Source organism: Callorhinchus milii, unplaced genomic scaffold, assembly GCF_018977255.1.
Source record: "Callorhinchus milii isolate IMCB2004 unplaced genomic scaffold, IMCB_Cmil_1.0 Scaffold4, whole genome shotgun sequence".
Taxonomy (NCBI): domain Eukaryota; kingdom Metazoa; phylum Chordata; class Chondrichthyes; order Chimaeriformes; family Callorhinchidae; genus Callorhinchus; species Callorhinchus milii.
In genome coordinates this window covers 78215803-78276750 of record NW_024704745.1, presented here as the reverse complement: position 1 = coordinate 78276750, position 60948 = coordinate 78215803, and the positions used below count along the sequence as shown (strand labels likewise).

General features: G+C 44.6%; 2 protein-coding genes and 1 long non-coding RNA gene across 4 annotated transcripts; all 3 read right to left on the bottom strand.

Moving 5' to 3' along the window:
• Nucleotides 1-221: 221 nt before the first annotated feature.
• On the bottom strand, nucleotides 222-12232 carry nipa2 (NIPA magnesium transporter 2). Its single transcript, XM_007891103.2, has 6 exons — nucleotides 12186-12232; nucleotides 11218-11451; nucleotides 9398-9454; nucleotides 6401-6491; nucleotides 3613-3773; nucleotides 222-1273 (listed from the first exon to the last, which is right to left on the bottom strand). The coding sequence occupies exons 2-6, from the start codon at nucleotides 11354-11356 to the stop codon at nucleotides 633-635; spliced, it is 1089 nt and encodes a 362-aa protein (XP_007889294.1). The 5' UTR covers nucleotides 11357-11451; nucleotides 12186-12232; the 3' UTR covers nucleotides 222-632.
• A 1121-nt stretch (nucleotides 12233-13353) lies between these two features.
• On the bottom strand, nucleotides 13354-29604 carry LOC121848885. The gene is made up of 3 exons (XR_006085012.1): nucleotides 29449-29604; nucleotides 14439-14534; nucleotides 13354-13388 (listed from the first exon to the last, which is right to left on the bottom strand). It is a non-coding gene; the product is annotated as an uncharacterized LOC121848885 (long non-coding RNA).
• A 7193-nt stretch (nucleotides 29605-36797) lies between these two features.
• Nucleotides 36798-46166, bottom strand: nipa1 (NIPA magnesium transporter 1). 2 transcript variants are annotated; one of them, XM_007891107.2, is made up of 6 exons: nucleotides 46128-46146; nucleotides 45846-46017; nucleotides 44530-44577; nucleotides 42163-42253; nucleotides 40573-40733; nucleotides 36798-37666 (listed from the first exon to the last, which is right to left on the bottom strand). In XM_007891107.2, exons 2-6 carry the CDS (start codon nucleotides 45961-45963, stop codon nucleotides 37167-37169), a joined length of 918 nt encoding a protein of 305 aa, XP_007889298.1. In that variant the 5' UTR covers nucleotides 45964-46017; nucleotides 46128-46146; the 3' UTR covers nucleotides 36798-37166. The 2 variants fall into 2 exon arrangements, with proteins under 2 accessions (XP_007889298.1, XP_007889297.1); XM_007891106.2 differs by having other exon boundaries at nucleotides 45846-46166.
• Between the last annotated feature and the right edge of the window lie 14782 nt (nucleotides 46167-60948).

The window sequence follows — 60948 nt, the reverse complement described above, 5'->3', positions numbered from 1 at the left end:
TTATCTATCTTTAAAAGCCTCCTACATATTTAACCATGACTACAGACACCTTCTTGTCCAGTGTGGAACTGATCGAAAGCTGCTTCACTTGAGAAAAGTTCTCAAACCCATCTCAGCGCAAATACTCTATATATAAACACAATTATTCTTGTGGTTCTAAAGTAAAGACAATATTCCTTGTTCCTTTCCTCCTGAATATTAACATCAGATCCATTATGATATGAAAGTGAATCAAAGAATTTATTTCAAACATTCAAAATGAAACCCCTCAGTGCATAAAGTACAATATTGTTTCAAAAAATATTTAAACAATATGAAAATCAGCATATATACATAGTTACAGTCAATTTTTGAACAGTTATTTAAACCACAGAAAAACAGAAACACATCATTTAAAAGATGTTAAAAAAAGAGCCACGAGAAACCAGGCAAATAAAATGAATTATAATCCTTGGTCCATTGCAATCCCACTTGAAAAAAAATGATTGTCTCTAGAGACTCCAATAAGTAAAGCCACCAGCGCACATAACTGTTACACAAGCAGCTCAAATTCAGGTGGCTAAGACAGCAAAGAGTTACTATAGACAGGGCAGTGCATTTATTCCATCCCTTCACACATTTCTGTCAAAATCTCATATGGTGATCATATTTCCATTTCTTCTGGAGGAGATGGTCTCAGAGGAGTGTATATCTGAACTGTCTGCACAGGTTTCGTTCACATCATGATCCAATTGCTCATAATGTGCAGTCCCATTGGCGGCGAATCCTCTTTCTTCTTTTCTCATGAAGACGGGCAGCGTTGCCAGGGTTAGATTGATATCTTTGAAGGCATGCAGGAGGAAGATGCCCACTATGATAGTGAGGAAGCCACTGAATGTACCAATGATGTCGTCAGTGTTCATATGATACCATTCCTTAAAAAGAATGGCCGAACAGGTCAAAACGGACGTCGTGAAGAACACGTAATAAATTGGAGTCACTAAGGAGGTGTTGAAAATGTCCAGTGCCTTGTTCAGGTAGTTGATCTGTGTGCTAACACAGGCTATAAGGCTCAGTAGGAGGATCCACGACAGAGGGTGACGAAGCACAGGTGTTCCTGCAAATAGTTGCTTAATAGCAATGCCGAGGCCTTTCACACAGGACACAGACAGTGCCCCAATCACAGAGCAAATGGCTATGTAAACCAGTATGTTTGTCTGCCCGTGGCGAGGTCCCACCACACAAATGAGAATCAGGGAAACAATGATGATCAGAGTTGCAAACACCACAAAACCTGGAACAAAGAATAAAAAGAAAGTCATTTTTATCTGGGGAAGTCCTGGGGGAAGTCCTGGGGGAAGTCCTGGGGGAAGCGGCCTATCTCCAACCACCGTCGGGAACAGCTTTTGCTGATTCACTCGTCCACTCTCTATGCAGAAGATCTACTGCAGCTCAAGAGTCGCTCAGACTTAGAAGAGCATTTGTATTAGATCTAGAACAGCGTGTGTTACCAGACAGCCCTTTATCATCACTAAAATGTCACTATTGTCCTCTAAATATTCCACACTTTGGTATTTACTGAACCTGTAGCAGCAGAAAAATATCAATATCAAACCCCTTATAAGCACAAGTGTGCTTTCACCAGGAGCCGGCTGATTCTTGTTAGCAATGCTCAGAATATTAAACTATTTATTAAAATCAAAATGTAATAAAATAACAATTCAGTCGCTCATTCCACGACTGTTTGTGTGACGCTGTTGTGCGCAATTGGCTGCCGCATTTTGCACATACGGTTAATTCACTTTTCAGTATATTCTGTGAAGCGCTACCTCAAAATGCAAGGATTATTATTATTATAAGTACTTGCTGCTTAATCTAATAATTTGGGATGTCCTCCTAACGTGAAAGGCGCTATACAAATGTAATTTTGTTGTTGTTCATGGCAGCAAAATAGAAGCATTATACAACAACAAGAACAACAACAACAAGATTCCATTTATAAAGCGCCTTTCACGTCAGGAGGACGTCCCAAGGCGCTGCACAGTTGGGTCATGACCCGAGCAGGGGGGAAACAGCTTGAAACTGCTGATCATCTACTCCTGGGTTTAGTTTAGTTGAACCTCATTGTGTGGGCACTTGGTTAATGAGGGCACTCACTGATCAGACCACTGCCTCATCATCCATTTTTAATCATTTGTAACTTACGGTGATCAAATCTCAAACTCACTGATGAGTTATACCACTATAACAAAGGAAACATAACCCAGTCTGTTGACTGCCTTTTATAGCGAGTTTCCTCAGTTACATATTTTTAATTATTCATTCATGAACTAATACGGTAATTCTAAAAATAAGCAGCAGAGAACCTGATACCAAACATATGTGGAACTCAGTCATTTCTCCCACAAAATAGTCAATTCACTTCCCAGTATATTCTGTGAAGCGCTTTGATACATCTCAAAAACGTGACGAGGCGCTATATCAAATGCAAGAATTATTATTATTTCTTGCAAACTCTAAAGCACAGTGATGGGTTTCTGTGTGTGTCAGACACCCAGATGTCAACCAAAAGGCACAGAGATGTTTTCCTGCTGCTGTGCCAACACACAAACTGTCCCGACACGTCTAAGATAAGCTCTATCAGCCTTGGTCAAGCCTGGTTATTGGTACAATTCACAAATGTGATTCCACCACAAGAAACAGGAGTAGAAAAAGACACAGGAGAAAAAAACGTTAAATACAATGACAACATTATAAATGGTAACAATAATAATAATCCTTGTATTTGATAAAGCAACTTATCACATTGCCAAGACATAAAGATTGAACAAAAAAGCAAAATTAAAATACAAAAGAGAAAGGGAAAATAGTTCAAGCAGTTTCTTCACATCCTAACTCAGAGAAACCTTTTATTTGTGACTTTTCAAAATCAGACATTTTCAGTGGGAGGCCATTCAGCCCATCGTGTCTGCGACACTGTTATTTCGCTGTACTACCACATTCTATTAATTTTACTTTCCAGCTCTTTCCCGATCCAACAACAACTTGCACTTATACAACGCTCTCCACCCAGGGTAGTGTCTCAGAGCACTTAACAATGGCGGAGCCTTACTCCGAGCCAGGGGAGGGGGTCGTAAGCACGGTTGAAGAGGTAGATTTTCAGGTGGCACTTGAAAAAGGGGAGGGGGCAAGGCGGAGGGACTGAGGGAGACGGTCCAGAGTTTTGGGGCGTGGTGGCTGGAAGTGCGACTTCTGATGGTGGGGCGGGGGGTGTGAGGGATGAGCAGGAGCCGGTGCCAGTCGAGCGGAGGTGCCGGGTGGTGGATTGGGGAGTGGGAGGGAGGTGCCAGGGAGTGAAGGGATTTGAACACGAGAATGAGGATCTTGAAGTCGATCCATTTGGCGATGGGGAGCCAGTGGAGCCTGGGCCAGAGCTGGGGAGATGTGGGGTCGGAGTTTGGTCCGGGTCAGGATGTGGGTGGCAGAGTTCTGAATGAGCTGATCTTTTGACGAGCGGAGCTGGGGACTGTACCTGTGGTCCCACTCTTAGTGATTCATGTTGGTAATGCATTTTAAAAGTCGGAGAGTTGCAGCTACAGTAAAGTACAACATGAGTTTGAACGAGTGCCTTACCGGGATCTTTAAGCTTCGTGGCCATCTCATGTATGGTTTCCACCTCTTCTTCCTGTGGCGCGTGTATAACCATCACTGTGGAACCCACCACACTCAGAAAACACCCGAGCTTGCCATGGAGATTGAGTCTCTCGTTCAGGAAATATGACGACAGAACAGCGCTGGGAGGAAAAACAGATACGTCAGAACAGCAGCAAAACAACAACTTGCATTTATATAGCGCCCCTCATGCAGGGTAGCGTCCCAGAGATTGGGTTCAAGTGCATGAAAAACTATTTGATTATAAATTAAGTAAATGAATTCGGAATTCATAAACAAGCTTGACAGTGCTACACTAGTAATAGAAATAATAATAATCCTTGCATTTGGAATAGCTCATTTTCACGTCTTCTGGACGTCTCAAAGAGCTTCACAGAATATACTTCATTGTAACCTACCCTTCAGTGTATATTTTGTGGGCAAAACACGGCAGCCAATTGCGCACAACAGCCTCCCACAAACAGTCATGGATTGAAGCCACCAATTTATTATGTTTTTCTTCTTGAGTGAATATTATCAGACGTGTGGAATCAGGAAACTTGCCAAGGTTTTGCCCTGCGGGAATCGAACCCAGGTCTCTCGCTCGCCTCCTTCACAAACTGTCATCCTGATCCCATGAAACCGGAGACATACACATTGAAAAACAAAACACTATCCATGGCCGCAGACTCGCTGGCTTACACAGCTCGCTGAACATCAAGTCAGCAACAACCTGTCTCGGTGGTAATAATAACATGAGATGGGAGTTGGAGGCAAAACAACAATGGAGATTTGAAAGGTGTTGACTGAGAGATGAGCTTCGGTAATTACAACACAAAAGGCATTTGGGTTTCAGGATAAATTCAGACACTTTACTATTCTAAATGTAAAAATTGCAAAAGCAAAACAAGAAAACTCCATCTCCTCACAGGCTGTGTAAACCTTACCCTAACTTACCCGACCAGCCCCATCCACGCCAACTCCACTGGCTTCCCATCACACTGGGAATGCAGTTCAAGATTCTGCTCCTCACCTTCAAAGCCCTCCATGGGCTTTCTCACCTGCTACCTCTGCGACCTCCTAACCCCCTACCAACCTGCCCGCTCCCTCCGCTCACCGGTTCCGGCCTGCTTCACATCCCCCGCCTCGCCCGCCTCACCAATGGTGGGCAAGCTTTCTGCAACTCTGCCCCCACCCTCTGGAACTCCACCCCGCAGTTCCTCCGCCTCGCCCCCTCTCTTGCCTCCTTCAAGACCCGTCTCAAGACCCTTCTCTTTGACCATGCCTTTGATTACACTCTTTCACCCCTTGCCCTCCACCCTCCCCAATCCCAACCCCCAGCTCAGGTCTCAGCTCACTGATTGTCCAGTGCCTTGGGACGTCCTCCCGACGTGAAAGGCACTTTACAAGTTAGGGATATATATAACACCAACAATTCCCAATCCATTCAACATGGAGATCAAGCCCCAATCCCATCTTCCTCACTCTCCTCTGACCCTCCTCCAATCCAGAACAGATTACTGTGAAACTCCACTAATCACTCCCTCCTCACTCCCGCCGTGACTGGCTCACAGAGCCTTATCCATCTCTCACAACCTATTCCATACTAAGAAGATGGAGGCACATTTTCTACTAGAAAAATATTACACGTCATCATCTAACTTACAAGATTGTTCCTTTTAACAACCACTGGAGTCCCAGCTCAGAGAAGCTAATGATCCTGATAATGTCTCGCACTGATAGAAAGGCACACTTTCCACTACCGAATGGCTTCCTTCTGTGCTGTAATATTCCATAATCCTATGAAAGTCACACCTTCCACCCCTACCATCTACACAGAAATAGCTACCTGCTAAGAAGCTGTTCAGGATTATTGTACAGTTCTTTAATATCTAAATAGGATCTATAAAGACATCTGTGTTGTAAACAATAATATCTATACATTTCGTAGGTACTGTAGAGAAAGTGGTGAGCGCTGCACATATCATATACATGTGCTGATTGTTTGTGTTGTTACCAGAGAACAAAAGTTGGTATATGTGAAGAAAAATATATTTAATGTAAACCTCATCCTTCCTATCCCTAGCCATGAATATCAGGAACTGAGTCTAATTTGCAGTTCTTGCAATTGGTTTTCCTGCTAAATGATCCCATCGATGTGTAGGAATTGCTAATAATGACGCTTGCATTTGTTATAGCACTGTATCACGTCATTGAGATGTCTCAAAGCGCTTCACAGGATATACTGTAAAGTGGTTTGACTGTATTTTGTGGACTAAATCCCACAAACAGCCGTGGAGTGAGTGACCAATTTCATTGTTGGCCAGGGCAACAATAATAACAAGATTACATTTGATAGCGCCTTCCACGTCGGGCCAATGGTGGGGCGGGTGGGTCGGGGGATGTGGAGGAGGCCGGAGCCGGCTGAGTGGAGGGAGCAGGCGGGTTAGGAGAGGGTTAGGAGGTCACAGATGGGGCGAGGCCATGGAGGGCTTTGTAGGGCACCAGGAGAAACTCCTTTTTCTTTTCGAATCGTTCCATGGGATCTTTGACATCCACCCGAACAGGCAGACAGGACCTCGGTTTAATGTCTCACCCAAAGAACGGCACCTCTGTCAATGCAACGCACACCCAGCACTTTGTTGGGAGCGTCAGTTTGGATGATGTAATTCCAAATCCCGAAGTGGGGCTTGAACCCACAACCTTCTGACTCAAGAGGGGAGAGCGCGACCACTGTGCCAGACTGACACTCAGACACACAGACTATTACCTGACTAGGACACTGAGAGCTCCCAGTGGCGTTACTAACGTAGCCGGAGCAAACGCGTATGCTGCAAAGTTAGCCGCTTCACCAGCGCCCACTGCAGGGAGACAACAGAACTGCATTAAATTGTGCTACACGACAGGACTGAGACTGAACACAGCCTCACGACATAATAATAATAATAATACTTGCATGATATAGCGCTTTTCACGTCGGGAGGACGTCCCAAAGCGCTTCACAGAACACACTGTAAAGTGAATTGACTGTATATTTGTGGGCGAACGCGGCAGCCAATTGCGCACAGCAATGTCCCACAAACAGTCGTAGATTGAAAATGACCAATTTATTATTGTTTTGGTTTTGGAGGGATTATTATTAGGCTCTGTGTGGAGTAAGGAAACTTGCCCAAGGTTTCGCCCTCTGCCTGGAATTGAACTCAGGTCTCTCACTTGCAAAGCGAGTGCTCTAACCACTGAGCTACAGGACTCCACAAGAAAAATAACAACCAAGCACATTGCCGTGTGTAAATTACATGCAGTTTTATAAAAATCAACGTTATTTTACTTTAATTTTGGTCGAGTCTGAAATAGATGTTCGGGCCTTCAGCCTTTCTGCTCCCGCTCTCTGGAACTCGATCCCGGATCCCTCTGCCTCACCTCTTCTCTCACCTCCATAAAGGCCCGTCTGAAAACCTTCCTCTTTGACCACAGCCTTGGGTTATCTTATTTGTTAATTTTTAATTTCTTAAAAAGTTAGATTTAAGGCCGGTAAATTCAGAACGAATCTATGCAAACACTATTTCAGTGAGCGAACAGTGAACCTGTGGAACAGACTCCCGAGGGAGACGGTTGAAGCAGGAAATATTGATTCTTTCAAACACAGATTAGATATTTTTCTTTTAGGAAATAACATTATGGGATACAGTACATAGGGAGTTTGGGACATATGTCCATGCGACCGCCAGGAAGGTGGAAGGCGAACTAGATGGACCTTGGTCATTTTTCGTCTAGCATTTCTTATGTTCTTATGTTTCTTAATCTTTTTCTCTTTTTTTTTAAATAATTTTTTTTAATATAGAACAAACGGGAGGTGGGATAGAGAGAGAGAGAGAGTAATTTAGCTCTTAACTGTGGGGATAATTTAAATGTTAATTTCAAGGTAAGAATCAAGTCCCACTCAATGCACTTCACATCTCCAATCTATCACCTCTCATGCCTTCAGTCAGGCCTTGCAGTTCCTGATGCACAAAGTTGGGTGCGTGCAGATATATACACAACCACACAAATACACAAGAGAGGAGGTGACAGTCACAAAGCTTTTGAAGCCGTTGGCAAGAGGTTACTGGACAGGATCCGCCTATTCCCTTTGCCCTGATGCTCATTCCCGTGAGGATAAATTTAGTTGTTTTTTGTGTCAAAACAATGACGCACACAACTTCACACATATATAGGAGTCACACTGACAGAGTGAGTTGGAGAAGCAGCAAAACCGATAAGGGTGTGAGCATCTAATTATAAATAGCTGACAGACCACAACAAAATTACATTTGTATAGCGCCTTTCACATCTTCCCAAGACGCTGACCATTAATAACCACTAAAACACATTTTTGGGGGCAGTTCGGTATCCCATCATTGTGCTTTAAGAGTATCCAAACCAAGCTGAGATTTCTATGTATCCCAACTACACATAGAAATCCCAGAGGTAGATTATGGAATGGAATGCACTCTCTCCCCCTGGAGGGACACATCCCGCTTACCTAATTCCAGAAAGTATTAGGTGCAGTTTGGCAGAGCCAAGGCTTGAGGACCCCAGAGTGTGCATTGGGTCTAACCAGCTGAAACCACACAGCTTGCCATTGATATCGCTGTCTGGCCAAGTTTTCCCGCTGCTTGTCCAGCAAGGACCACCCTACCTGCTAGGGCTTTGGCTTGCAGGGTTAACAGGAGCTGAGTGGGATGATTCCCAATCCCCAGTGACTGGTCTGCCATTCCAGGTCCTGCTGGTTTGCCAGGCTGGCTGTGCTGCCCTGGAATCCTGCAAACCCGCCGGGCTCAGGAACCGGACTACCGAGACCGCCACAGAGGGCTGACTCCATTCCAACATTCCTTTCCCAATAATGTCACTTTTGGGCCAGTTTAGCTCCAAGGAGACCCCGCTTCCCTCCCTAAGGAGGCTAAACACTTTCAGAGAGCGGGGGCATAGAAGTAAACAGAACTGTTCAGTAAACAATCTCAAAATATCCTTCAGTCCCTTTCTCGCTCACATTAGGGAAACAAAAAAAGTCTTTGGCGGTAACAAGAACAGAAGCCTCAGGACCCTGGTGAATAATAATAATAATCCTTACATTTGGTATAGTGCCTTATCATGTCGTTGAGACTTCTCAAAGCGCTTCACAGCATATATTGTAAAGTGGATTAACTGTATTTTGTGGTCAAAATGCACAGCAATGTCCCACAAACAGTTATGGGTTGAGTGACCAAATATCTTTTTTATACTGGAGGGATTATTACATCTGAAAGTGATCCGCTAACCAACTAACAACTGGGTTCCTATTTACTGCTGGGTAAACAGAAGCATGTGGAGTAAGGAAACTTGCCTATGGTTTGGCCCTGCCTGGGAATCGAACCCAAGTCCTCTCCTTGTGGGGCGAACACCCTAACGGACATGTGAACAGAAAGACTGAGGAGAAATTGTACTGAAGCATCAGTGGGCATCTCATAGATCTCCCACAGCCTTGGACTCTCTGGTTCTGCAAACAAACAAGTTTCGAACAGAAGCGAGGTGTAAGCCACTTGCGAGCAACTAATTAATGGAAGCTCACTTGTTAATGAACCCTCAAGCATAACAGATTTCAGAACCTTCAATATAGCAACACACCCTTAAAGCTGCACTAAAGCATAAATAAATCAGTTCATTAATGAATGTATTCCTTAACCCAGGTTTGAGTTGCCGGAACAATTTCTGTTTAAACCCGAGCAGCTCTGGTGCTCCTAGTACTTACTTGATAACAGTCCAGCCCACCACAGCCACTCTTTAAGATACGCATGTCCCCCCTGACCTGTAGATTAAATCAGAGAAGTCATTAAGAACATTTCACACTTGGGAAGTCAACAATAATTCAGAGCGAGGATGTTCAACAGTTGTGGACATTGGTGTTTCGCTGGCACCCTGCCACCAGTTCAGCTCACTTGGGCAAAGGAGAGTGGTGGTGCGAAGATGACCAATGGTGCGGTCCAACTGGAAGGTCTAGAGATGGGCCTTGAAGGCAGAGGGGCTCCAGGATGGAGTTTCAGAGAGTGGGGGCAGAAAGGCTAAAGGCCCAACCTCCGATGGTGGAGCGGGGAGGGTGGTACAGTTTAGTACTGCTTTCCATGGATGCACTGTACACCTCACTGAGCCAGTCCGGAACTTGGAATCTTGGCCCACAACTATCCTTTCTACCCTACATCCGTGCCATGACCCTTTCTGCCTTCCCCAATTCTGTAACATTGCCCGGCTCCCACACTGTCTCACATTGCAGGCTGTTGAAACGCTCAACCATATGTTCATTACAGCTAGGCTCGACTACGCCAACTCCCTGTTGGCCTTTCCAACTCTTCCCTCCACAAGCTGCAGATCATCCAGAACTCTGCAGCTCGTGTCCTCTCCCACACCAGGCTCCGTGACCCCATCACCCCCACCCTCGCCCGGCTCCACTGGCTCCCCATCCCTCAGAGGTTAGAGTTCAAAATCCTCGTCCTCACCTTCAAAGCCCTCCATGTCCTTGCTCCTCCCCAACCCTGTGACCTACTGACGCCATAGCGAACTGTCCGCTCCCTCTGCTCAGCAGGCTCCGCGGAAGGGTAAAGCAGCATTGAACAGTGATAGCTCCGAAGGGCTTTGCTCACCACTCTCCCAGGTGCTTGAAAGCTGGTAAAATAACCAAGCATATCCCGGAGTGATCAGCTGGCAAAGGTGGACTTGCTCAAAGAATGAAATTTGCAACGCTAGCTTTTCCTTACAAGCCAAGATGCTACACTCATCTTACAGTGACCTGGCTGAGAATAGACAAAGCTTACAACCGCAACAAAAATAATTTGCATTTATATAGTTCTCTTCACCTGAGGGAGGGTCTCTGAGTGCTTACCAGTAGAGGATGTGTGTCAGGGAGAGGGGGAGGTGTCTATATGTATGGACAAAGAGAAAGATGTTCAGATGTGATCTGAAGATGAACAAGGAGTGGGCAAGATGGAGGGATTGAGGCAGAGAGTTCCAGAGTCTCAAGGCACAGTGGTTAAAAGCACGGCCGCTGATGGTGGAGGGGGGAGGATGAGGGACGTGCAAAAGGCTCTTTTGTACTTACTGCCGCCAAAATTGCCGATTGATACCATACAAAAACATGAATCAATGACTAAACCTGTGAAGTGAGCATTTAAACCATTGAAGTAGAGGAATAGCATTCCATAAATATTAGTTGCATTAGTATGTAACAAGCAACAACAACAACATGATTATATTTGTATAGCGCCGTTCAAGTCGGGAGGACGTCCCAAGGCGCTGGACAGTGACAGCATTTCAGACCCGAGCTGGGGACAGGGAGGGAGAAGGGAGGGGAGGGGAAGGGGGGTGACGGAGGCAGGACTTGAAGGAGGCTAAGGAGGGGGACGAGGCGGAGTGATTGGGGGATGGAATTCCAGAGGTTGGGGGCAGAGTGGCTGAAGGTTCTCCTGCCAATGGTGGGGCGGGTGGTTTGGGGGACGTGGAGCAGCCAGAGCCGACTGAGGTAGGGAGCTGGTGGGTTGTTCCTGCTGCTATTGAACAGTCTCATAGATCACATCTCACCTGCTCTCATAGAGCCTTTTTTGGCCAGTCTTAGGAGTCCTTTCTTTTTGAGGATGAAGCTCCCTCCAATGAAAATGCTGGAGCTAATGGCCAACACCAAGCCGACGTAAAAGTCGTATCTTCCCCGTTCCTGCCCCATTCTCCGTGTTGCTGGTGCGCTGTAGTTTGTCACATTAAGCACCAGGCGAATGAGCTGCTGCTGGGAACGAGGTGGGGAAGGAAAGGCAACTGAGGCTGTGGTAGAGAGGAAAGAAAGAAAACGTATTAAATAAATTACTCTTACACTTGATATAGCGCCTTTCACATCAGGACGACGGCGCAAAGCGCTTCACAGGATGTCACTGTAAAGTGTAATAACTGTGTATTTTGTAAGCGAATGCAGCAGCCAGCGCCAGATGCTGCCTTGTTGCCGAACATCAGCAATGTAGTTTTCCCCAAGAAAAATTTTCCACATTAAAGATCTACATATTCTTGTCCAGCTAGGACCATCCTACCCGCAAGGTTAACAGGAGCTGAGTGAGATGATTCCCTGCCCTTCCAGGTCCTGCCGATGAGTCAGGCTGGCTTTATCATCAGTGCCCAGAATTCTGTGAACCCACCTGGCTTAGGAACTGGTCTACACCAATTAGACCCACTATGCCGAACATCAACAACAACTTGCACTCATATAGTGCCCTCCACGCAGGGGAAGAGTCTCGGGGCACTTAACTGTGGCAGAGTCCGACTTCGAGCCGGGGGGGGGGGGTGGAGGTGACCATAAGCACGATCGAGAAGGAAGGTTTTCAGCCACTACCAATAAACATCACTAGTTTAAAGACTTGCAACCCTTCAGGGGTAAACTTTACCCCCAAAAAATACTCATATTCTTGTTTTCATGCAGAAGTCGAAAGCAAAATTAGGGGTTTGAATACATGCAAAGCAAGAAGGATCATGGCCTGGCAAGGCACTGCAAACGTTAAACAGCTCACCTTCTCGTCCTATCTCATGGCGCTGTCTGAGGGGTTTATTAGTAGTAGTGGCTGTGAAAGATACAAAGCCAAACAGCTAGTTAGTAGTAGCAGTATCCAACTTCAAAAGCAAAGCATATCAAGAGCAAAAAGTACAGCAGTGATTATTATACTGTAAAACTCGCACAAGTCTGATCTGTATAAATCGTATCTTAGCCTAAGTCGTATATCTGCCCAAAAGTATCTGTTCAAAAGTTTACATTCCATGTAAGTTTGACATAACTCACACTTTGCATGAATTATATTAAATGTATGGTTCCAACTGATACGACCTGTGTGAGGTTTACTGTAGTGCGACCTGAGCACCAATGCATCCTCAGAATTTCTTCAGAATTAACAATAATCCTGAAACCGCATTCATTGAGTGACGGTTTGATCTTGCATTGGAATTTGAAAGGAGAGAAAAAAATCTGCTTCGTTGAAACGCCATTTTTGAAATTACGCATATTCAGGAAATGATTGGTGTGTGTCTGCGTGTGTGTGTGTGTGTGTGTGTATAATACAATTTACATTTATACAGCGCTTTTCATGTTGGGAATGTCTGAAAGCACTTACCCCAGCTGGCTGGGCAATGTGCGGCAGAACATGTTTGGCTAAGTAATGACTGTAAAAACAGTGCATGAACAGGTCAGGTGTTCCTTTTAGTGCAGTGAAATGGTATTGGTAGAGGGTAAATCCTGAAATATTTTCTCCTCTATTGCAAGTCATCACAAAAACAACATTTGAAGGGCAACACTTGGGGGGAGGGCCGAGAGGCAGGCTTTTCCTACTGGTGTAAAAAGCCTTTGATGAGTCTAACTGACGCTGCAGGGGGAACCTATAAATACTAGAAGAGGGGGGAAACCTATAAATACTTGTGGTTAGTTTCTTGGTCATGAAGAGAGCGTCCGGGATCCTGAAGCATTGATGAACGTCTTTTGTTAGGCCTCATGAACACGGTTAGTAAAAGCCATTCTGCTCCAACGTTGAGTCAGATTAGTTCTGTAAAGCAGGTAGTTAGGGCCTTGGAAATCCTTTGGATATTACACCCCATGCTATAAGCAGCATTGGCATCTGATGGCAAAACGTGCATTAGCAATGTCTGCCATTCCCCACCCACCCAACTTTATGGCCCACCTACCTACTATCTGGCAGATTTCCAAGGACAAGCTCCCAAACGTGGGCCTGCAAAGACAGAGCCTATTGTCAGCCAGTCTGTAGCACAGAGGGCTATGGGCCACTTGCGGCTCTACCCCAACCAATAATAATCCTTGCATTTGATATAGCGCCTTATCACATCGTTGAGACGACTCAAAGTGCTCATAGAATATACGGGCTATGTATTTGTGAGCAAAATTTGTCACCACAGCAGTAGCTCACAAACAGTTGTGGATTGAGTGACCAAATAATTTTTTAAGGGATTATTACCCCTGGAAAGTGATATGTCAATCGACTAAATAACCAGGTTCTACTTAATGCTAGGCAACCAAAGGTGTGTGGAGTAACGAAACCGGCCTAAGGTTTTGCCCCACCAAGGCATCGCTTGCGAGATGAATGCTGTAACCCAATACGCTACAAGACTCCAAGTACCAGTAAGTGGCCTTCTGAACACGAGAGGAGAAAAACAAAATCTGATGTTTTCTTTCCATGGTGTGCTCCAATTTGTGTAAAAAAAATGTGTTCATGAATGAGTGAATAACATTAAAAAAAACACACAACACTGCAGCAAAATCTGACTATGACCTAGAAGTACTGAAATCCCAAATGGAAGAAGTATACAATTTCTTCCAAAACCAAGCTGCATGCCTCCTTTATTGGACTCAATAAATATTGGTTTAATGGGTAAGGCACGTATGGCATGCAAATAATGTACAGCTTGCCTGGAATTTCTACATAGATCAATCCTCAGACCTACTGCTCAGTTCTCTTATTCAGGCGGTACGACAATAGCTGGTTGTGTTTCTTGGCTGCAGTACGTAGTTGCTCAATGCTGTAAGAATACTATTAAATTCTAATCACACCATAAATGCAAACCAGAAAATAATAGCACAAAAGGTGTGTCTTTCATATCTTGGAGAAAAGAAACCACTGCTGACCCGACTTAATGAGTGGCGTGACAAGTGTGTGGGCACTTTGTTGCTGAGCACATGATGTCCAACAGATCAGCAAATCAACAAGGCACTAAACACAGGCGAAGCAGAAACACAGGCCATTATTAAGTGTCCGATACAGTACCTTGATTCTTAGACAATTTTCAAGTACAGTTCTTCTCTTTAATTAGGACATTAGATTCCCATTTGCATGTACTGTGAGATGTGTCCGTTGGTGGTACTGGTGGTGGTTGTGGGGTGGGGGAGAAAAGAGACAAAAAAACATTGTTTAGAGAGAAAAGAACAAGATAGAATAAAACAGAGATAAACATGTTTGTCCAACTGAAGCAGTATGACAGCGAAAGCAATTTCTGCTTCATAATCCAATTAGAATTTCGTTTTTTGCTGAATAAGCTAATCCGAGTCAGGAAAACAGTTAATACAACAAATAGCTTCAGCATCATTGGCCTACAGAATGGGGGAAACAACAGTGTATGTTCTCTGCTTATTCATTGTCCAATGATCCCTCTTCTCCCCCCACCCCACTCTGCGCACACACACACACACACTTGAATATGCATAATAATAATCCTTACGATTCTCAATGTGCTCCACAGAATATATTGTAAAGTGAATTGACTCTATTTCTGCGTCACAACACGACAGCCAATTGACAGCAGCGTCTCAGAAACAGTCATGGATGGAGTGACCAAATTTTGTTTCAATTTTTCAATGTTTTTTTTCTAAGGCAGCACTCAGACATGAATAATAATAATCCTTGTATTTGATATAGCGCTTTTCACATCTTCTCGACGTCTCAAAGCGCTTCACTCAATAAACTGTAAAGTGAATTGACTGTATATTTGTGGGAGAAACCAAACCAAACCAAACTGAGAATTCCACGCATCCCACCTACACATGGAAATCCCAGAGATAGATTGTTGGAACGGAACGTGCGCTCTCAACATATCCATGTAATATTTAAGCAGTATTATTCATGGCTTGGTGTAGCTTAGCTTATATTGTATCAGATATCACGCGAATTGCAACCACAGTGAAGACATCAAACAATTTGGTTGCTTGCCAATGACTGCGTGATCCAAAAGGTCATAAATATTTTGAAGAACGCTCCAAGAGTAGATTCTATTCAAGTCCTCTCACTTTGAAATTAATCTGTTATGGAGTGTAACTAAAGTTACAATGCCCTGAACAGTGAGGCCACCTGCCAATATCCTAACTCTCAGCATCCAAATCTGGTCTCCTATTTCGTGAGGTGTGTGGTTCATTTTGTGAGCCAGCACAATACACTATTACACATTTGTAAAGCGCCTGTCACGGCGGGAGGACATCCCAGGGCCCTGAACAGTCAGAGTCATTCGGACCCGAGCGCCGAGGGGTGGGGGATTGGGATGAGGGAGGGTGGAGGGGGGAGAGGGTAGCAGAGTTGCCAAAGCACGATTGAAGAGGAGGATCTTAAGGCTTGCCTTGAAGGAGGAGAGGAGGGAGCGAGGCGAAGGGAATGCGGGATGGAGTTCCAAAGGTGGGGGCAGAGAGGCTGGATGCCCGACCGGCTGCTGAACAGAGGGAGCTGACAGGTTGATAAGGGTTAGCAGTCAGAGAGGGAAAGGCCGTGGAGGACCTTGAAGGTGAGGATGAGAATTTTGAACTCAAACCTCTGAGGGATGGGGAGCCAGTGGAGCCGGGCGAGGGTGGCTGTGATAGGATCACGGAGCCTGGTGTGGGAGAAGGGACGAGCTGCAGAGTCTGGATGATCTGAAGCTTGTGGAGGGAAGACTTGGGAAGTACCACAAGCAGGGAGTTGGCATAGTCGAGCCTAGATGCAATGAAGACATGTATGAGGGGTGAGGTTGTGGCGGAGTTGGGCAATGTTGCGGAGGTGGGGGAAGACAGAGCGGATCATGGCATGGATGTGGGGGAGAAAGTTCATTTGAGGGTCGAACTAGATGCCTAGGTTGCTGACTGGCTTGGTGAGGTGGAGTGTGCAACCGTGGATGCTGATGTTGCCTGAGGTGCTGAGGCGCTGGCGCGAGCCAATCAGGAGGGCCTCGGTCTTGACTTTCAACTGTAGAAAGTTGGTTCTCATCCAGGACTTGATATCTGACAGGCAGTCTGTCAGGACATCAGTGGTTCTAGAGTTGAGAATGGAGGAAGAGAGATAGAGTTGGGGTCATCTTCATACATGTGGAAGTTGACCCCATGTCTGCGGATGATGTCACCAAGAGGGAGCATGTACAGGTTGAAGAGAAGAGGATTGAGGACAGAGACCTGAGGAACACCACACGAGGCTGTGCGGCGGCTGGAGGAGAAGCCATTTGTAGAGACAAAGTGGAACCGGTGTGCGAGAACCATTCAAGGACAGAACCTTGAAGGTTAAGGTGAGAGGAGAGGCGGTGGAGGAGGATAGAGTTGTCTATAGTGTCGAAGGCAGCAGAAGTCAAGGAGTATGAAAAGATAGAGATGGGCAGAATGTCACCTTGGACACCTTGACCAGGGCTGTTTCCGTGCTGTGGACTGCACAGAACCCCGATTGGAGGGGTTTGTAAAGAGAGTAGCGGAAGAGGATGGAGCGAAGCTGGGAAGCAATGACTCTTTCAAGGACCTTGGAAAGGAAGAAAGGAAGAAAGGAAGAGGAGGTTAGAAATGTGGCAGTAATTTGTGAGATAAATGAAACAGCACAGAAGGCCAATACTAATATAAATGCAAGTTATTGTTATTGTCGCAATTTGCTTGCTTCAATAAGCTGTTGTTCAATAAGCTCCCATTCCTCTCCCAGCTCCGCTCCTTTCTCTCTTGCCATTCCCTCTTTGAACCCCTCCAATCTCACCCCACCCTGTCTCTGTGACCCCTCCCCTCTCTTCTCCCCTCTGACCCCAGCTTGGGTCTGAAATGTTGTACACTGTCCAGCGTCTTGGGACATCCTCCCGACGTGAAAGGCGCTATACAAATGTAATCTTGTTGTTGTTGTTGTCCTCTAACAAAAAGGAACTGAATAAAATGCAATACAGAAATCCCAGCCTCGTATAAAATGTATTCTTGGTAGCAATTTCATCCAAATGGTGCTTGCTGTCCTGTAATCATTTACAGTTGTTATTTTAAACTCAAATCCCAATGACGATGTTAATTTTGTAATTGGTCAAACTGAAGGGTCGGATTTCAACAGAAGATTCAGGGAGATTTGTAGAATGTGTGTCAAGAGAATAAACTCCTGGAGACATTATGAGCAAATCTATATTGTGTCCGAGCACTGATTCTGATCTCCATGTTTACCAATGGCATAGGGGGAAAAAAAACTTAGAAACATATACGATTGTTAATTATAATAATGAGTGACCAAATTATTATTTTTTCTTGAAGGGGTTATTACTTGTGGAAAGTGATCTTATTCACACTGCTGATATTCCTACTGAAGACAAGGTGCCAAATTCACTATTGTACAGGTATTTACAAATTGAATTAGCAATAGTCTGGGTCAGCTATCACCATCTCTTGGGGCAAAACACCTGCAAATATTATGTGAGAATTTACATGGTTACAATTGCTAATGCACCATACTGTTACACTTGGGTAACAATTGTAAAGGTCTTTAAAATTTTGAATATAATAGTAATCCTTGCATTTGATACAGTGCCTTATCACATCTTCGAGATGTCTCAAAGCGCTTCACAGAATATACTGTAAAGTGAACTGGCTGTATATTTTATATTTTAATGCTAAGTTTTTAAAAGGATCTAAATAGACAGCTGTTAATATCAGAATTGAAGGTTACAAGGACGGCCACAGACGTAGATGATCAAACTCTCTACATTTATTCCAGTGTTGTTGAGACAACAGAGATCTTATCTGTGTCACACAATCAGTCAGGACGGAATGAGGTAGACACCGGTCTGCTGAGATAACTGGGTATTATAGCTGTAGGTGCCAAGTTGAAACGAGCATTTTCCCAGAAAAGATGAAAGTAGTGAGAAAAGTCACAGAGACATAAAATCAGTAGGAGCCAGGCAATCCAGAAATACAGAAATGAGTTTCAAAAAAATTGATTCATCTCCTGACAAGGCATTATTTTCCATTCTATCGCCTTCCCCAGACAGTATTTGTGGTGTCGCAGAGTTATTGAGTTAGTTCAACCCTGAATGGCTAGATTTCTGATCTTATCAACCATATAGATTGAGCGAACGCAATCTGCTTGGGTACTCCTTACAATTGAGATTGTGCCTTATCACGTTGAACATCTCAAAGTGCTTCATAGTTTTGTAACTTGTAGGGACTCTGTAACACCGCTGCCAATTTGCCTTGAGCAATGTCTCAAAAAATGTCATTTAACTGGTGATTTATATCTGGCGGGGGGGGGGGGGGAGTATTAATAATAAATCCTTGTATTTGATATCGTGCCTTATCATGTCTTCGAGCCATTTCAAAGCACTTCACGGAACATACTGTAAAGTAAATTTTGTGGGCGAAACTTATTGACCAGGACACTGGGAGAAACAGCCTTTTCCTTTCTCGGGATCTTTAATGTCCACTTGAACAGGCAAACAGGATCTCTGTTAAACATCTCACGTGATATGTGGTCTTGGTGCACAAGCACCTATAAGTCTTCCCTGCTTCGCAATGTTTTGGTGCCTTATCGTGGGTTGTCTCTCATATTAGTATTGTCAATCCTGGAGGTTTTGTGGTCTGTGGTGGCTGTGGTCACCAAATATGTGCTTTTTCAAACTGTTCAAACAATCTCACCTTTACTTTGTACATATCTTAAAAAATCTTTCAATAAAATACTGAGCTTTGTCACTGACCTGCTGAACAATAAATAAATTGTCCTTACATCTGATATGGCACCTAAAACGTTGAAACATCACAAAGAGCTTCACAGAAAACTGATGTCATAGTGATTGTGTATGGCAAGGTCACACAAACAAATATGAGTAACAAAATTTATCTGGAGGAATGTTGATCGGACACAGAGAAACTCGCTGCTCTTTTCCAAGTGTCATTGGATTATTAATGTACACCTGAAAAGACGACAACAACAACAACAACAACAAGATCCCATTTATAGAGCGCCTTTCACGTCGGGAGGACGTCCCAAGGCGCTGTGATGAGACCTTGGTTGTAACACCTCATCCGAAAGACAGCACTCTTTGACAATACAGCACTCCCCAGTACTATCAGCTTGGACTAGGAACTCAAATCCTGATGTGGGTCTCAAAGCCACACTATTTTGATCCAGAGCGCTACCAACTGCCTCATCCTAACAGTCTGCTCACAGGTACCAAAAATTGGAACTTGTCATTGGCCTCAGGCACACAATTACATCCAGCAATTTAACATCATGAGGTCCTGGTACATTTGTTCAACTGTCTTTGCACATTGAGTAATATCGTGATTTTATCCATATCATCAATAATATAATATAAATAATTCTTGCATTTGATACAGTGCCTTATGACGTCGTTGAGATGTCTCCAAGTACTTCACTAGTGAATCGACTGTGTATTTTGGGGGCAAAACGCGACAGACAATTGCACATAGTAGTGTCACACAAACAGACTTAGATTGAAAGACCAGATTTTGTTTTGGAGCGATTATTACCCCTAGAAAGTGATCCACCAATTGACTAACAACCAGTTCCTACTTATAACAACAACAAAATTACACTTGTAAAGCGCCTTTCACGTCAGAAGGAAGTCCCAAGGCGCTGAACAGTCATGGATCAGGACCCGAGTGTGGGGGGACAGGATTGGGGTGAGGGAGGGCAGGTAGGAGGGCGGCTAAAGGCACGGTCGAAAAGGAAGGTCTTGAGTTGAGCCTTGAAGAAGGCGAGGGACGGAGCAAGGCGAAGGGATTGTGGGATGGAGCTCCAGAAGGTGGGGGCAGAGAGACTGAAAGCAGCCGGGAGACCTGGAGCAGGCCGGAGGCTGCTGAGCGGAGGGAGCGGTTAGGTTGATAGGAGGTCAGCAGATCAGAGATGTAGGAGGGGGCAACGCCGTGGAGGGCCTAGAAAGTGAGGACAAGGATTTTGAATTCTATCCTCTGAGGGATGGGGAGCCAGTGGAGCCGGGCGAAGGTAGAGGTGATTGGGTCGCGGAGCCTGGAGTGGGAGAGGACACGAGCTTCAGAGTTCTGGATGATCTGCAGCTTGTGGAGGGAAGAGGTGGTGAGGCCGACAAGGAGGGAGTTTCCGTAGTCGAGCCTTGAGGTGACAAATGCACGTATGAGGGTTTTGGCGGCCTGAGGAGTGAGGCAGTGGCAGAGTTGGCCAATGTTGCGGAGGTGGGGGAAGGCAGAGTGGGCCATGGCACGGATATGGGGGAGAAAGGACAGTTGAGTGTATTGCTAGGTAAATGGAGGCATGTGGAGTAAGGAAACCTGCCTGGAATCAAATTCAGGTTCTCTCGCTTGCGAAGGCAGCACGAGTTACCAATTTGCAATATAAATTGTCAAAATGGCTTGGTGGAAGGAATAGGCTTTTTCTACACTTCAGGTGCCTTAATAAGATCAATACTCAGAAACTCCTGACACAGATTGTTTTTCTTTTCGGGAAGATTTTTTTCAAAAAAATGTTCCAAATAATGGTAGATTTCACTGTAATGTCAGCAAATTAAATGCATTACACTTTTTTTTGCTCCTCCTGCTCCCAACCCCCAGCTCAGGTGCAAATCTTGACAATCCAGCGCCTTGGGATGTCCTACCGACGTTGAAAGGTGCTATACAAATGTAATTTGTTGTTGTATTAAATGGGGGAGGGGAAGGTGGCCACAGGCCACATTGAACACAACTTCACAGTCCAAATAACTTCAACTATGCAACTTAGGGAATAAAATGCACCTGCACAAGGTTTTAACGTCCTCTAGGAATTTATGGATGAGTTATAGGGAAGAAAACTTCAAGGCAGCAATTTAATCTCCAGATCCAGATAATGTTAATAAACCACTTTATCCTGCAGGTTTACAACATCTGAGTCATTCAACAGAGTCTTTGCAGTGTCCTTCCTCTACATAATGAATGCATTATCCTAGTCTAAATGCAATCAAATTCACTTGCAGTAAAATTCATAGTACAGCCGTTCCACCCTTGCCATCAGATGCATTTTCTCCTCAGCCAGACACACAAATCCCAAGAGGGTGAATGGATGATTTGTTTGTCAAGTCTCTGAAGCTCTTGACTAATTGGCAAAATGTGTGAATCCATCTTGGCGTGACTCAGACTCGTAAAGGGGGCTGCAGTATCTAGTTCAATGGCATGGCCAAGATCAAGTTCCAGTGTTTGCCCACTCTGCCATTATAGCATTTTAGAAGAAAGAGGCTATTCAGTCCGCCCTGGGAGAGGGGTAAGCGGGGGTTTTCTTGGTGCTGAGCTGGATCCAAGGTGACGTGCTTGACAATGAAATTTGAGAAGTCGGGTGGTTTCGATAGTCTATTTCCTGAGCCTGGTGGGTCTGCAGTTCTCCAGGGCATGACCAGCTAGCCTCATTCATTGGCAGGATTTGGCACAGAAAGATCACTGAAGGCAGCGATTCTTCCCATTCAGCCTTTGACAGCGTGGACCACTCAATCCTCCTCCACCGCCTCTCCTCCCACCTCAACCTTCAAGGTTCTGTCCTTGATTGGTTCAGGTCCTACCTTTCACACCGCCTCCACTTCGTCGCGGCAAACAGCTTCTCCTCCAGCCCCCGCACCGTCTCGCGTGGTGTTCCTCAGGGCTCTGTCCTTGGTCCCCTCCTCTTCACCCTCTATATGCTCCCCCTTGGTAACATCATCCGCAGTCATGGGGTAAATTTCCACATGTATGCAGATGACACCCATCTCTACCTCTCTGCCTCCACCCTGAACTCCAGGACTACTGGCGTCCTGACCGACTGCCTGTCCGACATCAAGTCCTGGACGAGGGCCAACTTTCTCCAACTCAACGTCAGCAAGACCGAGGCCCTCCAGATTGGCTCGCGCCAGCGCCTCCACACCTCGGCCGCTGGCAGCATCAGCCTCCACGGCTGCACACTCAACCTCACTAAGCCAGTCAGGATCCTGGGTGTCTTGTTTGACCCTGAACTGTCCTTTCTCCGCAACATTGCCAGACTCCGCCACTGCCTCACCCCTCAGGCTGCCGAAGCCCTCACCCACGCATCCGTCACCTCAAGGCTCGACTACAGGAACTCCCTCCTCATCGGCCTTCCCAACTCTTCCCTTCACAAGCTGCAGATCATCCAAAACTCTGCAACTCGTGTACTCTCACGCACCAGGCTCCGCGACCCCATCACTCCCACCCTCGCACAACTCCACTGGCTCCCCATCCCCCAGAGGATCGAATTCAAGATCCTCGTCCTCACTTTCAAGGCCATCCATGGCCTCGCCCCCTCCTACCTCTCTGACCTGCTGACTCCCTACCAACCTGCCCACTCCCTACGCTCATCGGGTTCTGGTCTGCTCCATGTCTCCCTACCGACCCGCCCTACTATCAGTGGCCGGGCTTTCAGCCTCTCCGCCCCCATACTCTGGAACTCCATCCCACGGTCCCTTCCCCTCGCTTCCTCCATTGCCTCCTTCAAGGCCGTTCTAAAGACCCTTCTCTTAGATTGTGCCTTCGGTCGCCCTCCCACCTCTCTGCCTTCCCTCACCCCTACACCATCCCTCCCCCATACTTGGGCCCCGACACCTGACTGTTCAGCACTTTGGGACGTCCTCCCAACGTGAAAGGCGCTCTATAAATGCAATTTTGTTGTTGTTGTTGTTATTCCTGCATCTCATCCTTGCATTTCATTGAGCGGCTTATCACATCTTCAAGACCACTCAATTTAACTGTATATTTTGTTGGCAAAACACAGCAACCAATTGTGTACAGCAGTGTCCCACAAACAATCGTGAACTGAGTGACAAAATAATAATATTTGTTTTTGAAGGGATTATTACTCTCGGAAAAGCGATCCTCCAATCGACTAACAACTGGGTTCCTACTTACTGCTAGGTATGAATTCCAAGTCCCGATGTGGGGCAAGAGTGCTGCCAACTGAGCCAGGCTGATATAAATTACATACTCAGTTGCCAAAACAATTACTGATTACTAAATTTATCCAAGGCGAAACCTTATAAAGCAACCTGTGTGTAAAATGTTTTTTCTTGTTTGACTCACTAAGCTGTGCAAAATTTAGGCATTGATCCCCAGATGTCCTTCCCCACATCTAGTCCCCAACTATTCCTCCAGCTCCGCCATATTGCCTGCCTCCGACTGTACCTCAAAGCCAACCCAGCTAAAAGTCTCATCCATGCATTCATTACCTCCCACCTCAATTATTCCAATGACCTTCTCGCCATTCTCTGCCTTAATCCCACTGCATTTCCTTCTCCTTGCCCATCTTCAGAGGTCTTCCTCTTTGACATGCCTAAGGCCACCTCCCCTGTCTTGGTATCAAGATCTGCCACTGTTAAAGGCTCTGAGGTACTACTGCCCGTGTAAAGGGCACTATATAAATACAAATTGTTGTTGTTGGGGAACAAACGTCATATGCTTTAAAAGGACAACTTAAGGAAAGCCATTTCCAAACCAAAGTATTTCCAACCTCTTCTAAATAGCAATAGAGATAGTTAAGAAATCCGCTGTACCCAATTTAATCATTGTTTTTCAGATATTCCTGATCTCGAGCCTTTCAGGAAAAATCCCAGTCAATCACCCAGCTTCCTGATCAGTACACAGGGTAATCCTGAATCAAAAGCACAGGAAATCCTAAAATGGAGTTAACATAACACATAATAATTTCCCAGGCAACAGAAGACCAAAGTCCATCCATTTCGCCTTCCACCATAATAGCAGTCGCATGGCATGTAATCTCCCAGACTATATATTACATCCCAAAAATATATATAGTCTGAAATACATATTATATTCTGATTGTCCAGCGCATAATTTTGTTGTTATTGTTATATAAACAAATATATATTATTGAATTAGCCCTACAAGGCAGTAGCTGGGCAATTTCTGCGCTCATCTAACTTCCAAAGTAAAGATTTAAAAAAACTTAAACCATCCACTCTAAACTTTTGAACTTTTAACATCGCCATCTTTCACATTCATCAAGATGCCTCAGTAGACTGGAAAAACCTTCCTAACTTTGTCTGCAGGAATACCAGAAACTTTAGGACTTTATTTAGCCACCTCCACTCCCTCAAAGCACAGGCGCATTCATTCCGCTGAGCACACCTGGCTTAAATCAAACCTAAAGTCGATCGGCAGATCGGGCTGGACCATATCAAATCCTACTGCTCTGCCCTCACCTCCACTAAATCGTTGTTCTACTTCATGACAATCTTGGAGGCTAAGGGCAACTCCAGGCTCCTCTTCTCTATCACGAACCAGCTCCTCCGGCCACCCTCTCAGGCTTTGCCCATTCTCACCTCAAATGTCAACTGCGAGGCGATGCTGGACTTCCTTGAATCCAAAGTTGAGGGAATCCACTCAGCTGCCTCTGCCACTGCATCTGCTGTCCCCTCCACATCTCCTCCTCCCACCTCAGCCTCTACCCATCCCTCCCTCCACACCTTTGAACCTGTCTCCCCCTTCTCTCTCACCACCACCATAACCTGTATGAAACTGACCACCTGCTCCCTCGACCATATCCCTATCCCTCTGCTTACCTCCCAGCTATACCTCCTTGCCCCTCTACTCACTGATATCGTAAACCGCTCCCTATCCCCAATTAAAAACCACTGTCATCACTCCTATCCTTAAAAGTCCCTTCCTAGACCCTTCCTTACTCCCTAACTACCGCCCCATCTCCAACCTCCCTTTCCTCTCCAGGGACCTGGAACGAGTTGTTGCTTCTCAGCTTCGCTCCTTCCTCTCCCACCACTCCCTTCTTGAACCAGTCCAATTGGGTTTCCGTGCCACCCACAGAAAAAAAAACGCTCTGGTCAAAGTGACAAATGACATTCTGTCCATCTGCAGCCAGGACTCCCTCTGCCTCCTCATCCTCCTTGACCTCTCTGCTGCTTTTGACACCTATCCTCACCCATCACCTCTCCTCTTACCTCAACCTCCACAGCTCTGTCTTTGAGTGGTTCACAGTGTACCTCTCATACTGCCTGCACCATCTCCACAAACGGTTTCTCCTCTAGCCCCCGGACCGTCTCGTACAGCGTTCCTCAGGGCTCGGTCCCTTGGTCCCCTCCTCTTCAATATCTATACTCTCCCTCTTGGTGACATCATCCGCAGACGTGGGGTTAACTTCCACATGTATGCGGATGACACCCAACTCTACCTCCCTTCCTCCACCCTTGACTCCAGGACCAATGACTGTCCGGACAGAATGTGTGTTAGACAACAAGTCCTAGATGAAAGCTAACTTTCTTCAGTTAAACGTCAACAAGACCGAGGCTCTCTTGATTGGCTACCATCAGGGCCTCCTCACTTCAGGCGCTGACAGTATCACCATCCATGGTTGCACACTCCACCTTGCTAAGCCAGTCCGGAACCTTGGGGTCTTGTTTGACCCTCAACTATTCTTTCTACCCCACATCTGCGCCATAACCTGCTTTGCCTTCCCCCACCTCCGCAACGTTGCCCTGCTCCAACACTGTCTCACCCCGAAACTCTCATACATGCTTTCATTACATCAAGGCTCGACTATGCAAACTCATTGCTTGTCGGCCCCCCAACTCCTCCCTCCACAGACTGCAGATCAGCAACCCGTGTCCTCTCCCCCACCAGGCTCCGCGATCCTATCACACCCAACCTTGCCCGACTCCACTGGCTTCCCATCACACAGAGGATACAGTTCAAGATCCTGGTCCTCATCTTCAAGGCCCTCCACGGTCTTTCTCCCCCCTACCTCTGCGACCTCCTAACCCCCTACCACCCTGCTTCATGTCCGCCGCCTTGCTCGCCCTACTATTGGTGGGTGGGCCTTCCGCTACTCTACCCCCACGCTCTGGAACTCCATCCCACAGTCCCTCCACCTCGCCCTCTCCCTTGCCAGATTCAAGACCCATCTCAAGACTCTCCCCTTCGACCGCACGTTCAATCTCCCTACTTCCCCACCTGCCCTCCACCCTCCCAGACCTGACCTCCAGCTCAGGTATGTAACTGTCTGTCCAGTGCCTTGGGATGTCCTCCTGACGTGAAAGGCGCTATACAAATGTAATTTTGTTGTTATTATTCCACATTGTAAAACCAGTTACCAATTGGGAGAATAACAACAAATTACTTTTGTATAGGCCTTTCACATCAGGAGGGCATCCCAAGGAGCTGCACAGTCAAGGATTTGCACCTAAGCTGGAGGGCGGGGAGGGTAGGGGTAGGAGGGGTGACTGAAGGCACAGTCGAAGAGGAGAGTCTTGAGATGGGTCTTGAAGGAGGCAAGGGAGTGGGTAAGGAGGAGGGACTGTGGGATGGTGTTCCAGAGGGTGGGGGCACAGAGGCTGAAGGCCCACCTGCCAATGGTGGGGCGGGCAAGGGTGGGATGTGAAGCAGGCTGAGTGGCGGGAGCAGACAGTTTGAATATTTTTTTCCCGTACCTACAGTTTGTAGTGCAAAACACTTCACAAAATGCCAGTATTCAGAATCATGTGCGACTATAAATCCAGCCTGGAAATTTTCAAGCAGCATCAAGCTGTTAGCACATCAGAAGTTGCTCACCACACTGAAGGCAATAGCTGATGAGGAATGTTCACATATCCAGTGCTTTCCAGGGTATTCACCTTGATTGGTATGCTCTGAGCGCTCTGAGAGATGCTGTCCGGCTCGGAGGCCGCTATATAAATCCAAGTTGCTGTGTTGTTGTTAAGCAGAATGGTAAGCAGCTGCTGTTCAAGCTCCACATATCCCACTGGTGTGACGATCACTCATTTGGTGTGCATCTGAGCTATGGGCAGGAATAGCAGGTGGCAATACTCTCACACAATTCATACTGAAATGAGTTGTGTTGCTCACCAGGAAGTTCCTGGTACCTATTTTTCAGGATGTCAAATGATTAACTAGTGACCATCTTCATTGTGGTGGGGTACATCCTTGTATTTGATATAGCATCTTGTCACAGCGCTGAGACTTCACAAAATACACTGTAAAGTCAAATGACTGTGCATTTTGTGCACAGCCAATTGCGCACAACAGTATCCGTCCCACAACTAGTGGTGGATTGAGTGACCAAATTATTATTATTATTATTGATGAGAGATGCATAAGTTGTTGTTGTATAAGAGAACAGGGTGACATTTTGAAGCCGAGGGAAGGAGGGAGCGGGGAGGGGAAGGAGAGAGGGAAGGAGGGAGAGAGGCTCTGCTGATGAACTGTCCTCCCCTGTTATCCTGGCTGCAGCAGACACAACTCTCTCAATCTCTTTCTCTTCCTCAGTCTCTCTCTCATTCTCTCTCTCTCACTCTCTTAGTCTCTTAGGCAGAAGTTTACACGAATCATCCATCCCTATCGCTTTGTCATATTTTGAGGATTAATTCATTAAAGAGTGAAAGGTTTATCAGCGCAATAGGCAGTCACCACACACCTGACTCACTTGGCAGCAAGCTCAGTTGATAAATCAGAAGGCTATGGTTTGAAGCCCCATATCAAGATCCTAGTCCAGGCTGACACAACAACACAGTGCTGGGGAAGCGCTCTCCTGTGAGATGCAGTGCGTTTCAGATGGAAGTACTAAAGTGAGGCTCCGTCTGCCTGTTCAGATGGAGGTTAACAATCCATTGGGACTATTCAAAATGACGAGGGAGTTTCTCCTGCTGCCTTGCCCGACAATCCACCAGATAAAAAAACATTCACTACACAGCTGTCTGTGGGGCATTGCTGTGCACAAAAACTGGCTGCTGCTGCGCTCAACCCACTAAAAATACACACGGGTCACCGTGCTTTACAGTAAGGTCCTGTGAAGCTCTTTGGAGGCGTTCAGACAGTGTGATATGGCAGTGTACATAAACACAAGGATTGTGATTATTATTTAAAAACAATTATTTTGAGGGAGGAGAGCGGAGGAGGAAGTGGGAAGAGAGGAGAAATGTACAGCGTATGAATGAGTATAATAATCATCATCCTTGTATTTGATACAGCACCTTGTCACAGCGTTGAGACGTCACAAAATACACAGTGTCCGTCCCACAAACAGCGGTGGATTGAGTGACCAAATTATTATTATTGTTGATGAGAGATGTATAAGTTGTTGTATAAGAGAGAGAGAGAGAGAGAACAAGGTAACATTTTGAAGCCGAGGGAAGGAGGGAGAGAGAGGGGGAGGGGAAGGAGAGAGAGAAGGAGGGAGAGAGAGAGAAGGGGGAGAGGGGAAGGAGAGAGGGAAAGAGGGAGAGAGAGGGGGGGGGGGGGAGGAGAGAGGGAAGGAGGGGGAGAGAGGGGGAGGGGAAGGAGAGAGGAAAAGAGGGAGAGAGAGGGGGGGGGGAAGGAGAGAGGGAAGGAGGGGGAGAGAGGGGGAGGGGAAGGAGAGAGAAGGAGGGAGAGAGAGAGAAGGGGGAGAGGGGAAGGAGAGAGGGAAAGAGGGAGAGAGAGAGGGGGGGGGAGGAGAGAGGGAAGGAGGGGGAGAGAGAGAGAGAGAGAGAGAGAGGGTAAGGAGAGAGGGAAGGAGAGAGAGGGGAGGGGAAGGAGAGAGGGAAGGAGAGAGAGGGGAGGCGAAGGAGGGAAGGAGAGAGAGGGGAGGGGAAGGAGAGAGGGAGAGAGGGGGGGAGAGGGGAAGGAGAGGGAAGGAGGGAGGGAGAGAGAGGGGGGAGGGAAGGGGAAGGAGAGAGAGGGGGGGGAGGGGAAGGAGAGAGGGAAGGGAGGGAGAGAGAGAGAGAGAGGAGGGGAAGGAGAGAGGGAAGGAGGGAGAGAGAGAGGAGGGGAAGGAGAGAGGGAAGGAGGGAGGGAGGTTCTGCTGATGACCTGTCCCCCCCCCGCTATCCTGGCTGCCGGGGCCTGGCACGAGCAGAGACAACTCTCTCTCTCAGTCCCTCTCTCTCTCTCTCTCTCTCTTTTCCTTCCCCAGTCTCTCTCTCTCACTCTCTGTCCCTCCGTCTCCCCCCCCCCCCCCCCGGGCCTGCTGCAGGCGGCGCCATGGCGACACCTCGTCACAAGGGTCGCCATTGCCCGTGTGGGCGGCGGTTACAACTCTCTCTCTCTCTCTCTCTCCCCCCCCTCCCCCTCCCCGCCCCCCGGGTATTTACCTCGGCCGCCTCTCCCTCTCTCCCTCTCTCTCTCTCCGTCTCTCTCAGTCACTCTCCCGCCGCCGCCTCACTCGCCATTCCTCTCGACGAAGCAGCCAACGGGCGCCGCGTGACCCCTGACCCCGCCCGCGCTCCCGCCTCCCGCCTCGCGCTCACACCCACTCCCTCGCGCCTGCGCACTCTCCTCCCCGCTCTGCCCTCCTCCCCTCCCCCGCCGCCACCTCGACTCCACCCACCGCTCGCGTCATCGCTCAACCTCCCTCTCGCCCTCCCGCAGCGCCACCTGCCGCCCGGGAGGACCTCAAGCAGGGACCTCACTGCAGGAGCAATAATAATAATCCTTGCATTTGATATAATAATAATAATCCTTGCATTTGATATAATAATAATAATAATCCTTGCATTTGATATAATAATAATAATAATCCTTGCATTTTATATAATAATCTTTGAATTTGCTATATAATAATAATAATAATCCTTGCATTTGATATAGCGCTTTTCACGTCGGGAGGACGTCCCAAAGCGCTTCACAGAACACACTGTAAAGTGAATTGACTGTATATTTGTGGGCGAACGCAGCAGCCAATTGCGCACAGCAATGTCCCACAAACAGTCGTAGATTGAAAATGACCAATTTATTATTGTTTTGGGTTTTGGAGGGTTATTATTAGGCTCTGTGTGGAGTAAGGAAACTTGCCCAAGGTTTCACCCTCTGCCTGGAATTGAACTCAGGTCTCTCACTTGCAAAGCGAGTGCTCTAACCACTGAGCTACAGGAGTCTGATATAATGCCTTATCACATCTTTGAGACGTCTCATAGTATATACTGTAAAGTGAATTTACTGTATATTTTGTGGGTGAAACGCAGTAGCCAATTGCGCACAGCAGTGTCCCACACAAACAGCCGTGGATTGATTGACCCAATTATTATTATCGCTTATTTCATTTTGAAGGGATTATTATCCCCGGAAAAGCGGGGATAACCGACTGATAACCGGCTTCATACTTGCTGCTGGATAAACAGAGGCGTGTGGAATAAGGAAACTTGCCCGATGTTTCGCTTTGTCCCGGGAATTCATAGAATCATAGAATTATACAGTACAGGAGGAGGCCATTCGGCTCTTTGCGAAGAGCTTCCAATTTAATTCCACTCTCCCACGCTCTCCCCATAGCCTTGCAAACTTGTCCACCCCAAATAATTATCTGCTGGATAATTATCTACTGGTTACTGGACTGCTCCGAATTGAACCCAAATCTCTCGCTTGCAAGTTGAGTGCTCTAACCACTGAGCTACAGGACTACAAGGCACATAGTTATCACCTTCCTGGGTTGTCACTTGTAAAAGCACTGTCAATAATCAGCTGTTGATTACCAGGAAATACAGCAATATAATAAATATATAAACACACATTAAACATATCACGCTCAATAAAGGTACTAAGCGCTCCAGATGCCATCCAGCATGAAGGGCGCTATATAAATGCAAGTTGTTGCTGTTACTAATCCTTCTTTCACACTATCATTGTGTATACAGTATATATTTGAAGGAATTATAACCGTTTCGACAACAAAATACAGTCAATCCACTTTTACAGTATATTCTGTGAAGCGCTTTATTATTATTATTATTATTATTATTATTAGGCTCTGTGTGGAGTAAGGAAACTTGCCCAAGGTTTCGCCCTCTGCCTGGAATTGAACTCAGGTCTCTCACTTGCCAAAGCGAGTGCTCTAACCACTGAGCTACAGGACTCCCTAAATTATGTATTTGTAGGTGAATATAGCAGGCAATTTCCGCACAGCAATGTCCCACAAACAACTATAAAGTGAATTACCAATTTTATTCAGGAAATTATTAACCAGAAAAAAGGCAAAATACTGCAGATGCTGGAAATTTTGAAATAAAAACTGATGTCGTTGGGAACACACTCAGCAGGTCAGGCTGCATCTATGGAGAGAGGAAAGTGAGTTCTGACGAAAGGTCATCGACCTGAAACGTTAACTCACTTTCCCCTCTCCAAAGATGCTGCCTGACCTGCTGAGTGTTCCCAGCGACTTCTGTTTTAATGTTTAATTATTAGCCAGAACACTGGTCAAAACTTTCTTCTCTTTTCGAATACTATAAAGCCATGGGGATCTTAAATATCTATCTTTAACATCCTGCACAGGCAGTGTGGACCTTGCTTTACCATATCATCCAAAGGACAGCCCCTCTCACAATGCAATCCTCCCCCAGCAATGCACTGGAATGTCAACCCAGACTATGATCTCAAAGTCCCAGTGTGGGGTTTGAAACCACAACCTTCTGACTCAGAGGTGAGAATGAGTCAGGCACGACACCTGTATGTATATGTATGCTATCTACACATGGAAATTTCCATGTTTGGAATGGAATGTGCGCTCTCCCCGGAGGAAAACAGGTTATCTATTTCCGTCGACTATTAGGCGCAAGTTGGCAAGACAACAACAATTACATTCGTATAGTGCCTTTCACATCAGACCCATGGTTAGGGATTCTAGAGTGGAGCACTTATCACTGTTAAAGCTTATTTGCTTTGAAGACTCTTAACCTCTTAATTATAATTATGAATTCCAGCAGATCAAACTAAACAGTAAGGACTCACATAAAAATAGGGAAACCCATTCAATGCAAATCCATCCTGGCGTCCCTCTGCCTTGCCTCCTACAAAAACCGAGCCTTAAGCCCTATCTTTTTGACGATGCTTTCGGCCCTCTAATTCACTCCCTCCCCGCAGCCTGAGCTCCCAGTCTGCTGTGTGAAGCACTTCAAGGCATCCTCCCGATGTGAAAGGTGCTTATATAAATTATAATTGTAACTCACTCTAGTATAAAATCATGTAAAGTTTCTAGAAACGCAAAGTGTCATCAGCCAATCTGATAATAAGTACATGTAATCTATTATGAGATGCTGCATTATTCACCGACTTATTACAAATCAATTTGCATGGGTACATCAATAGACATTAATGTGAGTATCAAATGATATTGAATAATTGATGAATAGAAACCAAGCATTGTCTACTTATCCCTGTCATTTTGTTTCTATGGGAACTCATTGACAGCATAGCCACAGCGGTTATATATATAATAAACCTTGCATTTGATATAGCAAAAACAAAGTTATTCTTGTTGCTGTTTATCATTTTTGGGGCAATGTATTTTGTAACCAAACATGGTAACCAACTGACACTGAGGAATATAATAATCCTTGCATTTGCTGTAGTGCCTTATCACGTTGTTGAGACGTCTCAAAGCGCTTCACAGAATATACTGTAAAGTGAATTGACAGTATTTTGTGGGTGAGACGCGGCAGCCAATTGTTCACAGCAACGTTCTAGAAACAGTCGCGGATTGAGAGACCCAATTATTATTATTATTATTATCAACTAATAATCGAGTTCCTACTCACTGCTGGGTAAATAGAGGCGTGTGGAGTAAGGAAACTTGCCTAAGGTTTGCACTGCCTGCTAATCAGGACTCAAGGAGCACTCCACCTCTCTTTTCGAACAGTGCTGTGCTGTAAACATAGAACACAAAGTGATCTGTCACATTGGAGAGAAAAACAACAGAAATCAATACTTCACAATTTAACTTTTTCAAATTCCATGAGTCCTGATCAGCTCGAGTGCGAGGGAATATAACAGCAATTACTGTGTGTGGCAACTACTGAGAATTTCAGTTATTGACAACAGTAATTACTGAGAGTATATCATAACCACAGGTATTAGTGGGTAAACAGCTCATCGGGAAAAGAAGGAACAACTTTTTATTAAAAACAGAAGTCCCTGGGAACACGTAGCAGGTCAGACTCTCTCTACGGAGAGAGGATTCCGCGCTTGACCGGGCGAGGGCGAGAGGAAAAACCATTTGAAAACCATCTCCCTCATGTATGGACCAACTTTCCTCTAAATACATTGATGCTTTCTGATCACTTCAGGAACTTTACAAGTGGAGTCCCAACAATTCAAGTGAGGATCACAACAACAACAAAACATTACATTTGTATAGCATAAACATCGAGGCATATTGTGTGGTCGTCTCAATGCATTTATATAGCATTTTACATAAACTGTTACATCAAGGAAACAGGTCTTTAGGCACAGCTTCCGGCAGTGAGTTCCACATTCTCAATACCCTCTGCCAACTTGCAAATCTCTGATCTGTATGACCTGTTTTTCACTGTACATTGCCTTTACCCACTGGTCCCGAGAATGTAGAATACATCATTATTGTGAGTCAGCCTGGCTCTGTTAGTAGCACTCTCCCCTCTGAGTCAGAGACATGACTGAGGGGAGAGCAGGGAGGGGAGCGAGTCGGAAGGCCTCTAGATGAAGTTGCAGAGATTAGAGGCAGCCATTGACTATCCATTCCTAAAGGACAAGAAACGCATCAACAACAAAACATTACATTTGTATAGTCAGGAGGACATCTCAGGGCACTGGACAGTCAAGGATGTGTACCCAACCTGGAAGTTTGGATTAGAAGGGGTGGAGGGCACGGAGGGTGGGGGTAGGAGGATGAAGACTGAAGGCGCAGTCGAAGAGGAAAGTCTTGAATTGGGCCTTAATGGAGGTGCCGAGCGAAGGGACTGTGGAATGGTGTTCCAAAGGATCGGGATAGAAAGGCTGAAGGCTCGACCACAGATTAGCTACATGAATAAGTAAAGTCACGGATGTGGGGGGCTGGCGGCAGGGAAAATAATCTTGCAGAAGAGTGCTGGCTATTATTATGTACTTAACCGTGCACTTATCCATCAAATAGAAAACAAAAGCATTATTCAGAGCTGCCACGTTGGAATTTTCTAAATACCAATCGTCAATAAGACCCATTGTACTGCTTTAATCAAAGAAAACTCTCAATCATCATTCACATCCGTCATTTTGAAAACCACGAGCAATTAAAATGGTAAGCACAAATCATTTCTACTGAAGCATAGCCATCTTTCCTGGTTTGATTTAAATGAACCAACTCGTAAAAGACTCAAAGTCAAGATTACTGAATAAAACAAACAAGAACAAGCGACCGGTCACAAAGGATTTCAATTTTAAAAAAATTGACCACTCAATCCACGACTGTTTGTGGGAAACTGCTGTGCGTAATTGGCTGCCACGTTTCGCCCACAAAATATTCAATTCAATTCACTTTGCAGCACTAAAATCACCATTTTTCAGAGGATCCAGACCAGATGGTGGATTCCGCATAACTGCACTGGCACAGGGATTCTTCCCACTCGGCTCCTGTTAACCCTGGAGGCCAAAGCCCTAAAAGGTAGAGTGGTGCTAGCTGGACAAGCAGAGAAAGCTAGCTCGACAGTGCTTCCGCACTCTGGAGTCCCCAAACCTTGTGCCAAATACTCTTGCCAATCTGTACCTGATACTCTCCGGGATTATGTAAGCAGGTTTGCGTCCCTCCAGGGAGAGAGTTCACATCACATTCCAAACATGGGAATTTCCGCGTGTAGGTGGCGGCCATGGAACTCTCAGTCCGGTTTGGGTACTCTCTGGTGATGGGTGTGCGAACACGTTGGACATCAGGCTGACAAACAAAACCTGTTGCCTACGCGTGAAAATTCCCTCATAGCGGAGTGTGGAACCAAAATACTGTGCTACAATTCTCTAATACAAGATGGAACCAAGCATTGGTGAAAGATAGGGCATGCTGGCTCTGATCTTCCTAGCCGCCTAACAGCCTTCCTTTTTGATCGTGCTTACGGTCATCTCCCCCCCCATCCCTCTCCCCCTGGCTGGGTGTCAGGCTCCGCCACTGTCAAGCGCTCCAGGATGCTAGCTGGCATGAAGGGCGCTATATAAATGCAATTTGTTGTTGTTGTCGTCGTTGTTGTTGTATTCCCCTCTCCCTCATGTGTATATCCAGTGTGTATCTAATTATTTTAAAATGAAATCACAAATCCCAGTGGAACATTCACGTAAAGCGCTTCACAATTTAAGATTACTCAACGTTAAAGTAACATTTTAACTCACCCACAAAATATACAATCAATTCGCTTTACAGTATAGTCTGTGAAGCGCTTTGAGACATCTCAATGACGTGATAAAGTGCAGTATCAAATGCAAGGATTAAATACAAGGATTATTAAAAATCCCACATGAGAATTCCCAATGGGTGTAAATTTACCGGAGTAATTTATCCCTCGAAAAACTGCAGATGTTTTCCTCCACTAATTAAAAAACAATCTGCTAAATCTGTCTCCTCATCACCACCACTGGTTGGTTACCTATTGCCAGGTCTCTGCCAAAGCCTTTCTATAACTGTCTCCTTGGGATGAATAAGAAAGCAAACCTACAAGACTGCAGAGTTGGCAATTTCCCCAACCTTCCTGGTCCGACACACTTCCCCATTGGTACATTTTGACGCTTTGATGACGTGTGGTGTATTAGTGAGAGCTCTCGCTTCATAACCAAGAGGACCTGGGTTCGATTCCCAGGCAGGGAGAAACATTAGGCAAGTTTCCTTACTCCACACACCTGCTTACCTAGCAGTAAGTGCTCTGAGACGCTACTGTGTGGAGGGGGCTATACAAGTGCAAGTTTTTGTTGTTGTTGTGAGTAGGAACCCGGTTGTTAATTATTTGGCAGATCGCTGTTCCAGGGATAATAATCTCTTCAAAAAATAATAATTTTGTCACTCAATCCACGACTATTTGTGGGACACCACTGTGTGCACTTGGCTGTCGCATTTCGCCCACAAAATATACAATCAATTCACTTTGCAATATATTCTGTGAAGTGTTTTGAGACCTTGTAAAAGTGTGATAAGGCACTGTATCAAATGCAAGGATTATTACTATTGATTATTGGGTTAGCCTGGCTCAGTTGGAAGGTTATGGGTTCAAACCTCATGTGAGGACTTTGGATTTCACTAGTGTTGGATGAGCGCTACTATCTCAGAAGTAACGCCCTTTGGATGAGACTTTAAACCAAGGTCATGTCTGCCTATTCAACAGATATTAGGATTTTTCCACCCAGTGTCCTGGTCGACAATCAGCGAATAAAATTAGTCATTCACTTCCACTGTTTGTGGGAGACATTGTTGTACACAAATCAGCTGCTGTATTCGCCAACAAAATACATGGTACACTTTATAATCAATCCTATGAAGCACTTTGAGATGTTCTCCCAATGCGAAAGGTGCTGTATGAAATGCAAGGATTATTTTTATTTAAAAATTCAGTCTTTATAATGGGCCAAATCTTTACAACAACAAAATTACATTTGGAGGACATCCCAAGGCGCTGAACAGTCAGGGATCAGGGCCCGAGCGTGGGGAGTGGGGGGGAGGCAAGGTTGGGATGAGGGAGGGCAGAGGGTGTAGGAGGGTGGCTCAAGGCACAGTCAAAAAGGAGGGTCTTGAGTCGTGTCTTTAAGGAGGCAAGACTCCATGATTCCAATATTACACACAAGATTAGTTTTCAATGAGGCAGAATTGAAATATTTCCTGGGAATACGGTCGGAATAAATAGAAAACCCAGTGTAAAAACGACAATAAATTACTTGAAGTGCAAGTAAAATAACTTAACACCCTGACTTTTAATTTTATAACACTTATGGAAAGAGCTAATCCTGATTAAGTGGAATTATTTTTTGTTCATCTTAGTCTTTTCTCCAGTAAATTTAGGATTGTATCTTATGGAGAACGATGCAAAGAAGCTACGCGACAGAGAAATCCCTCCGGGGTTTAGTCTTTCTTCAAAGAGGCTTTATTGATGTCGCCAAAATCCTTGAAGACCTGTAATAGGATGATCCCGACTGAAATAGTGGTGAACCCACACAGCATTCCAAGGAAGTCTACAATTCCAACACCACTCCACTCCCGGAATAGGATGGCAGATGCCAGAACGACCAAAACTGTGAAAGCCACGTAGTAGATTGCATTGAACACGGAGGAATCAAAGTACTTCAGCGCCTCATTAATGTAGGTGAATTGAATAATAACACTGCAGGTCAACGTTGCCAGCAATATCACAAAGAGGCACAGAGCCCGTACGCTTGATGGATTGTCGCTGAATGCGTCTTGAGCTGCCAGACCAATCCCTTTGCTGCTTGGCACGGTGAAGGTGCCCAACAGTGAGCAAATGGCAATGTAAACCAGGATGTGGTTGGGGCCATGGGAAGGTGCAATCCAGAAGATAAGTAGGATCAACAACAGCAGGATTAAACAGAGGTAGCCAAGAAACACTGGAAAATAGAAAGAAAAGAAAATTAGACAAGGCATCAATACCCAATTGGTTTGCTCTCAAAAACAAATCAACCTCCCCTGCCTCCCTCAATTTATAGATTTTCTATTGGAGTCAAAGGTTGGCCGCTCCCACCCTCTCTCATTTCTGTGGGTTATTTCCTGACTATTATAAATGCAAGCTGCTGTGGCTGTTGTTGGTAGGCAGTTCTGCCCACCCCAATGCTTTCACCTGCTAGGCTTCATTACAGCAGGTTTATTCTGGACAACAACATCCATTTATATAGCATTCTTTATTCAGGGTGGTGTCTCGGAGAGTTTAACAGTGGCAGAGCTTGATGCAGAGCCAGGGAGAGAGGGGAGGTAACCTTAAGCACGGTCAAAGAGAAAGGTCTTGAGATGCAATGTGAACATGGGAAACATGGGGACAAGGAGGAGGGACTGAAGCAGAGAGTTTGAGTCTTGCGCTGCTGATGGTGAATGGGGGACATACAGGAGGCCGTAGCCAGCTGAGCGAATGAGTAGAGGACTGGGGTGGGTGTAAGCAGGAGACAAACAGCTTGATTACTATAGAGATACGAGTTCAACTGCACTGTGCAATTTTCTCTTTTCTTTCGTGAAAATACCCGCTCGGTATCTCTTCAGATAATTGATAAATTATGACAGAAGCCAGGATCTACCAAAGAATGCATTTAAAAATAAACCTGAAATCATCTATATAGGGTATAATAATAATAATCCTTGCATTTGATAAAGCGCCTGATCACATCACTGAGACATCTCAAAGCGCAGCACAGAATATACTGTGAAGTGAAATGCACAACCAATTGCGCACAACAGTGTCCCACAAACAGTCATGGACTGAAATGCCAAATTATTTTTTTTAATGGATTGTTACCCCCCGGAAAGTGATCCACCAATCGACTAACAACCGGGTTCCTAATTACTGCTTGGTAAACAGGCGTGTGGAGTAAGGAAAGGTAAGGTAAGGTTTCGCCCTGCCCAGGAATCAAATCGAATTGAACCCGAATATACAATATTTCTAAGTTTGCTGATGGCACTAAGTCATCCCAAAGTGTGAAGAGGGCAGCAGAAAACTGAAAAGAGAAAAAGACAGATTAGGCAAGAGTCCAGAACAGTGGCAGATGTGGCTTAACAAAGTATGAGGTTTACCCTTTGCACACATGAATAGGGTAACAAAATACGTTTAAATGGGAAAGCACGAAGAATAGTAGATGAAGAAAAAGATTAATGTTTCCAAGAGCGTAAACCATTACAATCTAGCTGGAGGCGCCGAAAGCAATCGATACGGTTAATAGGAATGCTGACCTTTATAGCAGGAGGTCTGCTCCAGTTATATAGAACACGAGTCAGATCTCATTTGAGTACCTTATACTGTTTGAGTATTGTGTTGAAGAAATTGAACTCAAAAACAACTTGAACTTGCTCATCACTTGCTGAGGCTAAAATGTTATTTATACAAATTTCTAGTATTTTTTTCAGTGCCTTGGGACGTCCTCCCTACGTGAAGGGCGCTAAACAAATGTAATTTTGTATTTTAATTTGTATAGTAATGTGCCAGGACTTGTTCCATTTCTGCTTGCCAGATCAGTAACATATGTTATCCAATGGTCCCAACTGAAGGAACATAATTGTAGTCAGGATTGGGCTCTCTTTGGGCTCCATAGATAATGACCACTCGTCCATGCGTTCATCACTCCCACCTCGACTACTCAAATGCCCTCCTCACTTGTCTCCTCAATTCCACCGCTTTGCCCCTTCCTTCCCCATCTTCAGGTCGTGCCTGAAGACCTTCCTCTTCTACCTTGCCTACATCACCTTCCCCCTCCCCAGCATCATGCTCCAAAAAATAATTTTCTGAGTGCCTTGTATTGTATAAAACTCTATACGGACCATATGGTACATCATACGATTTAATGCGTATTCTGAATCTCGTAACTCTGCATTAGTAACTCAAATTTTTATACAAATATATGTAGTAAAACAAAATGCAGTGTTCTCCAAAGCAATGCAGAACACACTGGACAAAAAACAACTTAAATCAAATTGCTATTTTATTGTTTCAAAAAAAATAATTTGGTCAATCAGTCCACGACTGTTTGTGGGACACTGCTGTGCGCAATTCGCTGCCGCATTTCACCCACAAAATACAGTGAATTCACTTTACAGTAGGTGCTATATCAAATGCAAGGATTATTATTATTATAACTTGCATTTAGATTGCGTGTCCTTCACACAGGATAGCGTTTCGGATTGAGACATGGGATAGAGTCTTGGATAGCGCCTTGACCTCTTGATGTTTCGTATCCCATGACAATATGCACTTGGATCAACAGGTCTATAATTCACAGATGATTCATTGGAATTCTTTTCACATGAAAAGCAATGAAATACAACACGAAATACACAGCTGCTGATGTAAAGCGGGAGTAATTATAAATCAGTAACAGAGATGTGGGTGATTCAGTGCGTCTCAGAGTACCAAGGGATTGGGTGAAGTGAGGGGTGGCACACAGGTTCTTTATTGCTCCACTTCACTGAGCTCCTGATCTCAAGCTCACAGACAAAGCCAAACAAATATCCACAGCAAGGAAATAAGATGCTGTGTGCTTGGATCAGCAAGTCTATACACCACAGATGACAAACTGGAAATTCTTTACATGAAAATCAACAAACTGCGGGATAATACTAATACTGCTTATATTTAATATAATAACTCCTTTCACGTCTTCGAAACGTCTCAAAGCCCCTCACAGAATATACTGTAAAGTGAATTGACTGTATATGGGCGAAATGTGGAATCAGATCGAAGTCCTCTCAGTTCCGAGCGAGCGCTCTAACCCCTATGCTATAGGACTTCACGTATTTGAATTAAATAGAAAGTTACCTGGGTTGGTTAGTTTCTCTTCCAGCTCCACCCTTGAGGTTACGCTCTCTGATTTGGGTGCGTGAATGAGGAGCACAATGGATCCAGCACAACTCAGCAAACAGCCCAGTTTGCCCAGCAAGTTTAGCTTCTCCTGCAACACATAGGAGGCCAGAACCGACCTAGAAAAACAAACAGGGGGCGGAGAGAAGGTCAACATTGAACACAGTTTCCAAACGATGAGGACGGAAAAGGTTCTTACGAAAATGCAATCGTTACCTTTCAAACACGGAATGTGTTTGCGGTTATATCGGAGCTATTAAAAGAGCTATAAATAATTAGCAGTTCTTATTCATATTCCTGCCTCGTACATATACAACTTGAATTCATAAAGCGCTCTTCATGCAAGGCATGTATCAGAGTGCTTAAAGATGTTGGGAGTTTGACCCCAAGCCAGGGTGACCGTAGGCATGGTTGAGGTGGAAGGTCTTCAGGTGAGGGCAAGGTAGAGGGATTGTGGTAGAGAGTTCCAGAGTTTTGGCATATTCACCAAAACAGAAAATAGTTAATCTACTCATTCATCCCATTTGTTACCTGCACAGATTTAACTGCTACTTTTGACTATATAACAGTCACTTCATTTCAAACTAAGCATTTTGTGAAGGGTTTGAGAACTTCGGTGTGAATAAGGTGCTTTGAGTCAAGTCAGATTGCTGAACCTCAGGAAGCATGGAGTATGTTTTACGTTTGTTTGGAAAGCTCCTGAGTTTCAGCCCCAACCCTTCTGAGGTCAATATAATGAGTATGAAATGTAACCTTGGTGAGGAGGGTAAATGAGAGGTTGGTGGATTAATAATAATGATGATGATAATACTAATAATCAATAATCCTTGCATTTGATATCGTGCCTATTTTGTGACCAATTTATCATTTAAAATGTTTTTTAAAGGGATTATTAACCCTGAAAAGTGATCCTCCAATCAACTGACAACTGGGTTCCTATTTACTGCTAGATATGCAAAGGTGTGTGGACTAAGGAAACTTGCCTAAGGTTATGCTGGGAATCGAACCCGGGTCCTTTTGCTCGCGCGGCGAGTGACCTTACCAATACGCTACAGGACTCCACGTTAAACTGGGTTAAACAGGGCTAAACAGGTCTGCGATAACCAAAGCACTGTTGATTGTATGACAATAATGAGACAGAGACTGTGGATCAGTCCAACTGAGTGAGCTAAAGCCCTTATGGATAGGGTTCAGTTAGCTGGACAAGAGCTGTGTGTGGTTAACAAGAGATGATATGAAATGTATATATTTTTTAAAAAACAAAGGAATTTATAGTCATAAGTAAATATGGAGAGACAACTGCAAAAAGGTCAGATATTGCACCAATATCTGTGCGAAGATAATATCTGTGTCCTTCATACACCCTCATCTACCCAAGAAACAGATCCCAATTATAATAGTAATAATAATGATCCTTGCATTTGATATAACACCTTAACTTAGAGACATCTCAAAGTGCTTCACAGGATATACTGTAAAGTGAATTGACTGTAAATTTTGTGGGCGAAAGATACAAAGCTGGACAATGAGGGATAATAAAAACTTTACCCAAACGGCACTCCGAGGGCTCCTATTGGTGTCACCAATACAGCAGGAGCAGCGTTGTAAGCAAAGAAATTTCCTACTTGTCCCAGAGCCACTGTTACAGAGGAGACAATTGCAAAATATTAATACAAGTTCATGCAGTCTTTGAAAAGTATCACTCAGCCAATAAAAGATAGGGTAACAGCCCGTGAAACCCAATGTCATGCTACAATTGTGTCAGCCTGACTCAGTTAGTAGCACTCTTGACTTTGAGTCAGAAGGTTGTGGGTTCAAGCCCCACATCGACACACGGGATCCATCTTCTTCTTCTTCTACTACACTAATAAAACGACAATGTCTGTCTGTGCTTCAAGAAGGATCTCAATATCCGATTGACCTAGCGACATGATCGATACCTCATCGGAAAGGTCTTGCTTCTGGGAGTGACATGGGCATATTTGGTTTAGTGTATCTCCTACAGTTCATGAGTGATTTTCAGTTTTGCGTTGTTCACTGCAGTTACACCTGGTGGCCGCCGAGTCAAAGTGGAGCTGTGGCATTGTGCGTCAGAGAGCACCTATGTATGTACCCACTGCAGTTACACCTGGTGGCCATGCCGGCTGACCGTGGCACTGTGGCATCGTGCGTCACGGAGAAATCACGTAGCCAAGCGGCGGGAACAAAATAAAGAACACAGACGAAGCCAAGCCGTGGCAACAACAAAACTTACATTTTTAAAGCACCAAGTCCTCCCAAAAGGAGTCCTCCCAAAAGGAGTCCTCCCAAAAGGAGTCCTCCCAGATGAGTGCAGATAAAGATGAAATATCTGTCTGTGTGTCAATCTACATTCCGTATTGGATCCTTTGGTTGCAAGCGAAGCTGCAATGGGTACAACTAGTATAGTACATGCCTCCACTCCGATGCAGTGCTCTGGGTGTGCTGCATTGCTGTCCTTTGGATGAGACATTAAACCAAGGTCCTGTCTGTCTATTTGTTTGGGTGGACGTTAAAGATCCCGTGATACTATTCAAAAAGAAAAGAAGTTTCCCCCAGTGTCCGGGCCAACAATCCTCCAAATAAAATTGGGTCATTGACTCTACGGCTGAATTATGAGAAGTCACTGTGCACAAATTGGCTGCTTCATTTGCCCATAAAACATGGGCAAAACTTCGAAACACTTCACAGGATTTACTGCAAAGCAGATTGATTGAATGTTTGGGGATGAAACGCCACAGCCAATTTGCATACAGCCACATCCCACAAACAGTCATCAAGTGGATGACCAATTTTACCTCAGGGTTTGTTGGTCAGGACACAAAATAGTGCCGTGGGATCTAAAGAAACAGACAAGATCTTGAGTGAGTGAATGACCAACTTTTACCTGGAGGCTGACAAAAATCGTACTTTGGTGTAATTGCACCATTTTTAACTATGGTTTTATACCACGTAGATTGCATCCATAAAAGTCTTCGCAACATGTGCTCTGACAGAAAGCAAGCTAAATTGTCAGGTGCAATAACATTAAATGACAAACATGCATATTTGTACAAATCAATAAGAACAATAACTTGGATTGATAGCGCGCACTTCACGCAGGGTAGGGTCTCGGAGCACTTAACATCATATTTGAGAGGAGCAAGAGAGTTTATCTTCATTCAAGATCAATTTTTGAATTGTTAAAGATTTATGGTTTCTATTTTATACAAAGATTCCTCTGTAAGTAGTTACATCTACAAAGATTGACAAAAGGTGTACAGCATGGAACCAGGCCACATGGTCCAACTAGTCCGTGCCGTTCCTTACTCCCTCCCATACCCTTCTATTCCGCTCTCCCTAACATGAATGCATCTATTTCAAAGCCCTCCCTGGAATTACTCCTCCCAACGTTTGGAACCCGCTAACCTCATATGGACCTGTCCGCTCCCTCCGTTCAGTGGGCTCCGGCCACCTCCATGTCCCCCGCCCAGTCTACTCCACCATCGGCGGGCGGGGCTTCAGCCTGTCTGCCCCCACCCTTTGGAACTCCATCCCACAGTCCCTTCGACTCACCCCTCCCTTGCCTCCTTCAAGTCCCAAGAACCTCCTCTTCGACCGCGCCTTCGGTCACCCTCCTCTCCCTACCTCCTCTGCCCTCCACCCCTCCTGTTCCCAACCCTCAGCTCAGGTCCATCTCCCTGACTGCCCAGTGCCTTGAGACGTCCTCCAACATGTTGAGCAGATACAAATATAATGTTGTTGTCATATGCAAAGTCTCTGCCGGTATTACAAATTCAGGTGCTTCAGTGTGATTGAACACAGGATTTGGGGAGGGGGCGGTAAACAGACTACGCACGACCTCCTGCTGTGGCTAACCAGCTAAACCTGCTCGAAAACCAAAGGGCAGATACTCACTTGCTGCAGTCCCAGCCCACCAAACCAGTTCCGTGAAATACGACGCACCTGTTGGAAGGCAATGGTTAAACCCCGGTTAGCATCCTAGAGCACTCAACAGTGGCGGAGTCTGACTCCGATTACAAACATTCTGACTTAATACTGACATTTAATCTGTGGTGCTGAGCAGAATAGTTCTGCACTCGTCAAGATAAGCCATTTTAGTGTCGGGAAGTGGATCTCATTCCCATTCCCAGGCTCCACAGGATTTACTGTAAAGCGCAGAGACTGTATTTTGTAGGCAAAATGTAAATCCAATTTGTATGCACTAATATCCCACAAACAACCATGACGTTAATGACAACTATTACACCAGGAGAAACTCCCTTCTCTTTTCAAATAATAAACCTCATATGTGATGTTTAACGTCCACCTGAACAGGCAGGTTGCACCTCATCTTAAAATCTCTACAATTCCTCCCCAGCACTGTATTGAAGGGTCAGTTTAGACTATATCTGTTCAAAATCTTGATGTGGGGATTTAACCCACATTCTGCTGTGCAGAAATTGCCTGCTATATTCACCTACAAATACATAATTTAGGGAGTCCTGTAGCTCAGTGGTTAGAGCATTCGCTTTGCAAGTGAGAGACCTGAGTTCAATTCCAGGCAGAGGGCGAAACCTTGGGCAAGTTTCCTTACTCCACACAGAGCCTAATAATAATCCCTCCAAAACCAAAAACAATAATAAATTGGTAATTTTCAATCCATGACTGTTTGTGGGACATTGCTGTGCGCAATTGGCTGCCGCGTTCGCCCACAAATATACAGTCAATTCACTTTACAGTATATTCTGTGAAGCACTTTGGGACGTCTAGAAGACGTGTAAAGCGCTATATCAAATGCAAGGATTATTATTATTATTATTATTAACCGGTAACCTTCTGACTCAGAGGCAAGAGTGCTACCAAGTAAGCCAGACCCAACACTTGATTTTCATTGGTACCTAATTTTATCATGGATATTGTGCGTGCGTATGAGAGATAGTATGTTGGGCAAATAAGGACTGAGAATCACATAGACTAACACCCCAATGCAGCACTGAGGGTATGGTGCGGGGAGATACCAGAAAATAACCAGCACCCACAGACCCACACAGAGCTCCAGGACTCCTACAGGACAATAAATGAGCTTAAATCATTTTAAATATCCGGGTGTCCCAATTCCAGTTCCTTTGCAACAACACCTGTTCACAGAAACACAACAGAAAGGTGGGGAGGTGGGAGGTGGGTGGGGGAACCAAAAATAAAAACAAAATACAAGTATGTGTTTGACAGACCTTTGCTCTGGGCTCGCAGGATGCCTTTCCTTTGCAAAACGAAAGTGGAGCCATTAACCAGACTGGAGATCACAGCAACAGCCAGTCCCAGGGACAGCGGCAAGGACTCCGGTTCCATGTCCTACTTCCCCACACCTCACCTGAGCCACGAGCGATCCTGGGCCGCCGATACCTATGGGGAGAGGACAGAATTAATCCGTGCAAAAAGTTCCCTCTCCGCTTTAAGTCACGTGCAAAAATCCACCATTTAGTGCAATAAAACCCTCCCTTTCCACTCCTCACACATGCGCCGTATCCAACTAAGGCTACAATCTTCTTCCTGGCACTTCCTTCCAAGCTCTGGTTGCAGGGCGCCCTCTATCGGACGCTTGCAGAGCACTCACAGGACTGGGCAAGCTGCTAATGAATCAATTCTAAATAATAATAATAATAATAATAATAATAATAATAATAATCCTCGCATGTGATACAGCTCCATATCATGACTTCGAGAACGTCTCAAAGCCCCTCACAGAATACACTGTAGAGTGAATCGGCTGTATAATAATAATAATAATAATAACAATCCTTGCATTTGATATAGCGCTTTTTTACGTCTTCGCGACGTCTCAAAGCGCTTCACAGAATAGACTGTAAAGTGAATTGACTGTATATTTGTGGGCGAACGCGGCAGCCAATTGCGCACAGCAATGTCCCACAAACAGTAGTGGATTGAAAATGACCAATTTATTATTGTTTTTGGAGGAATTATTATTAGGCTCTGTGTGGAGTAAGGAAACTTGCCCAAGGTTTCGCCCTCTGCCTGGAATTGAACTCAGGTCTCTCACTTGCAAAGCGAGTGCTCTAACCACTGAGCTACAGGACTCCACATATATATTTTGTGGGAGAAAGGCGGCAGCCAATTGCACACAGCAGCGTCCCACAAACAGTCGTGGATTGAGTGACCAAACCGTTATTGTTTTTTTTGAAGGATGATTATCCCCAGAAAAGTGATCCGCCAATCGACCAACAACCAGGTTCCTATTTATTGCTTGGTAAACAGAGCCGTGTGGAGTAAGCAGACTTGCCCAACATTTCGCCCTGCCGGGAATAGAACCCAGGTCTCTCGCTTGCGAGGCGATTGCTCCAACCACTGAGCTGCAGGACTCCATTATAATAATAATAATCTTTGCATTTGATATTGCACGATGGGAGGGGAAAGGACACATTATGTTTGCCCATACAGCAGCCTACAAAGTGAGCAAGGGTTGTAAATCTGTAAATAATAATTATGCTTGCATTTGATATAGCGCCTTATTATGTCTTCGAGACGTCTCAGAGCGCTTCACAGAATATACCGTAAAGTGGAGTGACTGTGTATTTTGTGGGCTTCTTCATCCAGACTAATCTTTTGATCTTGTGACCAAGTTCAATGATGGCTTTTTGCCATGAGTGTCTTTTTCTTAAATGAAATGTGGAATATGCTTTTGATCTCTGTCGCTGAGGAAAAATTGTGGCATTCCTGAAACTGTTCCTTGTCCTAATTAACACGGTAAGAAATATTCTCGAATTTGTTCTTTACTCAATTTGAATTGGCGTAAAATCTCCTCTCTTACCTCAGCAACAAATGGACTGCTAACAATCTATTTGTGGACGTTTCGCCCACAAAATAAGGTCAATCCACTTTACAGTATGTCCTGTGAAGCATTTTGAGATGTCTCAACGACATGATAAGGTGCCATATCAAATCATAGAATCATAGAATCACCGAAGGAGGCCATTTGGCCCATTGTGTCTGTGCCGGCTCTTTGAAAAGAGCTATCCAAATGAATCCCACTCCCCCGCTCTCTCCCTATAGCACTGCAAACTTGTCCTCCCCAAATAATTATCTACTTCTCTCTTAAAAGCTGTTATCGAATCGGCTCCCACAATCCTTTCAGGCAATGCTTTCCAGATCCAAACAACTCGCTGTGTAAGAAAATTTCTCCTCACCTCCCCTCTCTTTCTTTTGACAACTATTTTAAATCGGTGTCCTCGGGTTACCGACCCACCCGCCAGTGGAAATATTTTTCTCCTTGTTCACCCTATCGAATCTCCTCATATTTCTATTAAGTCTCCTCTTAATCTTCTCTGCTCCAAAGGAGAATAATCCTCGCCTCTCCAGCCTCTCCTGATAACTGAAGTCCCTCATTCCTGGTACCATCCTGGTAAATCTCCTTTGCACCCTCTCCAATGCCTGACATCCTTCCTCAATGCAAGGATTATTATTATTATTAATGCACCCAGCACACGCCTACAATCTAGCTGCTGACAGCATGGAAAAAAACTCCAACAAAAGACAATAAAACCAATGTCCTGATATGGACCATGAGAAGCCACTCTAACTCCATATAAGGAGAGTAAACATAAAATCTGCAATTGTAATGGAGCGTGACTAAACTGACTGCTTGAAGTGAGATCCAATCCAGTTTAAGCACAGATCAAAGAGAGAGAGAAACACACAGAGACTGTAAGATGTTTTTGATCAGCCGGGTGCCGGCAAAATGTGGAAACCCATCGCCATGCTTCAGACTCAGAGTATCCAAAGCCGACTGAGATTCCCCATATTGAAAAGAGAGCAGAGTTTCTCCCCATGTCCTGATCAACAGTCCCCATATATCAACATATATGAGGTGTCAGCCAAGTTCAGTTTGGAGCATTCTTATCTGAGTCAGAAGGTTATGGGTTCCAGCCTTACATTGGGACTTTGAACTCAATCTAACCTGACACTCTAACACAGCACCGAAAGTACAGATTATCATTGAGGCGCTATCCTTTGGATGAGACTTTAAACCAAAATCCTGAAATCGAAATCTGCCTGTTCAGGTGGATGTTGAAGATCCCACGGCACTATTTGAAAAGAAAAGCAAGTTTCTCCTGGTGTCCAGACCAGCAATCAAATCCCCAAGATAAAATTGGTCGTTCACTTTACGGCTGTTTGTGGGACATTGCAGTGTACAAACACAGCAGCCAATTGCGCACAGCAGTGTCCCACAAAAGGTCATTGATTGAGTGATCAAATTATTATTATTATTTTTTTTGGAGGGATTATTACCTCTGGAAAGTGATCTGCCAATTGACTAACAACCGGGTTCCTACTTACTACCAGGTAAACAGAGGCGTGTGGAGTAAGGAAACTTGTCTAAAGTTTTGCCCTGTCTGGGAATCAAACCCAGGTCCTCTTGCTCGCAAGACAAGTGCTCTAACCAATACACTACAGGACTCCACACATGGGTCTAATGTTCTGCCCTCCACCACCTTTCCTGTTCCAATCTGATTCCCTCTGTGTAAAGCAAAACTTCCTGGTATCTGTCCTGAAATTGCCCTTTTCAACTCTAAACCTTGTTCCAATGCCATTGTACATCCTGAAGTAATGATCTGGGTTTACTTTTTCAATCCCATTTAAAACGTTATACTTTTTTTTACAATTGTAGACACCCCGATGAGGTCTCCTTTGAGTCAACGTCTCTCAAGACTGAAGAGCCCCAGCTTGTCTAGTCACTGGTCACAGCTCATTCCTCCAACACTGGAATGCTATCAGATAAGCTGGGGCTCTTCAGTCTTGGGACAGCCTCTTATGTCACGGTGGCCAGAATTATATGCAGTGCGCAAGATCCAGACTGACCAGAGCAAGTACAACCTGAATATGATGTCTGAGGATCTAAACTTAACTGATTTAACAATATAGCCCAGCATCCTGTTTGCCTTGTTTATTGCTGCCTGACATTGTTTTGACGCAGTGAGCGATAAATCAACTAACACCCCTAGATCTCTTTCTGCTTCCCCCTTGACAAGTTCAATCCCACTCATGGAGTGCTTATGTCTCTTATCCTTGGATCCTATATGTAGTACCTTGCAGTTAACAATATTAAACTTAATTTGCCAGTTAATCAGCCCGGACACAAACCGTAGTGTATGTTAAAAATCATGCCTTCTTCCTTCCTGCGTTTAGGATGTTCATTCTTGTGTACTTCCTTCCCAGATGCTTTGCTTTTCCTATTATAATATGTGGTTTAAGTGAAGATGGTGAGTGATAGAAGGAGCTTTTAAAAAGTGGCCCGGGGATGAGGGTGGTGGGGAGGGGGGTGAGAGTGGAGGGGGGAAAGATGAGGTTGGGAGGGGGGGAGGGGTGTCAGAAAATGGGAATGTTTTTAAATTGGTAGAAACATGGATTTGATTACTTACACAATCTCAAAAATATTGTGTCTAAAAATTGCTGTCAATTTTCTCAGCTTTCCTTGATGCATTGTTCCCTGTCGTGTTACGTTGTTCCACAAGCGCCAATCAACCACTGATACCTCACCCAATTTGTGTTTGAGCCCTGACAGGTTATTCGCCATATATATAAATGACTTGGATGAAGGAATAGAAAGTTTTATATCCCAGTTTGCAGATGACACTAATCTAGGAGGCTCAATAAGTTATGTAGATGGGAGTAGGAAGTTACAAAGATTAAGTGAAGTGAGTGGGAAAAACTGTGGCAGATGGAGTTCAATGTAGGGAAGTGTGAGGTCATCCACTATGGACCGAAAAAAGATAAAGCAGAATATTTTCTTAACGGGGAGAAATTAACAACTATGGAGGAGCAAAGACATTTGGGTGTCCATATCCACAAATCATTAAAACTAGTTCCCAGGTGCAAAAAGTAATCAAAAAAGGTGAATGGTATGTTGGCCTTTATCTCAAGGGCCTGGAATACAAAGGGGAAGAAATGATGCTTCGGCTGTATAGAGCGTTAGTCAGACCCCATCTGGAGACTGCGTTCAGTTTTGGGGACCACATCTCAGGAAAGATATATTGGCCCCGGAGGGGGTGCAGCACAGTTTACCAGAATGTTACCAGGTCTAAAAGGGTTAAGCTATGAGGAAAGACTGCGGAAACTTGGATTGTATTCCCTTGAGTTTAGAAGGTTGAGGGGTGATTTGATTGAGGTATTTAAGATGATGAAGGGATTTGATAGAGTAGATACAGAGAAGCTATTTCCTCTGGTGGAGAAATCCAAAACAAGTGGCATAGACTTAAAATTAGAATAAGGCCATTTAAGAGTGAAATCAGGAGCATTTCTTCACTAAAAAAAAGTGGTAGAAATCTGGAATTCTCTCCCCCAAAAGGCCGTTGATGCTGGATCCATCCACACCTTCAAGAGTGAGGTTGATAGATTGTTGGTAGGTTAGAGGATTAAGGGATATGGGGAGAAAGTGGGAACTTGAATTGAAAGAATTAGTTGAGGTACAGATCAGCCATGATCTCATTAAATGGCGGAACAAGCTTGAAGGGCTGAATGGCCTCCTCCTGAATGTTCCTACCTATGAGTAAAGAAAAATGTCCTGGTGTCCTGAAATTGCCCTTTGCAACTCTAAACCTGTATCATGAAGAAAAGTGCTCAGGCAAAGTATATTTTGTGGATGAAGGGCAGCAGCCAATTGTGCACAGCAGTGTTCCAGTTGGAGATTGAGTGACCAAATTATTATTATTGTTTTTTCAAGGGATTATTAGCCCCAGAATGCGATCCGCCAATCGACTAATAACTGGGTTCCTACCTACTGCTAGGTAAACTGAGGCATACAGAATAAGGAAACTTATCTAAGGTTTCGCCCCGCCAGGGAATAAAACCCAGGTCCTCTCACTTGGGAGACGAGTACATGAATATACCTGAAGGCATCCCAGCATGTATTCAGTGGCTCTAAGAGAGAGGGGGAGACTATTATTATTAATAATAATGCTTGCATGTGATATAGCACCTTATCACGTCTTCGAGACGTCTCAAAGCGCTTCACAGAATATACTGTAAAGTGGATTGACTGTATATTTTATATAATTAAAGGGAGACGGTGAAACAAGAAAATGTTTTATATGGTTGTCAAATTCTACTTATGTTCATTCCAAACAAAACCGATCATTCACTTCATGGCTGTTTGTGGCACATTACTGGGTGCAAATTAGTGCTGATCGTCCAGAACTCTGCACCACCAGGCTCCGCGACCCTATCACCCCATCCTTGCCCAACTCCACTGGCTTCCCATCACACAGAGGATACAGTTCAAGATCCTGGTCCTCACCTTCAAAGCCCTCCACGGTCTGGCTCCCCCCTATCTCTCTGACCTCCTAAACCCCTACTACCCTGTTCGCTCCCTCCGCTCAGTGGGCTCTGGCCTGCTTCACATCCCCCGCCTCGCTCGCCCCACTATCGGCAGGCGGGCCTTCTGCCACTCTGCATTCACCTCTGGAACTCCATCTTGCAGTCTCTCCACCTCGCCCCCTCCCTCGCCACCTTCAAGACCCACCTCAAGATCTTCCTCTTCGACCGTGCTTTTGATCTCCCTGCTTCCCCCTCCCCCCTCCCCCAACCCGACCCTCAGCTCGGATCCGTAACTCTGTCTGTGCAGCGCCTTGGGACATCCTCCCGACGTGAAAGACGCTATACAAATGTAATTTTGTTGTTGTTGTTGAATTTGCCTTAAAATTACACAGTCGCTAAACTTTTGCAGCACATCCTGTGAAGCTCTTTGAGATGTCGTCCTAACATGAAGCTGCTATATCAAATGCAAGGATTATTAGTATTATGGTTTTACAGTTTAAATCACAGGTCATTTCTAAATGGTATTCAGTGATGGTCAACCAGACCAATAACACCGCCACGTTACATATGTTACTTTTCTTAATATATTTCAGCTTCCTAAAAGAGCTACTTTGTGCAGGAGGTTGATATTTTGTTCACCCGCTATTTAGTCAAGCCATTTCTGAATAATCTTAGTAACAGTCCCAGTTGCACCAATGACTATAGGAACTATGTTTGTTTTACGTTGCCCCAAGTGTCCGCATTCAATTTGTATTATTGTTATTACTTTACAAGTTTTCAAAAAGATTACAACATCGAGTGTGACACGGCGGGACAGAACGGCAGGACATGGGTTTACCGCTGTCGTTCCCGCTTGGTGAATCACTCATCTCACTCGTGGAGAAATGCTGAGTGGAGTCCGAGTGCTTCCCCTTGGAAGGATAGTCCGTCACCCCAGGCTGCCCATGCACAATTCCTTGCTCCTGAACAGCTCTGGATGCAGCTGTTTGAGACTTTCACAGCCACATCACCATCCTCACAAACTTATGTCGGAGCTGGTTTGTGCCATTGTTCTTACATCCCCATTACCTACACAGTCTTAGCATACAACTTTCTGTGATGAATTGCTGATTAAATTGTGCAGCGTCCCTCGCACGCAAGAGGACTCGAGTTTATTTCCAAGGCAGGGCAAAACCTTAAGCAAGTTTCACATTTCTCTGTTGACCTAGCAGTAAGTAGGAACCTGGGTGTTAGTTGTTGTGTGGATTACTTTCAAGGGGTAATAATCCCTCAAAAAAATGTGGTTACTCAATCCACGACTGTTTGTGGGACACTGCTGTGTGCAATTGGCTGCCGCATTTGGCCCACAAAATACACAGTCAATTAGCTTTACAATATATTCTGTGAAGCGCTTTGAGATGTCTCAACACTGTGATAAAAGCGAGGATTATTATTATAATAATGTGCGATTTACCAGAGGATCCTGACAGCAACTGGTAGCAAGACCAATTCTTGAGAAACATTTGGGATATGCCTGCCACTTTAATTAAGATGAACTCACTGAACACAGAATCAAATCAGTGCCAATTGGTGCTGAATTGTGGACAGTGGGCAGAATTATGGACATGGATCCATTAGTAATTGATGATGACATTGACCATCTCATTTTGCACAAGACAGTCATCAGAAAGGGCATTTGCAACTCATAAGCTTGGACTGGATTCAAAACCAGATCCCAGAAGTGAAAGCATTGCACCAACAAGTAAGTCTATATGTTTGAAATGGGGAAACACAAACAAGGATAGGTGAACAAGGGGATCTAGAAGTCCAAGCCTATCAATGAAAATATAGGAATGGGCCTAATGGGATGCTAGATCTAGAATTTAAAAGCAAGACAATTAGAATATAAAAGCCGCTCAAGTTATACAGAATGCTGGTCAGACCTCATTTGGAGTATCATATTCAGTTTTGGTAGTGTATATACTATAATAATAATACTAATAATAATCCTTGCATTTGATATAGCGCCTTAACATGTCTTCAAGATGTCTCAAAGAGCTTCACAGAACATACTGTAAATACACTGGATTGACTGTAAATGTTGTGGGCGAAATGCGGCAGCCAATTGCGCACAGCAGTGTCCCACAAACAGTCGTGGATTGAGAGACTGAATTATTTTTTACTATCCCTCAAACAGGCATAAGAAATTATGTTGACTTTGGATGCAAAATAAGGAAAACTTTCTATCTTTGAGTTCTGGTGTTCTCTCACCTTGATCAAATGGAATTTGTTTTTTTAATAAATTGTTCTTTCCCTGTCCAGCTTCAGTCAATAGCTCATGTGTAATTGTCGCACTGATAGTTTTTCAAAGAATTTTTTATTTTTTTTTAGCTAAATAACACGCAAGAATAATTCAGGAAATGCGCTTAAATAAATTTGGGTTGGGTTTTGAGTTTGGTTGGTTCTTTTTACTCTTACCATTTATGGACATAACTCAGATCCCTGAGTCTTCAGGATGTGAAGACTTAGATCTAGCGCAAGGGGGAAAGTAGGCTTTTGATAGCTGACTGCAGTCATGTTCACAGCTGAGACAATGCCATCCAGCAAATTCTATTTCCATCTCCAGCTTAGCTTGGGTAAGTACAACTGCCAATGGGACTCAAAACAGAATGCCTGAGATGTTTTTTTGCTGGTGGAATGGATTTGGAAGAGCACCGTGGTAGAGTGATATTTATTCTGTTAGAACAAATGACTTGTGTCAGCCAGTTACTAACCTGGCTGAGACGGTATCGCTCTTACCTCTGAGTCACTAGGTTATGGGGTTTAAGTCTCACGTCAGGATTTTCAGTTCAGGTTGACACTCCAGTGGAACGCTGCATTGTCAGAGGTGCTGTCCATCGCGATGAACAGAGGTTGCGTCTGTATATTCAGGTGGATGTTAAAGTGCTTATCCTAGTGTCCTGGACAACAATCTCCCAGCTAAATTTGATCATTCACTTCATGGCTGTTTGTAAAATATTGCAGTGTGCAAATTGGCGGCTGCGATCGCTACAAATACACAGTCACCACAGTTCGTAATTAATCTTGGAATGCGCTTTAAGACACTTTGACAGGGTGATAAAAGCACCATATCAATTGCAAGGATTATCACTTATGATGCTCCAGTTGACTTATATTATTGTTAATTGTAATTTCCAGGCTACCCTTGAATCAGTATCTCAAATTCAGAATTGTGTACAGTTCATACTGTTGAGTTATTTCCATAATGGTTAGAGCACTTGTCTCGAAAGCGAGAGAACCCGGGTTTGATTCCCGGTTGGGGCAAAACCTTAGGCAAGTTTCCTTACTCCACACATGCCTCTGTTTACTTAGCAGTAAGAAGGAACCAGTTGTAGTTGATTTGCGGATCGCTTTCAGGAGGTAATAATCCCTTAAAAAAAAGTTGTAACTCAATCCATGACTGTGGGACACTGCTGGACGCAACTGGACTTCTCAATTCCAAATGTCACTTAACGTCTTGCCCTCTTTTGTCGGTTGTTTCTTGTTGTGATTTCTTTTGAGAGGATATTATGCTGACAAGTATCCCAGTTATATAATAATAATAATAATTTGGTCACTCAATGCACGACTGCTGCGTTTCATCCACAAAGTATACAGTCGATTCACTTTACAGAATATTCTGCGAAGCACTTTGAGACGTCTCGATGATGTGATAACGTATTGTATCAAATGCAAGGATTATTATTATAATTACCATAACACTCCATTAACATTCGCCCTTTGAAGATTCTGTGAATCACGAGGTTGTGGCCCCAGGTTGTACTCTGTCCTACTTAATAATGTTATGCTAGATGAATTGGTATGAGTTTATTTTTACACACAAAGGTTATGTAAATATGATTTTCAGTTTTGAAAGAAAGAAGAGTCTGTGATCATGAAATTATGATTATGGAAGTGAATCTTTGATACTGTGACCTTCTCCAATCCCACTTTCTCCACCGCATCTTACCCAATGAATTTATAAATGGAATCTTGTTGTTGTTGCTGAATTCTCTTCCTGCTCCCACACAGTTATGTGCGGTATTCCCCAGGCTTATATCCTCAATCATCTCAATGTTTAATCATCTAATGTTTAATAACATTATCCTCCATAGGATCCACTTTCATATGTATGCAGATGACACCCAACGCTACCATTTTGCCCCACCCATGAATTCAAGACAACAAGTCCTGAATGAGCCATAATAACAAAACTGAGGCTATCCTCCTCAGGTCCCATCAGCTCTTCGTTTCAGCAGGAGCTGCCCATATTGACCTATATAATAATAATCCTTGCATTTGATATAGCGCTTTTCACGTCGGGAGGATGTCCCAAAGCGCTTCACAGAACACACTGTAAAGTGAATTGACTGTATATTTGTGAGTGAACGCGGCAGTCAATTGCGCACAGCATTGTCCCACAAACAGTCGTAGATTGAAAATGACCAATTTATTATTGTTTTTTTTGGGTTTTTGGAGGGATTATTTTGGAGGGATTACCTGCACCATTCTGCCCTCCAAATTAAGGTTTAAGCGCTCTGAGACACTACCCTGTGTTATAATACATATAGCAAGTTGTTGCTGTTGTTGTATGAAACTTGGCATTTTGTTCAACTCTCAACTCTTCTTCAAACCTTTCATAATAATAATAATAATGCTTTGTGTACGATATAGGGCCTTATTGAGCCGTCTAAAAGTGCTTCACAGAACATACTGTAAAGTGAAATGACTGCATATTTTGTGGACGAAACACGGCAGCCAATTGCACACAGCGAAAGGGTGTTATATATTTTTCAAAAATTATTAAATGACACAAGAGACAGAAACCCTGGTGCAATCATTTTGCCTTACTTTTGCAGCTGTGCTGTTCTGTTCTGCTGGACGGGTGTCTGGAGATGAGCGTGTGAAAGAGATGTCGATGAGCGCAGGGAGCACTGTCATCCTCAGCTGCTTAATCTCGGGGCAGATCCCACAGCATTTGCCTGTCAGCTGGTACTGGACATCACTCTACCCGGAGTGTAGTGGCTCTGACGGGGGCAAGGTGGTGGACATTTTTGCTGACGGACGCACCATGATCGCGAATGAGTTCAAGGGACGAGTGATTGTATACCGTTCAAAGGTTAGGAAAGGCGATTATTCCATCACGTTGAAGGGGGTTACAATCCCTGATTCAGGAGAGTTTATCTGCAGCCATCAATACTTTCCTGAAGAGAAGCAAGTGAGACTAATGGTCAAACCAGGTAAGGGTCATTAAGCCAATAAGATTTTCAGGTGTATGAATTTCACATTTCTAATTCATAACTGGCCGGTTCCAAAGAATAATGCACATTCATTTTGATGATTTATGTCATTGTCAGAGGGGAGATATGCCCAAGAAATATTTTTACACAGCGAGTTGTTATGATCTAGAATCACTGCCTGAGAGGTTGGTGGAAGCAGATACAATAATGACTTTCAAAAGGGAATTGGATGTTTACTTGAAAAGAAACATTTGCAGACTATGGGGAAAGTGCGGGGGAGTGAGACTAGTTGATAGCTCTTTCAAAGAGTTGGCACAAGCACGATGGGCAGAATAACCTCCTTCTGTGCTGTAGGATTCTATGATTCTATAGACAACTACATTTCCCCAATGGATCCTCTGAGTGATCCACAGAGGCACTGAGGCCAATTGTGGATCCTTATTGCTGCCCTGGGCAAGAGCAAAAAGGAAATTCCTGATCTATGCAGCTCAGTACTCCACTGCAAGGTGCATTTAACTTATGCTCAAACCTGATCCTATAGCAAGGTCTATTCACCTTATTGTATTAGAAAGCTATCTAGGTCCTGTGGAGTCCTGTAACATAATGTTTCGCAGGCTTGCCTCGCAAGCAAGGGGACCCGGGTTCGATTTTTGGGCAGGGCAAAACATTAGCTAAGTTTCCTTACTCTACACGCCTCAGTTTACCTAGCAGTAAGTAGGAACCTGGTTGTTAGTCACTTTCCCGTGGATAATAATCTCTCAAAGAAAAATTTGATTGCTTAATCCATGACTGTTTGTGGGACGCTGCTGTCTGCAATTGGCTGCCGCATTTCGCTCACAAAATACATAGTCAATCGACTTTACAGTGTATTCTGTGAAGTGATTTGAGACGTCTCAATGGCGTGATAATGCTCTACACAAAGTGCAAGGATTATATAAAGTGGCCTGGATCAGCCCTATTGCAATTGTTAGAGGCAGTGTACCCGACAACAAAAACTTGCATTTATACAGTGCCACTTACACAAGGTAACATCCTAGAGCACTTAAATGTTGACACATGTTTAGACATTTTGTTCTGAAATCCCATTATAAGTTTAGAATGAAATTTTCTCTTTCCTTAGCAAATGGTATACGTTCAACACTATTGTCATCTTTGTGTAAAATGAAACCAGACTTATAGTATACTTGATTGATTGATTGTTCTTTTAGGATGCATGTCTAACCTCCACCTGACAGTGAGCCCTCCGTTGGTGGTACTGGGAGGTGCTGTTACGTTAACCTGCACCTACTGCGGTGAAAAAAGGCTCACACCACAGATAAAATGGCAATACGATGGATTACCTGTCACAGACACAGGGGTGGTGAGTTTAACCAACAATGGGCAGTCTCTCATCATTTCTCACGTGAATCAGGAGCACTTGAAGAAGTATGGATGCAGCCTGGCCAAAAAGGAATCTACAGTCATTGAAACGTGCCTGGATATAGGTAACAACCTCTTTCAATCAAAGTACTCGCTTCTAAATAGGAGTCTAATGCCGGCCTAGCTCAGTTGGTAGCACTGAATCCTCCCAATGTGAAAGGTGCTCTATCAAATGCAAAGATGATTATTATTTTATTATTATGCATTTCCTTTGTAGTTCTGCGTGATGTCTTGCTGAAGGTTCCGGGCAAACTATTGATTCTAAATAATATCAATAAATAATCTTCATTAACAAAACCTTACTTTATCATTGCAGACTTTAATCTTCTGGACACCACGATGTTTAATCTAGATTATGATCTGCCAGCGAGTACCAGCACACCACTCACTTCTTTTGATGTCACCACTGCAATGACCACTGATCAAACCACACCACAACAACCAGATCTCAATCCCACTTCACAAGGGGATGATCCAGCATGGACCCAGAATAGCTCTCCAGTGTACAGTCTGAAAACTGAAAGCAGCAGCCCATTCACCGCTGAACTGAAGCTAACCACCGAGGAAATGTCTAAGTCACAGGATGAAACTATAAACCACAGTGAGCTGGGATCAGCTTCAAAAGACTGTCCTGTTGACGTTGATAATAGTGGTTTGGGAGACCTGCCCACATACACTTGCATCGCCCTGGGTGGAATTCTGCTACTTATTATCATCGGGTGCATACTGAAACGACTCAGAGGAATTTGCACATGTAAATCTTTTTCTCTCTTTTTTAAAATAGAGGCCATGGGCTTTCCATAAAGAGAAATATATTAAATGAGGTAGCATTGAGCCATACAAATCAGAAAGCTTCCTTGCTCTGGGCTGAATTATCTGATCTCAACTGTTGATCAGTCACTGGGGCCAGGGAATCCTCCAACTCAGCTCCTGTTAACGTTGCAAGCCAAAGCCCTAACGGGTAGGGCTGTCCTAGTTGTATAAGTAGCGGGAAAGCTTACCAGATAGCATTTTCAACGGCAAGCTGTGCGGTTTCATATGGTTAGACTCCAGCAATTACTCCGAGGCACATTCTGGGGTCCGCAAGCCTTGGCTCTTGCCAACCTGCTCCTAATGCTTTCTCCAATTAGGTAAGCAGGATGCATGCCTTCAGGGAGAGCATGCACATTGCATTCCAATAAATATCTCTGGAATTTCCACATGTAGGTGGGATACATGAAACTCTATTTGGTTTGGATACGGTGTGGAATGCACTGCCTGAAAGGGCGGTGGAAACAGATTCAATAACAACTTTCAAAAGGGATTTAGATAGGTACTTGAAAAGGAAAAATTTGCAGGGGAATGGGAAGAGCGCGGGAGTGAGACTGATTGAGCGGGGGGTAGCTCTTCCGAAGAGCCAGCACAAGCACATTGAGCCAAATGGCCTCCTTCTGGCTGTAATATTCTGTGATTCTATGGTTCTTAAACATGATGATGGGCTTCCACAATTGTCAGGCACCACCCGGTTGCCCACTAATAAAATTGAGGTTAATACACTTGCTTTCACTGCTCCCTGGTTGGTGGGGGGGATATCAAAAATAATCAAGCAGGGTTCCTCTTCCTGAGAACTGTAAAGTGAGCAACTTCATACAACTCATTTGTCTGAAGTGCCTTTCCCTTTCTAATCATAGTCAAATTGCCAGCCGTGTCTGAGCTCACACTTGAGTGATAGGGCTCATACAGGAAGAAATGATTGTTTGAGAAACAACAACTTGCATTTATATTACGGAGTGGAGGCAACGGGTAGTGGGTTGGGGAGTAAGCAGGTCGGGGAGGTAGGGAGGTGTCAGGACACGAAGGGATTTGAAAACGAGTGAGAGGAGCTTGAAATCGATCTGTTCGCTGATAGGGAGTCAGTGCAGCTAGAACTGGTGTGATGGGGGTATGGAGTTTAGTGCGGGTGAGTTTGTGGGTGGTGGAGTTTTGAATTAACTGGATTTTGTGGATGGTGGAGCTGGGAGGACCAGCAAGGAGAGCATTTGGGTAGTCCAGGTGGGAGACGACGAACGTACACTTTGAGATGACAAAGCTTTTGGAAATGGTTTCGGTGTGTCTGATAACTACAGAACTGCACCCCAGAAAGAATCAGTACCTTGGGACGTCCTCCCGACGTGAAAGGCGCTATACAAATGTAATTTGTATTGTATTGCATTTTAGAAGAGGAGGGGAGAAAATTTGAGAGTAAAAAAAATAGCACAGGTAGAAAATTTGTGATTAAGATTAGTGATTTCTTTGCTTTAACAGGTGGAACCCATGATGTGGAGCAGATTGCCAGGTATGAATTAATCTG

Excerpts from the sequence above, each read along its gene's own strand:
- nipa2 (XM_007891103.2), bottom strand. The coding sequence starts at position 11,356 with ATGGGGCAGGAACGGGGAAGATACGACTTTTACGTCGGCTTGGTGTTG. Across the intron at positions 9,455-11,217 it reads AAAAGGCTCTATGAGAGCAG|GTCAGGGGGGACATGCGTAT; the intron begins GTGAGATGTGAT and ends TTTAATCTACAG. Across the intron at positions 6,492-9,397 it reads GTGGGCTGGACTGTTATCAA|TGGGCGCTGGTGAAGCGGCT; the intron begins GTAAGTACTAGG and ends GTCTCCCTGCAG.
- nipa1 (XM_007891106.2), bottom strand. The coding sequence starts at position 45,963 with ATGGAACCGGAGTCCTTGCCGCTGTCCCTGGGACTGGCTGTTGCTGTG. Across the intron at positions 44,578-45,845 it reads CCTGCGAGCCCAGAGCAAAG|GTGCGTCGTATTTCACGGAA; the intron begins GTCTGTCAAACA and ends GCCTTCCAACAG. Across the intron at positions 42,254-44,529 it reads GTGGGCTGGGACTGCAGCAA|TGGCTCTGGGACAAGTAGGA; the intron begins GTGAGTATCTGC and ends CCTCTGTAACAG.